The sequence below is a fragment of the Larimichthys crocea genome, chromosome XXIV, assembly GCF_000972845.2.
Source record: "Larimichthys crocea isolate SSNF chromosome XXIV, L_crocea_2.0, whole genome shotgun sequence".
NCBI lineage: Eukaryota > Metazoa > Chordata > Actinopteri > Sciaenidae > Larimichthys > Larimichthys crocea.
The window spans coordinates 11,575,567-11,647,655 of NC_040034.1; the positions used below are offsets into that span (position 1 = coordinate 11,575,567).

The 72,089-nt window shown below is 39.7% G+C and overlaps 1 long non-coding RNA gene across 1 annotated transcript; it reads right to left on the reverse strand.

The window, feature by feature from the left end:
• Positions 1-13,128: 13,128 nt before the first annotated feature.
• LOC113744586 (uncharacterized) lies at positions 13,129-58,105 on the reverse strand. Its single transcript, XR_003461669.1, has 3 exons — positions 57,937-58,105; positions 55,625-55,678; positions 13,129-14,642 (listed from the first exon to the last, which is right to left on the reverse strand). It is a non-coding gene; the product is annotated as an uncharacterized LOC113744586 (long non-coding RNA).
• Positions 58,106-72,089: the final 13,984 nt, after the last annotated feature.

Consider the following 72,089-nt stretch of genomic DNA (forward strand, 5'->3'; position numbering starts at 1 on the left):
AAATTCACACACATGTAAAGCACAGTGCCAGATTTCAGGGACGTACATGGAGGAAAGGTTGCAGCAGGACGTTGGTGGAATTCTGATTAGTTGGCATTTGTTGTGTGCTCAGCAGAAATCACTGCAGGGGTCCACAGTGGGTGCATCTATGCGTGATGCATGCAAACACACACACACATACTTATTTTAAGGCATAGGGTAGACTGATTGACTTGTTCTACATGCATCATTCATAATTCAGACTGTCTGCAAAAGATATATTCTTTGGGGGGAAATTCCCCACATCAGCACTCTGCTGTAATTTCCTGCAACGCTTGGGACATGCCACAGCTGAATGGCAAGCTAAATTGCAGCAGGGAGCATTACCTCTGAAAGGTGCCTTGCTAGCTCTTAGACAGGGCTATTAGCACTGGAGTGAGCCCAATGATACGACGGCCCCCAGGGAGCAGACGAAAGGGGAGGCTGTAATGATGACAGTCGGCACCACTCTCCGTCTATCTGTGCTTCTGCTCAATTGAGCTGGTAAATGTAAGACACCAATCAAACAGAATTTGCATATGCGTACTTTATTTCAACTGTGCTGTTCTAGATATTAGGGGATTTATACCAAAGAAAACTATGAGCCAATAGCTGCTACTATTACCCATAACAGGTGCCATCATATCTATAATAACAGACAGTATATAACTGCCTTAAATGTGAATTGATAAGTAAAGAAATCATCGCTTTAATGTAATCAATATTTGTGTTTTATATTACAAATGGATGAAATAACTACTAATATGTAATGTTGCTTGCAGTAAGCACAGCTCTCCTAGGTATTTTAGCATTTGTCAGCTCATTGTTTTGGTTTTTGGCCCAAAATGTTACTGTTTTGATTTATTTAAAGTGCATAATGTTGTTTACGGGTGCAGCAGAAAAAAAAGCTGGAAAAATAAATAAATAAATGAAAATGTCTGTATGCTACCTGCCAAGCACTAAACAAAGCCAAACAATGTTAGCGAAATGCTGGTGGACATTTAGGAGTAATGTGCCAGATATTTCTCTCAGGAGTCAGTGGAGACCAAAAGCAGAGCTAAAGTGGTGAAAATATTCTTCAGTTGGATGAAATACAACTGTTGCTATGTTTGTACTGGATGTGCAGTTAATAAACTGTTTGCTAACAGGTTAGTCATATCAACTTGGCGATAATATGTCAGTCCATTCCATCTTGTTTCTACTACCCCCAAGTGGCCACAAAGTTTACTGCAGGTTTAACCGTTATTCCCTAGCCACAGTTTTGTCAGTAAACACTTGTTTCCTGTGTCATTTTGTATCCACCAAAAATCCAGACTTGCTACTTAAAAAAAGCTAATTAGTTTTTTTTAAAATAATCAACAGAAAACAACCTTTGGCACAATATGTCACTCGCGTTCATCCCTGGCTGCTATGCCCTAGAAGCCATCTCACCTTGCCTGCTAGTGTCTGGTACACCTAAAAACACACTCTGTCTGTCTTATCACCATTACCCAGACACCAACTGTAACAAACAACCTGTAATCCATATTACCGTTAACAGAGTGAGACAAGAACTGTCTCACAGTTTAATACACTACTTATTTCACCTGTTCATATATTATCATTTAATTTGTTTTTTTTTTTGTTTTTTTAGATTGTGGAAACTGGATCAATAGGAATCAGAATATGGCGACACTGAGGAATATTTTACCCACAATGCTGTGACATAAGAGAGGATGATGAATTTGAGTTAATTTCATGGTGTGAAACAGTATCTTCAAAAAGGCCACTCTCTCAGACTTGTGGGACAGAGCCTCAGACACAATGTGTGTGTTGGCATCCACAGCTCTGTGAGTGTGTATGTGCCACTAATGACCTTGAGTGTTTCCTGTACGCCTGCCACTGTCACCAGGCTGGCACAGTCTTTGATTAGGAGTAATTAATGCTCTCACATCTGGTGGGAGCTCCCTCATCCCTTCTTAAATTTACCCCTCTCTCAGTTTTCCCTCATGCTGTTCGTATACACTTCTTTTTAATTTCTCTGTCTCCGTTTTCAAAATGAATCACTGATTAACTGACGTGTCTTATTTCTGGGTGTTGAAGATACTGTCCATATGTGCCTCAGTTGAACTTACCAGAGGTTTGTGTGTCGGTGTTGATATGGGCAATTCTCTGTCATTGTCACTTTTGCTGTTGCAGAGCTTTTGATCTGCTTTCCATGCTAACCCGTGCTGCTTCACTGTGCAAGAGATGAAACGGCTGTTTTCTGGCAACCTGAGCAAAGCAAGTCCCTCGGCAGTGATCCTTAACCAGTTTGGCCTCTCCCAGGAATTGCACATCACATGCTCACAGGAAAAAAGAAATAGAGCAAAATAAACAGTTGGCCAGAGAACGTCTCTCCCCAATTACCAGCAACAGATGTGAGTCGTGGTAGACGCAGGAGAGGAAAAAATGTCATCGCTAAATAAAATGCAAATGAAATCTGCTTCAGTTTTAAAGAGGAACTATACACTTCTTTTTTTTTTTTTTGCATTGTAAACATAATCATATAGATTATTTTTCTGCTCAAAATAAGCTTGTGGCTGCTTGGACTTGAAAGTTTGGTTCACATGGATTCCCTGGGCCATCATTAACCGTAACCCCCCCTTAGCAGTTGTCATGTCAAGTATAAGCAGAACATTGGGTAACCACAGCCCCAGCTTGTACCTCTCACACATGGCTACTGGTTGCATTAGCAACCAGATAAACACTGTCATACAAAAGAAAGATTTATTCTCCTTCTGATAACTGTGTTATATTCAGAGCTTAAAATATATTTAGGGCTTACGAACTGTAATCTTAACTGCGATAAACAGCATGGCTATGGCTATGTACTGATACTCTCCCCCCTACAGAAACACACACCAGAGGTCCTTTCATAGTAGCTGCAAGCCCAGCTACAACACAGGTTTTCACACAGTAACTCTCTTATGGAATAGATGTGCTTCTAGTGGCTGTCAAAGCTCTCAAACTCTGTGTCTTGACGGGATAACTACATATACCAGCTCTACGTCAGAGTCTGTGCTGCTAAGCAGTGGTTAGTAGGTGTTGGGGGTGACATGTTCCAGAAGTAACACATTACAGTAATGCATTACTTTGAGTGGTTTGTAAGGTTCATGACAACAGTGACACTCTTGCTCAGCGAGCTAAGGTGCACATAGAGACAGCGGGGGGGGAAACAGTGTGAACTGGATAAATGTGTTTTATGCAATTAAATTGTTTCTTTTTTTACATTTACTGAATTCTTTCACACAGCACCACTTTTACAGGTGTGCTTTAATTTATTTAAAAAGGTGCTATGCTGTTTAATTGTTTTATACAGTGGGAAATTTGATACAAACCACTGCATGTGAATACAAGAATAGGCCTGTGCTCCAGTAAAAAGTCTTCACCATATAACATCAGCCATATGTAATTAACCATAATAAACTTTTCCTGCTAGGAAACAAATTTCCCCTCTTGCATTTGATAATGCCAGGTACTCCTGTATAATATAGTCTGTGCTTTGATATGTAAGCATCTAGGAACAGTTCCCAAACAGTGGGCAAATAGGCTACTACATGGTGCAATCTTAAATGGGTTTTTTTATATAGCTTGTAACCCCACAAAATAATGCAGTGTGAAATACTGCTGGGACATAACACTGGGTTATGGTAGATAACAAGCTAGTTTGACAGACGTGGTAATGCTTCCAGTTTAGGTTAGGGCAGACAAACACTGACACACTGTGACACACACATTGTTTAATCCATTCCCTGCACTTTAGCTGTTGTATTTGGGGTTTTGGAGGGAGAAATCCCTTTGACGATCCAGCCATCCCTAGTTACAGTTGCTAAGCTATGATTGGACAACCACTATTTCGTTTTAGGGTTTTAGGAAACAGTTAATTGTTTCACTCTAGAAGTCCCCCTCTCCCCAAAATGGAGACTCTTTTGATGGTTCTTGTGGTTTATGAGTCAGGTTACACAAGGAAAATCATAAATGGTGACCTGAGGTTTTGTTCCTGGACAGTGAGCAGCTCAGCTGTCAACACCAGCCCATTGACCGCTGTCCACACAACAACACGCCCTGCTTTGGTCCCCTGGCTCCCTCCATTTCCCTGGCTCAGTACAAAGAGCAGCTGACTGCCAGAGAGAGGGCCATGTCCAGCTATTATCACTCCCAGCATGGGGCAACATGCAGACAGACAGGGTGGGGGGAATCCAGGCGTGTTTATCTATCCAAAGCTCTGCCCTTTCTTTCTGTACTGTATTCATCATTATGATGTTTTCCTGCTCCTCCTCAATTTTAGGGAGAAAGGTATTTTTAGTTACAAAATAATATTTCTACAAGGGATTCATTTGTAGAAAATATAGTTTCATTTGACTACAAATTGAAAATGGACTAAACATTATAGTTATAGGGTACCTTTGTCTCATGGTGGCTTCTGTTCAACAACAGCAACCTTTTTGCCGATCAGATCTTTTTTTTTTAACATTCACCCAGCTACATTGACAAGGAGTGGTTTGGTGATACAATGAGTAAGACTGAAAAATTGGGGGGGATTGCAACTATGGATTTAGTCAAGCAGGGGGTCTTAGCTGAGGTTTTTCGATATATCTGGTTTGGGGGATGTTCAAAGATAAATATTCAGCAGAGATGCACACAGGTGAAAGGCCATCAATGCATGACCGCATGAATAAACATTGTCCTCTTTTCCACTGCAATTACAGCCCACGAGCAAGTGGCTGAAGTAATTGACGCCCCCAAAATTCTCTCAGAGCAACTGGACCAAACTGCAAATTGGGTTTCCACCTACATGATAACTAGTGATGGCTTGACCACTGGGCATATTCCCCTTCCTCCCTCTAATGGTCTGTTCTATTTAGGCTTTCATCCATGATGGTTGGCTGTGTGTGTGTGTGTGTAGTACCATTTAAGCAAGTTTTTGTGTATGTGTCTATTTAAGTGTGTAATAAAATATGTGTTTAAAGGATGTTAATGGGCAATAATGAGAGAAGTTTTGACAGCAGAAGTAAACTTTGCATTGGTTAGTATTTATATAATCAGCCTCTGGGATATTTTGCTTGAGGTCTTAGGCAGGCAGTCAGTGCACCAGGCCCAGCAGGCTGAGTAGCAGTCCCAGTGTGTGAGCGGCTCCAGGCCCATAGTCGCTCCATGGTTCATGAAGAGGGCTGCTGGGACTGATAAGACCCAAATCTTTTGGGTCCCCTACAGCCAGAGCTGGCCCTCAACAGACCTGACCTCAAAACACAGTGGGACACAACTCTTTGCCACAGCTTTTCTACGAATTCACCGGAAACTGTCAACAATAAATCACAGGCATCAGTCCTGAGGCAGACTGAATTTAATGAAGTGAGTTATTTCAGAAAAGACTGAGGGATATTTTGGCTGTAGCAATAGTATTAATGTTTCAGGGATTGTAGAGGTGACGATTCAATTTAGAAACCCGGTCTTTCCTCTATCACAGAATGTGGGCTAATGCATCAACAGCCCGGTGAGTAATTAGAGGTTCTAGGCTATCTTTAGATGGATCAAGACATTAACAGCCACAGGCAAAGGAAATGAGCTGAGTCAAAATCATTTATATTGTTCAAACAAATTGAAGCTGAAAGCCGTCATCCACCGTGCGGCTCTGCATTGTTCTGAAGACCTGCATTCCTACTCAAAGCAATCCGCAATTACAGGGATTTCACAGCACATTTAAATAGAATAAATAAACCTGGGAAATTTAAACTAATCAAGCCTGTTGAATTATGCAGTAAGGTGTGCTGTGCCTTAGACATGACGAGCTATTTCTACAGGAAAAGAGACAGGGCAATTTTTCCATTCTCAGTGATTTATTTGATTATATAAAACTGAGGACAAAGGAGAAGCGGGCATGGGCAGCTGCTCTATGGTAGCCACATATCTAAAACCCTGATGGTCCCCTATGGAGACAGAGATAAAACCAGAGCACGCATCAGAATGCAACATTAGTCATGTGGTCACCAGCTTGCAGGAGTATTAAATAGACACAATCTCTTTGCTTGAAACAGCAGCCCTGCAATGTCCTGCGTCAGTGTATGAATCTATGCAACAGATTATAGTGTCATGTTCATTTTCCCAAATTTTGGTATTGTTTTTTTAAAGCTCTTTCTTCAATTAAGAACGGTTTTGCAGCTGATCTAAACGTTTCCTTTTGACTAAACATGTTTTGAAGTATTTTTTTTCCTTTGAAAGGCTGATTTGTACTGTAAACCTGAGGTGCATTCCCACATGTACTCTAACCAGCATGTCCAAAAAATAGAGAAGCTAACAAGTGATCAAAAGCTGAACGAGACACGTACATGTAGCCTGCCAGGAATAGATCCGCACAAGTATGCACACGCACAAAGCCAATGTGTACATCATCCTACAAAGGAAAGACATCTCCCCTAGAGATTCCATTCCCAATTCCCAGATTACAGTCCCACTGGTTAAACGCTGATTGAAGATTATTTAATCATCTCCAAGAGAATGTCTGCGCATATCTTAGACCAGAAAAGATTAAAATAATATTCTGGTCAGGGAGTCTAATTATGGAAATCCTAAGAAGAAATATTGAACTAATCACTTGTCATTTACATCTTCAAGGAAATTACAAGTTACATCCACTTGATTCAACTGGAACAGTATTAGGAATTTATTAACCGTTACGCATCAAAGCCTGTACATTTTTCTAGAGGTAGTGAGGAGTATTTTAAAAGATAACAAAGGATGACCTCAACATTTAAGCATGCAGGCATGCAGGGGTGAATCTGAAAATCTGTGGTATCTTTGCTATGGAGAAAAGTCCACAAGTTGATGATGAATGGATGAGCAGGTGTTAGATGCTTTATGCTAATGGCCCTGTTTGTTTGAGGCAGCTCTGATGCACTCTGTCCAAATTACAAAAAGCACTTAAGCAATCTGAGCGGCACATTTCTCCATATTTTTGCATTTTGTTGGCATATTTCAACAGTCACTCTTTTTGTTCGACTGTTTCTAACTGAAGACACCAAAGGTCCAGATATGTAGCACTGTGTAACAATCAAAACACGAAGACACACATTTGCTCTACAAGTTCAAAGACACAACTTTTTAATTATACAGCAGGTGCATGCACATAAATTCTGAAAGGATTTGTTTGAAATTGACCTTTTTTAAACATTAACTCTAATAATTCTAAATGTAGTTGTTAACATTATTATTAACTAAAAAATCAACACTTTACTTGTCAACACTAAGATGTTATCGAGTTGTCTCGTGCCAAGTGTAGGAACTGACTTCACCCATAATTAATACCTTGGCTGGCGCTGCATCAATTTTCACCTATTTTATTGGCATTTTACAAGTATGGAAGTTTAGGAAATAGTATAACTCATTTAGTAAAAATGTTTTGACAATAGACCTGTCAAACCATTATCACGCAGAGTCCACCAGTATCAACAATGTCATCACTATGCTTTATGGTCTCTGTTTTTTCTAACTATAGCTTGAAGCAGAAAATGAAATTAACATCATTCTGAAATACTTTATAGGATTGCATGTTGTACAGACATAGCCTGGGGCAAAACACTGAATAAACCCAGCAAGTTCCATTTTAATACTGTGATGTGAGGTCTCACTTCAAAAACAGAATCTTTTCTTGGAGGGGGCATTGGGAATATTTTCAAAAAGTGAATTGAAGCTGGTCTTTCTATCTGTGTCCACAAGTCGGTCATAAGTAGTGAAGTGGTCCTTCATGAGCTACCACAAGAAGAGTTAAGATTGAGTCTTTTCTGGTGAATGTGGTCCATCTCTGAAACCAATCAACGTTTAAAATTTGAGGTAGCTCAGGTGAGGAGAGGTGATGAGAGTGCACACAGACAGACAGACAGACAGACAGACAGACAGACAGACAGACAGACAGACAGACAGACAGACAGACACTCGCGCACACACACACGGTATTACAACAAAGTTACTTAAATACACATATGCTCACACCTACTGCAACACAATCATTTACTCTCGCTTCCAACCATCGCTTTGAAGCAATGAAAGTCACAGTCTAAAGGGAGAGAAAAGTAATAGGATTGCTCAATTAGGTGCCAAATGGCTTTCTGGGGGCCAGTATTTCATCTCCACTGCCACTGCAAGCAAAGTGGAAAGAGAAGCATAGGTTTCTGAAAGGTGAGTGCAGACATAAGCTGCATATTGGAGTGATTTTAATGCCTATAAAACACAGGCATGATACTTGCTACGGTACTGGGGCTCTCAAGGTCTATCACCCAAATTACCTGGATAACATGTATGCTGATGATGTTCTGAATCAACCAACCTAAGATTACATTTTCATGCATGGCTGTGCACAGTGCCATTTTATTTATATTAATGATGGGAGTACAAGGGAAAAACAACTTGCAAATACAGCGAGGAAGTCCTCTACTTCACAAAGAAATGTGCCCAGTGCACTATAGACAAAGACTGCTGACAATAATGGCCACTCATTGTTTCACCTCCTACTGCATCAAATCCAATTGCTACTTTTAAATAACAATAACAACAGGGAGCCAGCAGCGGCAAAGGCAATTTAGGGATTTAAGCACTCTTCTGTAATCACCCTCATGCAGACTGATGTGTTTTTCCCGAGAACTAATCAGAGAGCTTGTAAACTAAAGGTTTTTAGTTTCAACTTTCAACTCGCTCTTCAAGATTTAGCAGTCCACCTATATGCCTTGTAGCGCACAACACTGCAAATACTGCAATGCATAAACTCAATCATTTTATTAAATATTAGGTTATAGCTATTATTTGCTTTGTCACTCTCATGTTTGTCCAAATGTAATAGAATCCACTGTACTAGAAATAGTCCAATACACAACCCTCTTTAAAACCAAGTCGTTTTTTCAAACAACATACTGAGCTTTAGAGTTGCTGACAGGGAGATTATTTTCCTTTGGACAGAGTCTGTTTCTCTGTTTTTGTGCTAAGTTAAGCTAACCAGACGCTGGTATTCACATCATATTCAAATATGGACATGAGAGTGCTATCATCAAACTCTCAAGAAAGAAACAAAGTAAGTGAATTTGTGTATTTCTCATCTATTCTTTTAATTATGTACGCTGCTATTGCATATTTAATTTTTGATTTCATAGTGAGGCTTATGTAATCCCTCATTCTTAGAAATGAAATACTGAAACAGAAAACCCCCAAAACGTCTCGAATCATTCCAAATAAAACTAAGAGGGCACAGAGGTCAGGAGAGTCTGTAATACCAGCAGCCCCTCTGTTACCTAGGCAATCCTGGATCAATAACGTTCACAACATGTTTGTTATACCCCACAGATCCTCTAAACCTGACTTTTTGTGACTCCAGGGCTTGGCATACTGGGATTTCCATCCTACTAGTATTTTATTTACCATATTACTAATTCAGCATTGCCTTGTTATCCAGGCCCTCTATGTGTCCAACTCCTCCTGGGAGGCACTGCTGTAATTGTGTTGAGCAGATCTGTGGTGTAGAATTGCTGAAATCCCTGACCAGGGCAGAAATGAGAATATCAATAAAAACAGACCCTGGATGATCTTTGCTTGTGGCAAAACTACACTGCTACACAGCACTGAATGGTGAGGTTTGTAATTACATTCCACTGAATAATTGAAATCACTGTCCTCTGGCTATAAGTTCATCTCACTGAATGTTCAATATTACATCATTTATATATCAGATATTTCATATGCTGCAGTCTTTTAAATGTCATATTGGGTTCAGTGAGGAAGCCTTAACAGCACAATGCCAACTTGGTCAAATATGAACTTTAGTCAGTGTACAGACGTCTGTGCTCCTGGCTGTCACACAGCATGATTTCAACAGGCCTTCTCATCTCATGTTAGCTGACACTACAGCCGTGATCTGCAAGGCTGTGGTAGTTATCTGTAGAAGGGGGAGGTGTTCTGGTCACTCTGCACTCATAAATTGCCGTTGGGGTTTATGGCAGGGCAGTCGCAGAGTAGGTCTTGTCAGTTCATTATCACAGTAGTATAGCTTTCTGTTTTCATGATGTCCCCTTGCTCTGCAAGGATTTATCTCCAGCGCTGTGAATATGTGTCTTTCCTTTCCAAGAGAGAGCTAAGACACAATGTCATTTCAGCCATCATGTTAGACTACGCAGGAAAATTATTCACACTGACCATCTTCAAACGCTGAAAAACTGTAGTAGTGACTGCAGCAAATATGCTGTGTTTGATGAAGTAATGTTTTCTCTTCTTTTCTACACAATGCTTACATTCTGCCTATTTCAGGAGCACCCTATGCTGACCTTTACTAAAAGAACTGTCTCTTATCTCCCTCTTGCTTAATTAGCTATCCATGTGGTAACACCTTTACAAGACTATAAATATGCTTGCATCGTTATTGTCTTGTTATCAGACATTGCAGGGGCTTAATATCTTTCTCAGTTCTCATTAGCGTCAAATAGTGGCCATATATGTTCTACCAAGATAGCGTGAAAGTGACTTTTCCTTCAAACTGAGACTATATAACACGCACACACACACACACACACACACACACACACACACACGACTCTATACTACGGGCACATGGTAAGCTAAAATCAGCTAGATAATTAAATGTGGGTTCAAAATTGTATTTTTAATTCATAATAGACTGAGATTACTAATGGGGTGGCTGTGGCTCAGGAGGTAGGGCAGGTCGTCCACTACTCAGATGATCGGCCGTTTGATCCCTGGCTCCTCCAATCTGCGTGTCTACGTGTCCTTGATCAAGATACTGAACCCAAAATTGCTCCCTATATAAGTACAGTCCATTTACCATTTATTGACTCACAAATTTGACCAGAGCCCAAATTTAATGCAGTTCTATTGCTGGATTATCAACTTGGTTCTCATCCTAAACCTGTAACACCTGTGTGTCTGTGTTAAGTGTTAAAAGAGTGCTAATAGTTGGGTCCACATCCAACCACATCATTTGAAAATACATACAATATAATAATAAAGCAATAATAAAAATCATAACTTCACTGATGCATAAACCAGTGATAAAGATTGATTGTGTTATGTTTTGTAAGGTGTTGCCTTCCATATGGAAATATTAAACTCACACTGAGAACCAGCTGAATCATTTATGGCTGTAAATCTCTTTAAGTATGGGGAAACAGTACACCACATAGAAATATTTATGAATTCCCAATTTCAACAGTTTACTAAAAAAAATATCTGCTTAAGTGTATGTCAAACCACAACTGGCATATTAGCTTCATGAATTTTCACAGACTCAGATTATTATGCAATACAACAATGTTAAAGGAAGTAAGTGCTGTAAATAATTAAAAATAATTATTATAAATTATCATTTGAAATGTCCAGTGTCTTTTCTTCCTCATTCATCTCAAAGTAATTACGGACACTGTGGCCTGTATGAACTGCTCATCTCTAAACCAAATTATCCAGAATAATACCCTAATTCAATTGATAGAAACAGCTCAACGAAGACCCGCAGCTCACTTAATGACCTGACCCATGATTTAGAGTCAAAATGTGATTCTGTGCTGTAGATTTAATCGCGCTCAGCAATTCTTAGAGAACATCTATTGCACATGCGGATCGTGTGCGCAGCGTATGCGACCTTGGTTAATATGCTCAGTCTCACACACATATGGCCTTTCTTTTCAATCACCTGAAGGATTGATTCCGCACTGTGACCCAGAGTTCAAAGGAGGGGATGATTGCTGTTTTAAATATGTCTCATTATATACAGAGGAGGGTAATGTTCCTCAGTAGCATAACTTTGATGGCTAACCCTTCCTCCCCCTGTGGAGGTGATTCATTTTTTTTAATATCCCATAAGTCATTGTGCTGAGTGGAGGCACAAGTCGTCACTGCCAAATGGCTCTGACATCAAATTGGCAAATTGGCACTAATGTCTTTCTAGCAGTGATTACATTATTGCCTTGGAGTTAGCCAAATTCTCCCACGCTGAAGGGTTCGACTGTTGGCTATAGTTGAACGAGTGCACAAGAAGCTTTGAGGCACAGTGCAATCCCATCTCAAACAGCTACATCCCACCACATACAACAGTTCTAGATCCCATCAGGCGGTTTCTCCCTGTGGAGCTTTCCAGCTGTATCCTCCATAGACATGTACTGTAGAAATGATGTAAACAAATCATGCCAAGGCATAAATCTACCAGAAAACAGCTGAATGTAAATACAGCCTCCCTTGGGTTTCCTCTCAGAATGCAACAAGAACACACAGATACGGTCCCTCACCGCACACATGCACACACATACTTGCTTTTAAATCAGGGAGGGACCTGCTGGTCACATCCTATAAGTAAGTTTGCACAATGTATTAGAAAACTGGAACTCATACATATTTTAAATCTCAGCATCGCCTCATGCTTTATAGTGAGGCACTTATTTTGCTATTCACACCAGGGGGATAAAAGGCAGCAATCTCGTGCATCGAGCTGTTCCCCTCTGCTTTTCCGTTTGTGTGCCGGCTCTTGCTTTGCTGATCAGTGGATGGGCTCCGGTGCTGGCCACAAAGCCCCTTAGATAAAAGAGAAAGAAAACAGAGAGGAATAGGGATTACCTCCTTCAGGTGACCTTCCACAGAGACAGAGAGGGAAAGAAGGATCGGCAGAGGGGAGAAAAAAGCCCCTGAAAGGCTAAGACACATAATCCTACTTTCACTTATAGTGAGTGCAGGCCTATCCATGCATGGATAGTGGCTGTGGATGCTGGGGGCATGCATTGACTGCAGAACCATACCTGTTATCTCCACTCAAAGATACTATAGGATTGGATCCTGCCAGATTCAATCAGAGCAGGATTGGGGATCTCACACTCCTACAGTAACAGGACACAGCAGTTCTAATATGTAGTGATACATGTGTGTGTTGGTTTTCATCAAGGCGGCCATTATTTGACACTGGTAAATGCACCAGCACACATACACACAGACAAAACGTATGCAGAACACATTCCTCACTAAACTGGACAATGTTCTTTACGGATTCAAGCCATTAGAATAAACAAAACATACACACGCACTGTGTTGTAAGTCAAAGTAATTTATTGCCTATCTGACAGCCAAGACATGGAGCTGACATCAAGTCAGTTTTACAAGGCCTGTGTACGCCGCAGACTACAGAAGAATAAGTATCAGTAGGATGTGTTAAAGCTCACAGAGGGATTTGAATCCACGCTGAAACATTGTCTTCATTATCGAGGCGCAGCACTCCTGGCCTCCAAATCTCAGCTCAATAAATATGGATATGAGAGATTTATTGACAAAAGTTGGTGAATATAGACGAGGCGCAGGAAATTGGCTATGAAATATTGCTACTCGGAAGAGCTGTGATGCCCTATTGTGAAAGATGTAATGAAATGATTTGCTGTGGCAAAGCAGGTCTGTAGTCTAATTAGCTTGCTAATGCTGCCTTATTACCTGGCTTTGTCTTTGGCCTGCTCCCACCAGGAAACACACAGCCAGCGCTCAGGAAAAAATTAAAGCGATCACTTACAACAAGGAGATGACAAAACAAATTTGGGATTCAGTTACAGTGACTCTGCTGCATCGTTCACATGCATTTGCAAGCCTCATTAGCGGAGAGGGACAGTTAATGCTATTGTGCACACTGGCCGTGATCAGAGCAGGTGGGTAATCTGACGAGTGGGAGAGGAGCCAGGGTTTCATTCATCCAGCCTCGACTCCGCGGAGCAAGTCTCCTCACTTTGTTCATCAGGCCAGGGAATAGCTGTATTACAGGCAGTCCTTGCAGGATTCAAGATTAAAGTCTGGTTGCCCCAGCGAGTGACTGGAAGTGGACTTTTAACCTGACTTAAACACATCCATCCATCACAGAGACCCAGCCAGTGCTAAGAGGTTAGGTTGCAGTTACAGGGCTGACACAGAGACCAAAGACGACTCCGTGCAGCTGCGCCCTATAAATCTCCATCTGACAGCAGCCCAAAGCTTTTTCTCACTGGTTTTACTTGGTATATATACAAACTACCCAGACACACCATCATGTTAGTCCAATATGTAGTCTACTCACTGAAAGTGGATAAGAGCCTTTTAAGACTGAATTCCACTTCAGCATATGGCATTTAACTAAATTATAGTCCCTATTAGACAATAACTATTCTATTTTCTATGTCAGATTTGCCCACACAGTATATTATTCAGCTGTATACCCTCTGTAAACGGGCCTTGCAATCATCCCCTTTTGCTTTCTGACCATTTTAAAGGACACTCAGTAATCTTCAGACGAGGGCTTCATCTCTAATGCGGCCTCAGCTCTACCACCCATATACTTGTTGCCTACAAAATCTCATAATGTCCACCTGCTTCCACGGCCACCCGTACCTGACAGCATGTTATTCTTCCATCCATCCCAGACAGTGAAACCACTCGCCTCCTGGTTGCCTGGAGCCGATCCGATGAGTCTTTCATTAAGGCTACTGTCAGTTGTGTGGCCCATCTTTTCTCTCAGTCTTCTCAGGCTCTGAGGGCACTGCCAAATTGTTTAAGGATGGATGATCTGTCAGGAGGGTCTAGAGGAAATAGAAACATCCCTATCCATCAACAGGAGCCTGTGACACACACACACACACACACACAAAGAAACACAAATGGAGACATATACCCAAAGATTACACATACATTCAGGCATACATCCTGTGTACATCTAACATCGCTGTGCCTGCTGAGTTTCTCAGGCCCTGAGCTCCCTGCCAGGACCTGGCTCAGTATTCACTGTATTGACTAACAAAAGCTCGGTCTTGTACAGCTCTCCACAGGGGCATTTTAGGCCTTTGTGCCAAGGCGCTACCACCTCTTGTGCAGTCATTAGACAAACTATTTAGAACAATAATGAATGAGTCTGTCGAACAAATAGCATTTCTTGTGGAGATGAAACTGGGTTTTGTCTGTAAAGAAATACTATTGTAGAATAAAGACATACATTATTAATAGGCACATGCAGTTTTGGCTCATCTTAATGAACTAATATGAGATATCATTACAGCTTTTTATAATAATGCAGCCATACTAATATTTTTCCTGCTATGAATACTGTCAAGCACTCTCAATCTGCTGTCACAGAACAGCAGCTATATGCTACTTGGATATACTATGTGTGTATGGTATTATGGTCAACCAGAGGAGTGTTAAAGGGGCTACAGAAAGAGGTTCCTGCATCTTTAGTTTTCCATCCATTTTATTTCCAAAGGCAATACAACACAGCACAACACCACAGCATGTCTCCAAATTGTAATTGATCTTTTTTTTCAAACGTCCCCCATGTAGCAAATTTCCATCACCAACCGAATCTTTGTTCTGGTCCCTTCAGATTTCTCAAAGAAATCAATCAAACTAAAAACATCTGTCTGTGAGGAAATGTCTCATCTTGAAAATGATTCATTTTTTTTCTTTAGGTTTAATTACTTAAGATGGATAACATCCAATAGTAAACTATCAGTTACAAGTGTCAAATACAAAATAGTGACAACAAGTCTAAGCTCTACATATGACATGGGGTTACTCAATCTTTTAGCAGTGAGAAATGACTGGCAGGGAGACAGGCACGCCTCACTGTGGTCCCTAAAGAGTGCTGTTATGTCTGAGGTCCAATCCACCCTGACAGCTCAGGCCTGACCTTTAGACCTACAAGACATTACTGGAGCATCTGAGCATGTCAGCATAGGAGGATGGAGGCTCAGGGTATGTTTTGGGAGAGAGGACGGTGGGTGATGCGAGGGGACAGTCAGCCTCAGGTCCTGAGGCTGAGGTGGGGGATGGCTGGAAAAGGTGGCGTCTTTGGGGGACTTACAGAGGTCAAGCTGTGCTGGTGGTTATTAAAGAAGCCCCCATAAAATGCTGTCCTGGTCCATGATTACACTGTCAGGCTGTAAGAGGGGATGCATGGGGGAGGAGATGCAGAGGGACATCTTATAGATAAAAATGCCTTTTTTCTCCGAGGAGCTCCTTGGAATGAGTGTAAAGCAATAGTTTTGTCATTTTAGTTACAACTATAATTCAAATAACTGGCAGATATTTAAGGTAGTATAGCATTATCCAATATCCAAAATGTGAAGGCAGGGGAAAGATGGATAAGGTTCCTATAACAGCAGCTCTGGCCTGCAGACTTTATTTACTGTAAGCTTCCATTTGAAACCTGAAACAACATTCTTCTTGTCCATGTTGACAGATGAAAGTGTGACATATTCCCTCTCCAACAATCGTGAAGGACGTTGATAGGCAACCAAACCCTCAGGCAATAGACTGCTGATTTTTTCTGTGAAATATAAATACATGCAATCTATTCTCCTGTCAAAGGCCCATGATCCACGGAAGGCAGTTTGACACGGTCACTGGGAAAGAGCTCTAGGCAAACAACAACTAAGAGAAGCCATATGGACATGGAATTAAAGAGTTGTTTTACACAGCTACAATACGGGACAATGAGGGTCACAGTGCAAATGAAATTTAAACCCAAATAAGCTGTCAGGTCGTTGGGGACACGTGTCAATAAATCAAACGTGAGCAGGAAAGCAAAGAGAGCTTGGTTATCAAAATAGAAATTTTAAACTGTTAGCAACACAAAGAGGCGACAACATGGTCTGAAATCTGCTCCTCCTCCATGTACTAAGAAATCTTAAATGCAAATAAAATACTAATGATCAACAGAGGAAGTTGCAGTAAATTTTAATTTTTAACATCTAGCAACATACAATGTCTGTGGGTAGACCCGCCAATAACGTCTATACACTGGGTTCTAAATAGTGTTTAATACTCTGGAATACAAATCCTCAAACTCCTTTAAAGAAATAGCTTGATCTGGTTTAATGTTTGAAATTTATTGAAGAAGAATGATACCATTCTCATATTTGTACAAGAAGATCTGTTTAGTTTAGCATAAAGACTGAAAATGGGGGGAAATATGTATGGATTAAACAAACAATATTTAACATGTTCATTATGAGCTTTAGAGGTGCTTGTAGGCAGATGCTGTTACCCTCAGACAGAGCCAGACTTTTCCCCACCGTTTCCCATCTGTGTGCTGAGCTAAACTACAGCTACTGGCTGCTGGCTGAAGCTTCGTGGTCAAATCCCTTATCAAACTCTTAGCAAGAAAGCTAATGACCCTATTTCCAAATATGTCTTTAACTGTATTGGTTACAGTTTAGCTTTGATCAAGATCAAGCATATCAGATCTGTACACCAGTTTAGGAGAAAGGTTGCTAACATTATAGACAAATGAATTATAGAGAGCTTACAATGAAGGCAAACCAGAAGTGCATGGTTAGAGTGGGTTTCTGCTGACTTATCTACAGTGTGCATAGCTTTTCCCCTAATCACTCATTATTCAAAGGAGTGCTGTGCAGTATTCTTGTAAGATTAAGATGGCTCTGAGTGTCAGGGAGTTCACAAAAAAGAATGCGATTTATATCAGGGTCTGGCTGTGTGGTGGCACTGTGGGACAGGCTAGTGTTTCTGCAGATGTGAAGGGCAGTTTGAGGGCAGCTAGTCCTCCTCCGATTGAAAACAGGCTATAAATACAGAGAGCAAACAGAAGCCCTGACCAGGTCCAATGGGAGTGACATTCAACTTGTATGTGAGCACTTACAGTAGCAGAGACACTGCTTAATTGTAACTTCATCAGGTTTGGATTCATCTAAGTGCTGAGGAATTTTACAGTAGTGCAGAGTAACCTTTTATATTATTTATAAGCTCTACTATATGCTATATTGTAATCAGGGCTCTGTTTTCTGGCCATGTTTTCTAGCTTTAAATAAGGACAGAATTGTGGAGCCTGTAAAAACAATTTAGAATCGCAGTGGTACACCAGAATACATTCAGAGACATTTAAAAACATGCATTCACTTTGTAGGTGTGGCTGTGGAAGACTAATGGCAACAGCTTAGGCAAAAGGAGTTTCCAACGGCACTACTTAGAAATTACAATGAAGGCCAACCACTGGTCGTATTTTAATGATTATACATTTTGAACACCCTAGGGAGAGGTGCATGAAGGCTTGTGGCCCAGCATTTAAAGGCTGGGGGATAGAGGGGGTTTGAGTGCTGAATTGACTTTTCACAGCACGCCCTCCGAGGTAATCAGTCATTTTGACTGGCAGTGTTTGTGTTAATGTTCACGCCTGTTCAGTGGCCTTCTGCCTCACGCATGTTCCACCAGCATGTTCCTTCCTGCCTGGAAATTATGTTGTGATCTCTCACTCCACCGACTGCCAAAGGAGACAGAGCCACAGAGTGATGCCTGTGTCCTCCTTTGCCATGGCAGCAAGAGCATGACTGTAACCAAATCCTCTAACCTGTCCTAGGGAAGGGCTACACAAGCAGCCTTTGTCTCTACCCACACACATATCGGTATGTAATTTCCCCATATCGCATCCTCATTGGCTCCAGATAAGACAGTAATAGCAGAGTGAACGTCAGTCTTTATGGTTGAGTGTCTCTGTTGGTGGTTTTTAGTGGAATGAAAACATCTCCTTGGTTCGCTCTATAAACATTATTAAAAAGGAAGTGTATCTCGATGGAGCATTTCTCACCCCTCCCCAGGTTTCTCGGTGTCAGGTCATTCTATCTGCAGTGCCCGTGCACTCTCACTGACTCTTATCACTGTTCACTCCTCCCTCAGACAAGGACCTGTCAACAAACAATCACACCAGGCAGAGAGGAGGTCACCTACACCCACATCCTGATGGCTCTCTGTGCCTCTGCCCCAGTAATGCTATCCTGAAGAGAGAAATGGGCAAATAAAGAAGATAAAGCCAACACATCAGAGACTTGCACTGCTATATCTTCAGTGCTATAAAAACACAACATTTTTTAAGCTCAACGCAGGCATGTGATAGATGGTAAAATGTGAAAATAGAATTATGGTAGTAAAACAAAGGACAGAGTAAATGGAGTTGTGGGATTCTTCCATGTGATTTTTATGATTCAATCATCGTTCCCAACAACCTCTTTACCACTGCTGCCTCGTGATGATGTCATTGTGCAGGCGACACTAAACACTCAGACTGAAATTAAGTTATTTCAGATATTAATCTAATACACCACACAGCAGGAGGCATTGTAACGAGCGACTACAGGCAAGCTCAAAAACTCTGTAACAATGGATACAGGGCACAGCTGTGCTTTGAGCTAAATACTAACATCCCCATGCTCATATGCTCACAATGACAATGATAACATGGGGTTTAATGTTTATTATAATATTTGTTTAACATGCCAACATAAGCAAATTAGCCTGAAGGTCAGGATGATGGGTATATCGTATTGAAGAACCATTAGTATTGAAGAACTAAAAAAAAAAACTGACCTAATGAAAGCGGTCAGTTATTACAATTCATCCTATGGAGAGCATGAATATCTGTATTGAAGTTCCATGTTTCATGAGGATTCATCCTGTCAACCATAAATGTGCATACAAAATTCTGTACCTATCCATTTTACCTACTGGTCAAGTTAGACAAAAGGTCAAAGGATGACCAAAGTCTTGGGATTTATTCTCTGGGGATCATGAATTTCTGCACCAAATTTCATATATCTGGCTATCCATTGTTAAGTAGTCGAGATATTTCATTCTCGGTCAAAGTGGTGGACTGAAAACTTCGGGCGCGAATAACAACCCCTAAAAACTCAAAAGATACAGTACAGTAGTTTTAAAGAGTTTAAAAATACAGACACTCTTTTTGTTGTACATAACTGAGCAAATACCTTTTTGCTCTACTGCCACAAACAATTACCTAACCATCAACAGCTGAGTCGTTGCCAGTCTTGGAAATGTGTACTGTCACCTAGAAAATGGTATGGCGACAGGCCATTACAGAAGAGTCACTTTATTCTGACTGCGTCATTGGCTGGTTTATCTCAGCCCTGTTGGGTTGGACCACTTGATTGACATGGCCAGCACAATGTTGATCTCTACCACTCAATGCAGCTCTCTCTCACTCTGTCAAGGACAATTACAGGGCTCCTCAGCTGCCATCCAGCAAAATGCTGCGAGATGCATCCAATACAAACAAGCCGAGCATGCAGTGATGGCAAACCTCTAGAATAGAAAGAAGATACTCCAGAGGATTCAGTGTGTTCGGGCGCACAATATACTGCTGATTGGTGTCAAAACGACCGTTTGGAGAGAGGAGGCTGTTACTGTGAAGGAGGAGGGAGGAGTTTGGAGCTTATATGGATGATTAAAGCAAGTTCTTTTATTTCTAGTCCCTTGTGTAATTAAAATTGTGTGGGCAACACAGTGAAAATCCATAACAATACATACTGCTATGAAATGTTAAATCAAACAAAAGCATGTATTCAGTGTGTTTACTGTGCGTGATCATGACCAACGGGAGAATATGACGACCCTTGGAGGCAGAATATTTCCTGGCTCATGGGCCATAAACCTTAAATTGATTTTCAATTTGTTACCCTTTCTGTATGGTGACCTTACACTATATGATGCAGTTACTACTGCTGTCTTTTTCACTTCACTTTCACATATTTAGCAGTATGTTCATTCTGCTATGCCATGTGCTATCCTGGCACTCGCATGATAATTTGCGATAACAATACTTCGAACTCAACAACAATTATCCAACCACTTCCATCCACCCTTTTCAGAGTCGCGGGGTGCTAGAACCAATACCAGCTGGCATTGTGTAAGAGGCAGAGCCTGGACAAGTCGCCAGTTCATCACAGGGCTGACACGGTGACAAAGAACCGTTCACATTCATGTTTACACCTACGGGAAAGAGAGTCACCAATCTAGCTATTAAGTGCATGCCTTTGGACTGTGGGAGGAAGCCAGGTACTCTGTGCACCACTGTGCCGCCTCTCCTCAACAACAACGGTACAGTATTAAGATACAGACAAGAGTGCAATTGAGGGTGAATGTGCATAAATGTGGTTTACTCGCCTGTCAATCTCTGAAATAGCACTTGGAAAATAGAAAACATGACCTCACAAATGCAAGGGAATGGATCAAAGTGTATAAAGTAAATAGAAATATAACTTTTGTAACAAAACAAACATGCTAGCAAGTTCCACCAGTTCAATTTTAATATAGTATAGTTCTATGTCAGCCAAGTATTAAATGCTGAAAATGACTTTAAAAACTTACAAACACTCACATTCACTTACTGGTAAACCTATTGCATGGCCCATTTGTTCACACTCATACGCAATTTATAAGAGAGCATGTCTGACTTTTCTGGTCTCACATGGCCAACTCTGTATTCATGAATAATATTTAAAACAGATTTAATAACTGGTTCTGTTTTACTGTAAAACTTTAAATTAGTTTTTACTTCTGTGAAATTAATGCATTTACTTTCAGAATCACTTTTATTGGTTAGCATTAACTTAAAACTCCTTTCACGTCGAAACTGTGTACTTAAACGATGAGAATAATTTATGTATAGGTACACTGGAGGATGTTTGAGTCACACGGCTTTCACACAGGGATTGTGTCTTGTGTTCATGAGGGTGATGGCCTGTGGGAACAAACTCTTCTTGTGTCAGTTCATTTTGGAGTACAGTGCTCTGTAGCACCTACCAGAGCAGAGACGTTGGAGCAGGTAATGCACAGGGTGTGATGGATCTCCAGTGACGTTTTCCTGCCTGTTTTTTATTCCGGACACGAATAAGTCCTGAAGTAAGGGCAGAATCTCTGCAGTCTGTTTGCTGTGGCCTTTTTAACGGGTCTTTAAACTGATGAATGAATGAATCTTCATATTTTTTAACACAAGCGAAAACACAATAAAAAATATCCAGGCAGATTTATTAATACAGACTAAGCTGCACTTGGGAATAGAATATTTTGCTCACATCCACTATTATAGTTTTGCTTCCGGTACAGTTACAGGTCAGTGAGTTCATTCATATGAATATCTGCACCATAGTTCCCCTCCATGCCCTAGAGGAACACTTTACCCCTTTGTAAAAGTATGCCATATAAAAATACCTGCTTGGTTACAGAAAAAAAGTGTGATGGTCTGGATGAAAAGCCAGCTCATGCAAAAGATAATGATAGTCATGAATGATAATTACAAATGTGCCATCTTGTTAAGATGTCATTGCCTGTGCAGCTTGTAACCTCAGATCCTGTTCCATCATGCAGCGCCTCTCCCACCACAGATAGCGGTGTTGGTACCTGTCCTCTGTGAGAGGATCCTTTCACAGCACACTGGCACTTCCCTCCCAACCTGCATTCAACCCAAACCCAGATAGCTGAAACCTAGGCCCTGTAATCACAAAGTCCCTGCAATGTTTATGGCCCAGTGAATCAGGAGCATGGACAGATTTACCCATGGGCCTCTGAGGGCCTGTTCCCAGCATCTTCCTGACAAGAACAGACACAACCCCCTGCTAATGACAGCTGAAGGAAGCCTCAGTGATGGATGGCTTTCCCGAATAGCACCACCTTACCTAACCTGATGCAGTGTTGGCAAATCATCTTATAATTTTATCAATAATTAAGCAAATATTTTGACTCGGAGGCAGAGCATAGGGTTCGTTGTAGTTTCAGTTTGGTATTAGAACCACAGCATCTCCAAGCTGAATGGAGCAGCGTTCTTGCCACCTGTTATGAGAGCAGTCCCACATGGTGCATTTTGGCTGGTTGATGTTCACACTATTCACTAGTGAGACTCTGCTCAGAACACTAACAGACACTTCTCCTGATCGATGCTCATTCCGTCTGTCACGAGGGAACTGGAAGCACTTTCCCTGCTCTTCCCTCTTTTTGCCATCTTCTCTTTTCTGTTCCTCTTCTCTCTTTATCTCAGCCTTAAGTCTCAGCGGTTGCTTCCCATTAGCCAGTCTGCAGAAGTCTCCTTTTAAATCAGACTGAGTGACTATAGCCTGGGGGCCTTGAGGGACCGCATCCCCACCATATCCATCTCCCACCTGGAAAACTGCAATCAAATGGCCTTGGAAGAAACTCATTACTGTAGTTTTCCTCTGTGGTTCTAAATGATGATTGGAGGGATTGTGAATTTCTTATCAAGTTTTCTACAGAGCAAAGAAGCATGGAGAGATGCATACCATGTCTCCTAGATTAATCTGGGCTCGGCTGATCCCAGCAAGTGACAGCAGGGGTGTCTCCAAGACGCAAGCCACAAGCTGCACCTCAGAGGAGCTGATAAACATAGAATACAACATACAGAGACTCTCACTGAGCTACAATATGGCAATGTTTACACTTGCTCCAAGCCATGTATTAGAAATCCTGCCCTGCCTAATCAGTGTCTCTCCAAAGGTTTCATTTAATACCTTGTAGTGTGTGTCACCTGAGAAAATTGAGATTCAAACAAGCATAACAAACTATCGCTGAATTTTCCTGCTATCATTAAATGAATGCCCGCTGAATTAAATAGATGAGCAGAATGATTAATAGTGCAGACAAAGCTTAATATGTAAATATTGATATTTTTAAGGGCAATGTAGATTAGAAATGTTCTGAATGTGAAGCAATGGGTCCACAAGTCGGTTTCCTAAATTTTTTTCCAGGTATTTTATAAACTGTTTGTGCATGCGCATATGTTTCCTCACAGTGCAGGTGCAGCAAATAGCAAATATATACTAAAGTCAGAAATAACTATCTCTGTATACATACTGTACAGTATGTCCATGTAATTAGATACTCCAATTGCTCTTCGAGCAGCAGCAGGTCACAGAAGTCCAGAATGTTGTCCACTCATGAATCCTAATGAGTTGCTGTTTGAAACACATAAATTATATACGTGTGTCAATCAGTGCTACAGCAGGAGTGCTCCTTGTCCCATCCACTCTCAGTATCTGATATGGGTGTCCAGCTGGAGGCAATTTAGTCTCCGATGCTTCTAATTTTCCACAGGGTGCAGGCTCCTCTTGGATGACAGCCAGCACTCTCCATTTCTCATTTACCTGACATTATTCAGTAGTTTAAGCCATTTCCTGCTCCCTTGACCCCTGGATGTCTTGAAGTCCATGTCATCTGACATCATGGTTGCAGAATTGAATTTCTAGACAACAGAGCATCCTGGCAGGGCTGTTCAGATCCTATGAGGTCATACTGTGAGGATATTATGCAGCACTGACACAATCAAAGATCTATAATTTCAGAATCATTTCCCGTTTAAAGGAACATACAGTCACCACAGGTCCTCTTCCATGAAGACCACCATGTTGAACTGCCATGTTTCTACAGTAGCCCAAAATGGACCACCTAAAACACTGTCTCTAGACATCACCTTTTGGGTTTGTCGCACATTTCACGGCCACTGTAGTTTCTCCTCCACACTATTAAGGAGAGGGTGTATATGCTATACACTTTGTCTTCTGCACCTGGATCAGGACTCATGCAAATGGGCACATTATGTACTACACATTTCCGACAATCGTTTCACAGTATTTCACTGATCTATATGTGGTGGTAAGAACGCAACAATACATCAGCAAAGGAAGGAAGGGAGAAGAGAAGGTAGCCAGTAAACATCGATGGAAATAATGCAGGGTTTAAAGTTTTATGATTTTATGTCAGCAAAGTAAACATAACTGTTTGTTTATAACTCCACAGGACACTTTTAATCTGAATGCATGATCAAAGAATGATTCAATTTGGTACAAATAACAGGTAAAATGAATGAATCTATTCCAATTCATTTCTAGAATAACACAGGGAGTCTTTTAGTTATTACACAGCAGGTCAGAAATCAAAATAACTTAAATAAAGCAATTATTTCAATAAAAAATTATCTGATAAACAACTCTTGATGAAACTGAATACAACTAAGTAATGTTTAATAACAAACTCACAACTTTGTCTTAATTTCCCTAGTTGGAAATAGAGGAAACATCTAAAACGATTTTTAGGAAATTACGAACCTGTAAAATAATGTGTTACAAATAACAAATAACAGGGTAAATCAATTATTCAGTTCTGATATTGATTACTGAATCACAAAAATGATTTTGATCTATCTTTCCGTGACGATAAATTGAATTGTTTGGTTGAATTAGCCTGGATTTGCATGTAGTCACGTATTGCTTACCATTTGATTATACACATCACAGCCGAACGGAATACATTTAATTTAAAACTCAAAAGGCTGCATCGCATTTTTCTCTGCAGCCTGTTTAACTCTCAAGGGAAATCAGCTGGGAGAAAACAAGCAGAATAATCTGTCAATAATTGAAGATAATTTACAGCTAAACTATAGACGTTTCCAAACAATAAAACTATTTGCTTCAATCCATTACAAACTATTTGTTATGTCGAGGCTATCTCCTTAATTGGACCCAGCATCTAATCGATGTGATTTCTGACCAATTGTCCATGAGTCATCATATAACAACAGTACCAGCGATCACAAATTTACAGGAGTGTCAATACACTTTGCTAAAATGATATATTTACTGTATTACCATGCACATCAATTTTAATCCTGTTGACACAGTGTATTGATCTGTGCATGCCCGATGGAATATTAAAAGCCCCTCTCAGGTATGTGGACGTTGTTGTTTGGCTACAAGCCCAAATGCTGTATGACAACTGCCTGAGGAGGATACTGTGGTTTGAGATTCAGGGAAGTAATGCTGCCAACTCATTCATCTGAATCATATTATGGACGTGTCTCCCATGAGTGCCTTATGCACGCTGTCATTCAGGATGCTCAGGTGTTGCTCCACTATCATTAGTGGTCAGTGTTTCTGGGAAGAACAGCCCAGGCAGCGAGGGAATGCAGGGACGGCGGCGGTGGTGTTGTGAAGGGCTGCTGCTCATGTTTTCCACTTCTTGGGTAATAGCTATGGATTGCTATGTAATCATCGCTCTTTGTTATGTGCTGCGACTTGGCTGTTGTGCTATGATGAAATGGGGGGTTGCAAACAGATGAGACTGCCAGTACAGACCATCATCAGGTTGAAAAAAAAACCCCAAAGGAAAATACAATAAATTAATTATATATCAAAGTCTTAAAAGGCTTCCATCTACAGAGTTACAGGGCACATTTTCAAGCAGCATAACCAGTAAAGAGTCACAAATTATTTGTTGCTTTCAGACAGTGTCTTTGAACATCAGACAAAAAAAAAAAGGTGACCCAGAAATCAGAGCAAAAAGTGAGCAAAACATCTGAATAAACAGAGCATCAATTAAAAATGGAGAGAGGTGAATTCGTGTTGAGGCATCTTGCATGTCAGTGTGCTAAAATAATTTGATTATCATGACGAAAGCTTTACAAAGGGGCACTGGGTGTGCATACAACTATTTTCCTCCAGCATATTTATTAGAGGGCACGCACTTATATGAAACAGAGAGGCTGCTTTTATTTACTTGCACTATGATTTACAACTTGGCAACTCTCTTTTCCAAAACTGCCTGCAACAATTTCCCTCTTCGCCCTTGGGACCGGCCAATTGACAACATGATGATTGATAAATGGTGCGGTCATTATCATGATGACAAAAAGACATTTGAATATCTAGGTCATTCATTTGAAAGGAATCCTGCTATCACGAAATGTATCAGTGACCCAGCTGTGCTGCTGAGACTTTTATGTAGGGCTGCTTTTTTTTAATGCTACACCAATGAAAACATCTGGCACATTAGTCAGAGGGCCAAAGCTGACATTGTAACTGATGCGGACATCTCAGTGTAGGAGCTGACAACATATAAAATATTAATATTCGACCCCTTATGATGTAATCTAGCCAGGTTGTCAGCCTGGAAAATTATTTTTGTCCATTTTATGACTATATCTTTAAAAGTGACAAAATCGGATTTTAACCTTAAATGTTTCCTTATTCTCCTTAACCAGCTACTGTAATTATGAACATAATTGCAAAATAATCCATCTTATGCGCAAACATGACCTTTAGAAAAATGAATAATAATTATGCCAAAGGAGTATTGCACCACAAGGGGCGCTGTATGGTCAGCAAAGCTGTGGCATGAGGTGTGAAACAAGAGGTTCAGTCAAGATTATTGAAGCAGATGTTAAAGGTGGGGTAGGAGATGTTTTCTGGAGCATTTTTTTACCATATTGCTTGAAAACCTCTTCACGCCCCATTGCAGCCAGTAAAATAGAAGGTTTGTCAAAAAAACGAAATGTTTTAGTCCAGTCTAGAGGGCGAAATCATGGGAAAACACCCTCCAATCACGTTGATGAGGCTGCTCATTATGATTGGATCCTGACATGTCCATCAAACTTCAGTCCGCTTCTCCCTCCCCCTCAGCACGTTTACCTATTCGTGAACGAATAGAGACCCTTCCATTACTTTGAAAGTGTGGTTTCAAGGGGAGGCCTGAAAAAAAGGCATGGGTGTGTATTTTCAAAATATAGCTTGCTGGAACCGTTTTCCCAACATCTCCTACCCCACCGTTAAGACAGAATTTCACTGAAGAGAATTACATTTTTCTCATTGTCTACAAACAACAAACTCAGATTCCACCACCAAACGATACCAGATTTGGTATCATATTTTTGGTCTTGTAAAAAGATGCAAGCAGGGTAGAGAGGTGTTAATCTTTTCCTTGCTTTTCAGATAAGTTAACATGGAGCCAGAGGGAGCTGTAAGCCTAGCATCCCCAAAAGAGCCAATAGCAAAAGAAATAAATTGGCAGAAATGTTCTGTTTGCCAAAATGACTATGGAAAATACAGCAAAGATAAGCAACTAAGAAAACCATCTGAGGAAGGCCTGAATTGCATCAGAGTCAGAGCAACTGAAAGGGCAAAAAACAAAGATGTTGAATATGCATTCTGGGTAGAATCCAGGAGTTCTTAGACACAGACACTGGCACAAAACGTGTTATGCTGCTTTTACCAATGTCACTTACATTTCTTGCCTTAAGAAGAGCTTTGAAAGTGCAAAGAAATCACAGGAACCAGAACCACAGGAGCCCCCGCTCCACTAGACAATCAGTATCTCCAGTCACTTGGGAAAAATGCATTTTTTTTTAGAAAGATAAGCCTAGAGACAAACCTTACAACATCCAAGTCTTGAGTACATCTGAAAAGATTCTTCATCTAGCTCAGCAAGACAGAATTGCGACCAAGAAGTCAATGACTTGATTGTTGCAAAAGGCAAATATCATCTTACCTGTTACAGTGCATTCTTAAGGAAGTATCAGGGCACTTCATCAGGAGGAAATGGTCCATATTCCATTTGTTTACAAAATGTGGCAGATGAGCTTAAAGCAGGGCTTACCAGAGGTGAAATATACTCAATGAAAACAGTCTGGGAAAGATACCGTAAGCTTTTTTGCAGACTTTCACTTAGATCCAGGAATTTACAAACCTCAGCGTTTCAAGACAAAGCTTGATAAGTTGCTTGGTGGAAAAGCACTATTTGTGCATTCACAAAAGCCAAGTGATCCTATTATGATATTTTCTGAAATGACTGCTGAGGCTGCTACACTTAGCATGAAAAAAAAACAATGGATAATGAACATGATGACATTCAAGGGGCAACTATGACAAGTTGTGGAACTGGTAAGGACTCTGATATCTTGAGTTGGCTGTACTGGGTGGCATTAAAGATCAAGGCTGACATGAGGGAGTCCCCAAGACATGATGTCCCTGATGTTATTGTTACATCTTGTTAGGACTCCTTTGTATTGGTGATGGTGACCCTAACCCTGTATATTAGGCTTAGGTTTTGCCATTTAATGTGATAAAATAAAACCCTAAACTCTTCTTTTATGTCCCTTTTCAGGACTCGAACTGAGCATTTGGACATGGTTCCTAGGTGTCATCTGATGGCTGCCTACCTTTTCTGCTGTCTCTGGAGTACAACAAACTAATCTAATTCTACTAGCAGGCTTTACTGGACATTACCATGCTGTTAATTCAAGTTCTTATGTCCTAGTGAAGTCCAAGATCCTTTAAGTTTGTGATTATTGTTAATAAACAGTCTTTTTTTTTTCAAAACTTAATGTTATCTTTGCCATACGACTACTACACAGTTGTAATAACTGTGTAGTAGTCGTATGGCAAACAAACCATTAGTCGTTACTCATTTTTAAGTAATACAATAGTTGCATTTTGAGATAATTTGTGATATGTCAAATACAACACATGCATGTATATTTGGCTTCACAACCAGGTCAATGAATTAAGACAAATAGGATCAAAGGCTAGGCTTAGGCCTATTTAAAATTCTAGATTTCCGCCTGGACATCAAAATGCTGAAACTTGTGCAGTTTTGCCCCATTTCACAATGCAGGCTTTAGACTTGGCATGACACGCTATCCTTGTACGGAATAGTGTTTCAAACCAAAGAAATAAGAACAAGAACAAGAACAGGAGAGGCAGACCCTCAAGCCCCAACTATCCCTACTATGTCCAGACTTTTATTAAGCTACCTCCTATAGTTTGATAAACTCCCCTCTGGAAGGGTTATCTGGACATGTATGGCGGATACAACTCGAGTCACTTTTATGATTTTTATTACGCACACACGCACAATGAGCATCCATACACTAGGTAGCTGCTACACTACAATAGCCCACTGTTAGTCAGCTTGTTAGTTAGTGGCGTTAATTAGATAGTTAGATAGTCACGTTGATTAGGTTGTAATCCTGTAATGCAAACATAAACACAAAACCCAGAATTAACCAAAGAAATTATACACACATTCATTCTTGATTTGAAACACCAGCAATGCTAGTCTACAGCTGCTCACCGTCAAGACGTAACAGTCCTGACCATCAAGTAATGAAAATGAAACCAAAAGGTGAGACACTTGCTGGAAAGTTCTACAACTAATGCTGTAATCAAAAGGGGAAACAGTAATGCTGCATAAGGTCATATCTCTGGTATTTCTGCATTGTATGAATATGATATTTGTTATCTTTGATTTTAGAGAGTTGAAAGTGAGACTGAGGGAAAAATTCAAACTCCTGATGCCTCATGAGACCCTAAAATCGTATTATTTATTTATTTAATCTTGTTCTTTGGTCATCTTTCTGTATGTGTTTGATGAATATTTTATTGAATAAAATATTTTCATTTTTCGACTTCTGTGTCAGTAAAAATGTAGTAGGGGCAAGCAGTCACTAGATCTCAACCCACACGAACACAGGAACCTGTGGGAGCTTTTGGACCGATGTGTTAGAAAGCACTCCACTTGTAGGATCGAAACTGTCCTGGCATCTTGGCCCAGCACCTTACAAAGACACTTTATGTTGGGTTTTCCTTGTTTTCAGGGCAAAATTAAAAAATTTAAAACTCAGGGAATATAGTTTGCCTCATTATTATTATTCATAAAATACCAATATCAGTCTCAGTACAGCTCATTGTGCAGTTAGGGGTGGAACAGGGAGCAAAAGATCATTTTAATAGCACAAGATGCGACGTGTATCAAAAGAAGAACTTACTGGCTGAACTGAAGTAGTTTTAAGTTTTACTGTGCCCTCTCTTTGACCTTTGTACTCAGAACCTCTCTGTCCTCCTCTTACGTCTAAATTTGAAGAAATCTGAGAATCATGGAGTACAAAGTGCATAAGTAGCTCTTGTTAATGTTTCTGAAACACTCTACAAAATTATGAATTATACATAAATCCTGACACAAAACCTTAAACCAGTTTAAAACTTTTTTGTCAACAGACACTGCAAATAATTCAGAGGGGCGTAGTGCTGCTTTTTTCAAGATAAGAGCCATAGTAAGGGCACACTACACTTTTAATCACCACGGTCCATATAGAGTAGTAACAGTAAACATACTAATGTAGCCATATAACATTTAACTATATATCACCCTGTAGTATGACACACCGTGCATAAATGTCACAAGCCAATAAAAGAGCTTCACCACTTCCCCTCTAGGATTATGGGAAAGCCTGTTCAAATATCTAAATGTCAACTGCGCATAAACACTTTCCAATTACGCTCTATGCAAGCAGCAGCTGGGTGTGGGGGTCACACATGCTTTGTCAAGCCTTCAATCCCCATTGGGGTTTGATCACACCACGCACACAGTATTCACAAAAACATTACACAATGGAAACATCTCACCATGGAACAATTAGCAATTGAAAAAAAGATGGAGCCCAAGAGTAGACTTTGAGATCAGAGTCAGTATCAGATGGAAAAGACTGTAAAACCTCCAGTTTTCTGTGTTTATCTGCTGATTAAGGTAGTGACTCCCAAGATAAAAGCCCCGTTTGTGACAGCAAGCAAGAGTTCAACTACTCTCGTAATCCCCACAGTCTCGATGATGATGACTGCTGGCTGCCTGTCATCACTGCTCCACCAGCACACATGTCATTATTGTCACAGATGATGGGTCATTTGTGCCTCACTGGTGCAACAGACGTTGCCAGACCTTTTCTGACCCATCTCCTAATTACACCCTCAGGACACGGGAAGAGCCAATCACTAGTGGGGTGCTGGGATCACTGCTGTCCAACAGGGGATCTCCTGTCTGGTTGGCAGTCAGATATGTGGCTGCTGTTGTCCTCCTGCAGACGTGATCGCAAAATCTCATTAATCTCACAAGAAGCTCTCCTACAACTTAGAGACACACTTCAGACCTCGAAGAACTCTAAGAACTGGGGCCTCTTAGGAGGTCAGCAGAGTGTTTGTGACTTCCTGTCCGCTGCTGGGCTGTCTAAGGGGTTAATGCAGATTAGGTCTTTTAAGTTGTGTTTCCAGAAGCTAATTGCCCACGTTATTAGCATAAATAGCAACCCTAACGCCCCAGACTGGGAGGAAGAAGTCCCTGCCCAATTATTACAGCCACTGCTATGGTGGCAGCATGAAATCCCAGCAGCCTGGTTAATACTAGTGTTAGCTAACTGTTTAGTAGAAAGCAACAGCTGACAGTCTGTTCCTCATGCAGACTTGTGAAACTGCTGCAACTGTCGAGCTTTAGTAAAGATGAGCGTATGTATTAGAGGACTGCAATGCGATTGGGATCCCAGAGGTCCCGCAGGACTCAATGCCAGCTCGTGGGAGTGGGTGGTTTAAATTCTTCCACTAGCAGGAGCATGTGCTCAAAAAATAACTGCAGGATTTTTGCAGGATGAAAATTGTAGAAATAAGTTCCTTTATGTGGTTCCTTTATCTGTTTAGCTGCTTCAGTTTGAGGGTTCCTTTATACTGGGTCATCGATACACTGTCACTGGCTGATTGGAACGAAGACTTTGTTAATGTTATTGGTTACACCTGTGCTTTTCCCACTGCGACAAGCCAAATTCGCATCTATAAAATGTACATGCTACTGACACTACATATATACACAGAAGTAAATACATCTCACTCTAATTCAGACTCTCAAGTAAAATGTTGGATAGTGTGTAACAGTTGTCCCACTCTAACAGGTTAAATACAAATGAGAGTCAGGAGATGTTAATCAAAGAAGAGGTCTAAACGCAGTCATTGCCAATGGCCTCTAAAGTTTTTGTTTTACAGTTTGTTTTAGTATTAAACATAGTTCATTGCACTCAGTATTAATTTGATCATTCTATTTGTAATTTTTCGTATCGTGACTTTTTGTATATACTATATACTGTACATCTGTAAATATTTGCTTTAATATTTTTAAAATTACTTCAGCCATCACCTCGCCCTATCCTACAGCTAAACTAACAAAACTGAGGTGATTATTGCTCCCATTTCTTTCTTACATATTTCAGCTTAGATATTGCAATCATTTATGTTATTATACAGTACATTAACATCTCATTACATTACAGCTGCGCTTGTTTGCAAATTATAATCCAGCAGTCAAATTTGTAATGGCTCTACAACTGTTATATTCTAACCAGCTCCACCTCAGGGAATTTTTTTACAAATTTACACTCACTATTGCAGTCAGACATATGCATGTGCTATAGCTGGAAATAAATAATAAATAAGTATAAATAAGGTTGCTTTTACCCATATATTGCTCACACGTTTACACAAAGTATACAAATATTTCCCAGATGTCAGCCTACACAAACATGTTTATATATGAACAGTTAGGTTTAAATAGGTAATCGAGTAAATCTCGTGGTTATATGTGGTCATATGCCTGCAGCAGCAAAAATGTTATTCTGGCTTTAAAGACTCAGCAGGGAAAGATATTTCAGTGCTGTGATACACAGGACGCAGGATTCACTTGCAACTCCACAGGTTCAGCTGGCTGCACACAGCGAGGAATAAAGAGGAGGAAGTGGGGGGAGTATCATAAGATGATGCTCAAAGATATTTCATTACACTGTCAAGGTTAAATGAAAGGTAGGCTCTAAATAATTTTTTGTAGAGTACAGATATTTGACCAGAGGTTAAGTGGGGGTCTGTGGCACAGTGTAGTAATCCATATGTGAATATCAATCCCCTTAATGGCAAAAGAATAGCAACAGGTCAACCAGGATAACAAGACAGGAATACAAAAACTGAAATGGTGATCCAGAGAGAAAATACAGTTTAATTTTTTTGCCTTTCCCCCACCCCACTCACTTCAATCCCTCTCTAAAGGCCTTAGGTTTTGGCTCTGTGTGAGTATTTCTCATGCTCTTCCTGAAGATATGCTCAACGTACAAATTATTCAACACTTTTGTCCTCTTACCAACCCACCCCAGAGTCCTTTGTCAGAAGGATCATTGAGCTGCAGGGCACGGGTAATAATAATAAGCCTGAGTACAAGCACATACTTGGGAACCAACATCAGCCAAGAACAATATAGGACAGGCTTACTTGCATGGCTGCTGTCATGTAAACAACAGCTCCATGAAGTGCTTTTTCCGTGCATAGGACCATTTGACATCCAAATCCATAATACTCTTACAAAAACAGCAATTATATATTGCATATCCTGGGGAAAAAGTCATTAAGGTGTTATTGTGAGCTAACGCTGTCAGGCCCAAGCAATGTGACATTGGACATGAGCTTGGATCCTTTCAGTGGCTTGGCTGCTGTGTGTTTGCCTAAGAAGGTTAGCTTCACACACTGTTACTGTATTTCCCATTTGACCTTTTTGGTTTCATTACCTGTGAACGATGAAACAGTGTTTCGTATATCATATCTCTCTTTTGTTCCTGATGCAAGGAAGGAGGTGGTGGAGCCAGACACAGATGGAGAATAAGGAAAATAGCAATTATAAATTAAGTTTCTAAAAATGTATTACACAGCAATCTGCCTTTGCTTGTTATTGCAGTCTAGTGGACATTAATGAAAAACATTAAGTCTAATGTCATATTCATTTTCACAAGTATTTCATTTTGCTTTTCTTGCAATCTATTACAGAAAAATCCTTCATATCTCATGCTGTATAATTATGTTTTCATCCCACTGATAAAAATTAATAGATGCTTTATAATCCTTCCAGAAAAATGCCTTTCCTCCAGCACTTTCAACATCAATGTCCATTTTTCTTTGATGAAACTGTGAAACATTACTTACGTTGCATTACTTTGCAGCACAAACAGTTTCCTTTAAAGCGGTCTTTCAGATGTCTGACAGGACTATAATACAGAGCAGAGCCAATGTACTAGATAAGATCGGTCATTCTGTGCTTTAAAGCTAAGCATTCCAATCAGTCAAAGGATAATATATCTCCATGTGTCCTGCTGGAATATTGTATGCCTGGACATTGTTTCTAAGGCAATCTACAGCCTACACATCTCTCTATCCTTCAGCTCCTTTTCATTTATCTGTTTCAATATCCTGTATCCTGATGAGTCTGGGAACGGGGTGCTGACCTGACGTTTAAATCCCAGGCGAGTCTATTATGGTAAGACAGCAAGAAGTGCTGATAGAGGAGAGCGATATAGCTCAGAGGACAAAGAACATACATGGCCACCTGGCTTTTACAGTCCAGGAGGACTATCTTTGTTATTGTGTGTTATGTTTGTGTATAGTATATCTATCTGCCTGTATATGTGTGTCTGTGTGTGTTCTTGTGATTGTACTATGGTGACTGAGCCATGGGGTCACCAGAATATACCACAGAGAGAGTTATGGTCAGCTCCACTGGGCTGCCTCCATTTCCCAATGCAGCCAAATCTCTCCCAGCGGACCAAATCCTGTCAGATAAGAACAGACAGCTATCGCTCAAATTCATCCTCACAGACACGCCAGCTCCACGGTGGGAAAGATTACTCCAAAGGAGAAGGTGACAGCCCTATAGGCTTTGGGGATCTTTAAAGCAGTGTCTGCCTTATCAGACCTGCTGTGATGTGACCCAATGCATCAACAGAAAAATCATACTTATATTTCTCTGTGCACACATCATTAGACATTTTTTTATTTTTAAGAGTAAGAAGCAACAAACTTGCAACAGTAACAATGACAATCTGACAAACTGTCAGTTTATTTAAAGACTTCCTACGAAAAACAATTCTCATACAGTATATTTACCTTACGTTATTTATTTTCATATAATCTGAAGACTTGACTCTATACTATTCTACATCTAGCATAATTCAAACGTAACATAATTAAAGACAGTAAAAAGCAAATATATGGACTGCAAACACAGAAAAGCCTATTATCTAAATGCACTTTATCTTATAACAGAGCTGCACAAAGCAGATATCTGTCCGTTTTAAATGGTGAATTAAAGCCTTGTATTCACCCTCATTAACTCTGAGGTTGTTGGAGCTCATAAAAAGGACATGTAGTGCAGAAGCTTTTTACTCTGTTTCGCATATTCATTAGTTTCAATTTTCAACAATAAACCTGACCTTGGAGCCACTGACCTATGGGCTTGTAAACATAAAGCAATTTCCAACATGCTCTTAAAACGCATAGCAAATTAGTAGTAAAAAGCCCCATAAGGTCATGAAAAAATATCCATTGAATATTTAGCTTTTAGCAGGGCTATTAGTTACAAGGGCTTCTCGTACATTTTGTTGAGCTCTGAGAGAGAAAGGTAACAGAAACTGGAAATGAGATGAAGAACCACATGAAAATGAAAGGCAAAGCAAAACAGGAAACGGCTCTCAAAGGAGTTTATACCTCATAGTGTACATTATTGCAAATTACTTCTGCAGTGAACTAAAACAAAGCCACTTACAGTTATTAGTACATTACCTGCACTCGAGCAATTTAATATAATCCAAACCAACAGCCCTGCAATAACTCCTATTTTTGTAAAGCTTATAATGTTCAGGTCTCTCATTTAGAAACTATGGTCATCGTCAGGTTGTGGTCAGTGGTGGTGTTCTGTTGGACTAAATTATAACGAAAGTGTCATTATTCAATTATGTTTAAGGTGGACTGTATTACTGTTGACCTGTGGGATAATGACACTTTGGTTTGCAGGGGTTTCCAAGCCTCTCAATCGAGCATCACAGCGACACATTGCTGCCCCATGGTTGCATGCTATACTTGCACACATTTAATGCCTGTATACATGAAGCATCTTTGGGAAATGAAGTAAAGGACATCAGAATGTCCCTGCATAGTCTAGTTGCCAACATACTGTCCCTTATTGTAACATTACTTCTGCGCATTCATTTTCATTGATAACAGTGGTTGTAAAATGTTCTGAGGAACTTCTATTATGCTGGAGTTTTACAGTTAGTCAAACTGGGCTGCTTTTAAAAAGAGGGTGTGATAACTTCAGCTCCTAGTGCTGCAGATGATATTCTATTGATTTGTTTGCTCATTGTTCGGTTGGCTCTATTAAATGTGACTGACAGAAGCTTCCAGACGTCGAAGAAAGCCCAGCAGCTCCTTTCTTCAAAAGTCATGGTCCAATGAACATCCACAACTGTACGCACAGCCAGCCACGGTTCCACATGTCAGATGACATTATTAAAATCTTTTCTTCCTCCGATTGCCTTTGCAGTAAAAAGAACTTCTCTTCATCTCCATGCTACTAATTCATAAAAAGGCAAAGCAGGCAGTTCCCATTTGTGTTACACTGAGTTTTCAAAGCATAGGCCAGCTAGAACTGCAGCAGCATTCAGTAGAGCCTGGGGGGATTTTATTAAAAACAGGATTCTCCTCATCCAAGCTGATGACTGGGATAAATGCACATTTTTCTGTCAATCATTATCTTGCTTTCCATTGTACATATTCCATTTACAGAAATAACGACATCTCATGACCCCCAAAAGCACTGTAAAATGGCCTTTATGGATGAAATCTCTGCAGCGAACAGGTATAATTGCATGCTCTAATCTGACATTAACCCACTCAAAATGTAAAATGTAATTTGTCTTTTTTCTTTGAGTTCCATTTCACAAGAGAGTGCCATAAAAGGCACTCTGCTGCACAGAATGCCGAGTTTTCACAATGTGTATCTGTAAAGGCTAAAAAAATAAAAGTAGGACAGATTCATAAGATCATAATTCTAACAATTTGCAAAAGAGGAGACAGATGCTTATCCATGGTTGCAAAAAGTTATAACATTCAAAGAGATGAAATGCAAAGTCAAAAACATCATACAATTATTTCTTTGAAATAAAAAAGCACTGCTCATAATTACAGCCAATTACATCACTCTGTCAGAGACTCTTTAGTGTTTCGTTTGATTCAAGGAAACTAAGTTCCCCTGAGTTGATCTCGTTATATGCAACATGACAAACTATTAAAGGTACTGATGGATAGCAGAAAATCACCAAGGTCTAGCTGAAGTGAAGTACAGCACAGAAGTGAGGAAGCACTCTCTTCTACAGTAGCATCTCAGTTTTCCTGGGAAGATCCTATCAGATCCTATTAGCCACCGGGGAACTCTTCCGTCATAGCTGATGTTGTTTTATCACAGTGGAGCCAGGGGAATGGGGGAGAATAACTTCTACAGACTACTAAGCCACTCTCTTATTCAGCGGGGGAACCAAAGTACAGCAGTGATCAGCATTCCAATGATTTAGGACATCACTCAAGGCCAAAAACATACTGTTGATGTTGACATGCTCATTTTAAGAGTGCTTCTAGTGGGTGGGATCCTTGCTGCTCTTGTGCCCAATAAAAAAACCTAACCAGCAACAGTCATAACAATGTGCCCTTCATTTGTGCCCTTCAGTAGAAATGCTGTAGAAGTTGACCTTCTACAGCATTTCTACCATCATGCTGTTTATAAATATTTCAAAACCTGGACAATATGCTAGCCAGAAAATTATGATACACATGGGCTTATGCTCAATTTTGATGCATTCATGAGATGGCATCTCTTCTACTTGATTCCGACTTTTCTGCGACTGTCAACAAAGACAAGAGGGACCTAACAAGCCACTAAGCCAATCAACTTTGCAGAAAACATCTGCAACTACAGATTGGGTTTTCTGAAAATCTACTGTACAGATGGTGATATTATAACAACTTAAAAAAAGATAGCCACAATTACCTGTCTGCCCAAAGTAAGGGAACATTTTACATTTAAGGTACATGAGACAGCTGACCTAGTTCAAAGGAACTGTCTCTTCAGGTATGGTAGGCCGCTTAAAACCCACACACTGCCTTCTCTGGGGCCAAGTCATCACCTCCAGTAAAGGTCATGGGCGACCATGATGGATGGGCACTGCTGTGGATTTAATTTAAAATAAAGAGCAATAAACACAGGGCTCGTGGTAGTGGCATGGGGGATGATAAAGGATCCATTAGTTAAGCAAAGGTCGCAGGCCCCTCCTGTGACAGTGGTTGTCACCATGGCATCACAAACACTGACATGGGATGGAGGGCCAAAGAGGGTCACAGGGTGACATCAGCTCCTCAGAGGTTCCTCTGTGTCAGAGCTGTCTTGTTTATCAGCCATGTCAGTGAGGTTCAAGTACATACCTAGTGGTTGACGATAAGGGAATGACCTCCAGGAATGTCTGAGGTTGTTTTGAATGTCAGACATTGTTGTTAAGATTCAGAAATTGAGATGCATTTTAAATGTCAGCTCATTGGTATGCACCACGGACAACCTGTTAGCACTGTATTCAAAGTAGGGCCGTAAAGCTTTCTTCTGTTTCAAATATAACAATTGAGGTGTCCCTTGTGAGTTTAGACATGCTTGTGGCAGCACACATCACACACCTCATCATAGTGCACACTTAAGAGTGTGGATGCTAAAATCTAAAGATATACATTACTCAAAGTTCACAATCCAAGTTGAAAAACATTTTGAAAATACTGATGCAGGTACCTGTGTAGCACATGGGTAATTTGCTCCTCAAATGCTCCTCGCTAATGGCATTTAATAGTTTCCGTGGGCCAAAATTGTGACAGAATGATGTATTTGGCCAACCAGCCAAGCTAATGACTGCCATCAAACGTGATTTCAGTTTTCAGCCATGGTTATCTCAGTAGAGCCCAATTTATTTAGTGTCACCTTTTAACTACAGCGTTTGGCATAGACGCATGGTCGATGAAAACATGAGTGAAAGCTATCTCTTATTAGCGGTGCTGATTGGCTGATGGAGACATCTTTGTCTCCAATTTACAAAATAAAACCTAATGGTGCTATTTGTCGTAGGGGGTAGTGATGAATACAAGAGGTGAGAGAGTTTAGACACTATGCAACAAACAAGATGAAATTTTTCGTTTAGCTGTGACGGAGGAGCTCGGTATTGTCGATTTTAAATGGTGAGTGGAGAATTATATCTCGCACAGATGTCCTTGTTATCTTTTCAGCATAGTTACACTGATTCAATATTTATACAGATTTGAGCAAAGTTTAATATGCTGAGCCAGTGCCACATGGAAATTTCAAACGTCTTTGATATTTGAAAAGAAAATTAAACAAAAACAAACCTAAATAAAATCTGACAAAGATATGCTCCACACTAGTCACTCTCTCGACTATTGTTTGGCATACAGCCTTGCCTCCCAACACTTTTATTTGCATTGTCATTTGCAAGATATATGCATTTGGGTTTCATGAAATGTGACTAACACGAGCCCTTCTCCTCTCTTTGCAAACACATGCAAACAACATCTGAGCAAATAGACATTCTTTTATTGTTGCCACACATATCCGAACAGAACATTTATTTTTGCTCTTTTCCATTTGACTTTTACTTATCAGATGGCTTTTTAAAAGCAGACCCCTTTTTTGAGCACTCACACACTCACAAGCCTTTATCAGCTTAACATTCATTTACATGTATAATTATTACAGGCGCTTCAGGAGCAGTTTGCTAAAAAGCTTTATGCAAATTGTAATTAACGGTAATTAAAAACCAGGCTGCCTTGAATGGGAGCCACGGTACCAGTGCATCATTTACAAAACCAAATTGAATCTTATGACTTTAGCGCGTGGAATCAGCAGGGGGTCTGAGCTGGGGCCAAGATTGTCCTGTCTGACATTAAGACCAAAGAACACAGCAATGGAGCCACATAACTCCATATCTGGACCTGAGCCAACCGTTGATGATAATCTTTAAATGCCACAATTATCCACTCAAATAATTAAAGATCTATATATGTGATATGTGAAGATATAAAACTCAATGTCCTGGAGTCCTGCTTTAAGATTTTCCCTGCCTGCCAATTACACTTTTAATTGATTATAGTAAATTATCTACACATGTGCACTTTTCACAATAAGATATTCTCTTCACAGTGTAATTCCTTAAAGAGGACTTAATTATTAAGCTAATGAAGGATCATCTTTCACTGAGTATCGAGTTTAATTATGTGCAACACTTTATGTGCAACAACAAATTGACGTACACTCCATACTACAGTTCACTCATGTTTAGGACAGGAGTTGTAAAGTAAAGCGAACCTACTGTTAGCTCCAGCTACATAGCACCATGCACTATGACTGAGACTAAAATGCTTTCAAAAGATTAATCTATTTTTCAATGAATCATGTATTGCTTTCCAAGCTCAAGGTTATGCCTTAGAATTGCATGTTTTGTCTGGAATCAGCAATTACATTTTTTCCTTGATAAATGATTATCAACCTTTTCATCTCACTCTCGCAAGAAACCAAACCGGCATATTTCCCAAAATGTCAAACTCTTCCATTAATAAATGTGATTTATTATAAATTTATTATTATAAATTGGTGGATAACCCTTCACAAACTACGTTAAGAAGGTATTCCTACCACATTTTAAGGAAGACTACATGACAATATCAGTCTTCTTTGCTTTTTATTTGCTGTGTCCTCGTCTGAACTTGGTTGCTGGCTTGCAGAAGAGAGTGACACACCTCACACATTTCAGATACATCTCCCATTCTTTTCAATCCCTTTTCCATCGCTCATCTGTCGGTCAGCTGGGGTATAGATATCAGGGCTCGCGCTATAGACTCTATACCCACATGTCTTAGAGCCATTAAACTGTCAGCCAGGATTTACTCAAGCTGGGCGGAGAGAAAAGCCAAGAAATTATCTCCTCCTGCACATGTAAGGGGACAAAGAGTGAAGAAAGGGAGCGATATAGAGGCACGAGCGTGAAGAAAGATGCTTGAGAGTAAATAATGGGTATAGTACCATGTTGCAAGAGCCTCTTGATGGCCGAGCTCACAGCAGGAGATGATGATTACAAAATGGAACAAGGACAATGAGAATTTCAGAAATGAAAATGAAAAAAAGAGATGATGGTTTGTTATTGCTCTTGCCATCAGTCTACATATCAGTATCATCAAAGCAATGATGCATGGAGACATTCTGTGTGCACAATATTCATTTTGAATTTTCATTTCATTAAGAATTTTTTTTTTGTATCATTTAAAAAAAACAAAAAAAAACAGCCAATTATGCCTCTTGATTATTTTCATCAAATGTTCATTCAATTGTGAACCATGCTTGAGGGTAAACAATGTGTGGTACCTCATGATGGCCACAATAGTGTGAGTTGATTATAATGTTCTGATAAAGGCAAGATGGGGCATCAGGGTACGGGGGAGGCACTGATAATTGTCACCCATTGCCAGCAGAAAGTGCTCAAAGATCTCACACTCTGTTGGTTTATTCATAAACCTCCCTCTAACCAAAACACACACACACACACACACACACACGCGCGCACACACACACACACTGGAACAAGGTGTGACGGACTGAATGAGGCCAAGGATGTGTGTATTGATGGCTCTATCAGGACACTACCTCTCATAAGGCATCATCTGCTCACTTATGTGCATAATACTGACAGCTAGAATAATAATGGCTGTCACACATCAGTGAAGCAACTGTTGGACCTTCACAGCCCAGAATGTATGCACTTGTTTTACCTTGCATCTTTTCTTTAAAAATGGTGGGTCAGCAGAGCTTGTGGGAAACTCTTCATACCTAAATCTGCTCAGAGGAATGTGATATGCAGTGTGTCTGACGTGACAGCAGCTAATGATTGCACCCTTGCGCACATCATCTCTTTTTGTGGTAGAAGCTATCCTGACTGGGAAAAAAATGATCGTCTGACATCGTGGAAGAGGCTCCTGTTGCAGTTACTTCCATTGTCTATAGGGCCATGAGAACGATGCATTTAATAAGAAATAGCTGGTTAGAAATGAGACACTGTTCGTACAGAGTTAAGATATTTATTTCAAAATAAGATAGGAACCATTTAAAGTGAGAATTAAGTACTAAACGGTGCCTGTGCTAGTCAGTCAGACCCCTTAGGGTTTGTTTATGGTGAAATTTAAAAACACGGTGCCTAGAAAACAAGAATGGGAATATAAAATATGAATTTTATCACACAGAACTGGTGTGCTGAGTCTTGTGCGTGGAAGAAAAAAATAAAACAGGGTGACAGGGGTTATATACTACCTTCATTGTATACCACTCTGACAGTTGATATAAAATAAATGAAAGAAATAGTTTCACAGAGAAAATATGGTTTCTTACTGAGAGTTACATCAGAGGATTGATACCACTCTGTGTGTCTCTGTATGGTAAATATGAAGCTTCTGCAAGCAGCTGGTTAGCTTAGCTTAGCATACAGACTGAAAACAGCTAGCCTGGCTCTGACTTAAAATACAAATAAATATTTATATTTCTCAAACTGTTGAACTATTCTTTACATTCCATACTTTACTGTTAAATCGTATTGCGTTATATAGAGAGTGTCTGTTAATTATTCTCACTCACTGATATAAATGAGATGGACAGGATAATAGAAATTCAAGTATAAGGCCACACTAGTCAGTCAAAAAGGCAAAACAATTCAACAACACCAGAAGCTTCAAAATGACCAAACAGTTGAATCAATGCCTCTCTAAAACTGAACAAAAACTGAACAAGCTCAGGGTGGCCTCAGCGCATCATCGAGCCACCTTTTAGGACCGACCAAAAAATCCTGGACTGAAAACTGGTGGAAAACTGCTTCAACCTCTAACTCCACATTTCAGTAATATATCGTTCAAAGTCTTTTTACATGTTTTTAGCAACTACTTCCAAACATATTTAATGTATTTTGAAAGACATCCCGGAATTGCCTTATACACAGTTTTTAATAACTTTTAAAAATACTGCTGAGCCTGAAATAGGACAAACAGACAAACCTACTACTGTTACTGTGCATTGTCAGCTTATCACACGGATAGGTAGGAACAGGCAGATTTAAGAAGATCAATCACTGAGGCAGTACACTGTCGCATGAAAGGAATTATGAAAGTCTGTAATTGTTATTCATGAAAAATATAATCTGACAAAGTAGGAATTTCCTATCTACAATAGGCTTGCCAAGAGTAGGAGTGAAAGAACATGCACTGCTTTATTGACAGCCCAGGGGAACATGATTCCCTTCAATGAATATCATTTGGCATATCCCCACCTCACGCCTTCAATAATTTACAGTATTGATTTGAAACAAAGTCATACACTGTGAAGTGGATAGAGGAGTACAGTGCTTTCATTTAATGCTTTAGTGATCTGTGGCTTCTGATTTCATACACAACAACCAACGACAGTGAAACATACATCTGAATTTGGCTGTAGGAAGCGGTGACACAGGCATCTGTCAATGTGAAATAGGCACTCAAAGAAGAAAGATATTCACCACTGATACTTCACATGTGACATCCTGATACCACCAAGCAGCATGATGAAATGCATTATGGTCCAAATAAACACAATATAAAAAGAAATCAGTTAATCCACATTTTTGAACTAGAACGAAGTTATAAATGATATTACCCCCTCGTCTTTGACATTTCCAATCAATTACAGATTGTATCCAGGTGATTTAATTTGATTTCGTGTTGCAGTGAAGCGATTTGGGGATGCGCTGCATTAATCAAAGAATTATGCGGAGTGAAACACAGGGGAGGCCTGTTGTCACTGTTACAGCCAAATCAATCAGACTCTACTGAGCCTCTCTCTGAACACACAGGCCATTTTTACTCCTCTGTGCATGTCTATACACACAAGCAGAAAAAAGCTTCTCTGTCGTTTCTGTTGTCTTTTCTTAAACACTGGGGACATATCAAAGAAAAATAGACTTGTTCAAATCCCACATTTCTCATGGTCTCCTCTGACATAATTCCTATACATTCATGTACTTTTCTTAACCCAGAAGTACAGGGGACTTCTATCATGTATTGTATGAGTTACAGAGTCAGCTGCTCCCCTCTATCCCCTCCTGGAACGTGAGCATAAAAGGCCTATGGCATTATTTTTATCATTCTTGGGAATATCAAACATGTTATATCCTTTTCCAGAAGCCCACCAGTGAATTAAAGGCATCGCTCTCATCTTGATGGGTCTCATTCTTCTTTTTCCAGAAAGATTTATGCTGCTCCCCGCCAGGTGAAAGTCATATTCTACCACCCACTTGGTGTATGTGCAGGTGTGTGTGTGTGTGTGTGTGTGTGTGTGTGTGTGTGTGTGTTCTGTATGCAGTAGCCAGGAGTCTGTTCAGCCAAAATATAAAACAGATATTTCCCAGGTCAGACCTCCTTGTGTTCAAAGTTGCATCAGTGTGTAGGTAGTTAAATCTGAGTGTGCTTATAATTCCCGTCTGGAGCTTTTCCAAGATTCTTATCTAGCCCCAGAGCAATTAGCACAGCGCTCCCTGACTTTCACTGTTCAGCTTATCGGATCCCACTGCTAATATAACCTAACACATTTAAATCCATGCAAAACAAAAGGTCACCAAAGGACAGTTTCTTTAATAAACTGCACATTATAGTCTTCAATATATACAGTAGGGCACAGACCTTCGCTTGACTACCATGCCGTACTATCCTATGATACAAATCAGTGGAAGCAGAGGGGTTTTCTGCACCGTCTGAATCTGCCTCATGGTAAATCATGTGGAAAGCCGTTTCTTTCTTTGGGTCTCCCAGCAGCGATTCAACAGCAATTCCTTTGAGATGTGTCTCCATTCACACCTCTGAATGACACACACTTCATCCAGACTGGGATGAGGAGTATAAATTATTAAATCTAAGTGCTGTCTATCCTCTCCACTTCATGAAATGCTGTACTTGATTCTTGAGAAAGCCCTAGTGACAGCCAGACGCATTCAGCGCCACCAAATGAGCTTTGAATAAGTATCGTTTTAAAAGCGATAACATTCTGACAAACAGGTAGCTAATAACACAAAGTGATCCTTTTTTAATTTGACTGAATCGCATGGAGTCCCTCTTATCGACACTGTCATATGTTCTATGTGATGCCTCTCCAACAACAGGCTCCCAGCAGGGGAGCCGAGGATTAGAAAAGGATTCTTCTGACATCTCTGGAAAGCACACTACACAGCCAGCTGTCTCTAGTCTACTGGCTGAGGCTGCAGCCCATTCAGAGCCAGACCTCTGACTGAGGCTCATGCAGGCCACCGAGCCAGCTGCCCAGTAATTAGCCTATTAAAATGGAGATCCAGGTACAAGTAGAACAGCAATATGAAGATCAACCCCTTTCATATCTTAAGCCCTGGGCAATGTCAAAATAGATTTGTACGGCAGATCTTTTCAGCTGAAGCTGGTCTAATGTATGCATACATGTACATAGAGTTATCTATAAGATATCAGCTTGAGGAAATGCGATTAACAAATAATGTTTTTTTTCTTGTTTTATTTAAGGGTGCAACTTATGATTGCCATTAGCTAATACACATACACTTAGTTGGGGAAAAAATGCAGTCTAATATAACAGTTCTGCATTAAATCCTCCCTTCATGAACTTGTGGTGCTGTTGGTTTATATAACAGAAAGACCTGTCAATACAGTGCAAAACAATTCAACAGCACCATAGGCTGAAGCCTCTAAAATGACCATACAGTGAAATCAATACCTGTCCAGAAGAGTTGCAACAAAAAGTGAACATTATAACATTTATGAAGAAAGGATTTATTGGAAAACCACAATAGTTTTCAGCTACAGTATGTTTACCTAATGAACTGGCATTTGAGAGTATGGTCATATTTTCTAATTGGCTGATCAATCATTTAGCCCATAAACAGAAAAATAAAGAATTGAAAAATGTGAAAAATCAAAGTGATTACTTGTTTTTTCACACCAAAGGTCAGTCACCCAGCATATTCAATCTAAGTGTAAAACAAAAACAAGCAAGTCCTCAGTTTTGAGAACCTGAATCTAGCAAATATTTGGCATTTTTGCATGATAAACTTATGATTTATTTATCATCATTATTTATTATTTTAAACAGATGATTTATCCATTATTGTTTTAAAACAGCAGAACTTTAGAAGCTGTAAGCAGCAGATGTTTGGTATTTTTGCCTAATAAATGACAATAAACTATTAATCAATTAAAATGATTGGTGATCATTCTCAGTAATAGTTTTGTAATATTTCATCTGAAACAGCTTTACATTGATAATATAAACAAAGGTAGTACAAAAAAAAAAAGGGTCCGATGAACCACCAGCATGACATCATTAACTCCAGCAGGAGAGACCATCCCTCTCCTTGAGGAATTGCTGCTGTCTGCACATCAGTTATAGAGGAGACATCAGTCTCTGGTATAACAATGTTGAATCACTGGCTGTATCAACCGCCTGGAACGACAAAATTAAGCTCCTAAATTTCCCTAACTGTCTGATGAGTGATGAATCTCTTTGGCTCCCAGGCACTCTCATCCTTTACCAAAGACATGTTGATTGTCTTTAGATGGTTTTCAGTCTGACACTGATAGACAATATTGTATACTTGTACTTAAAAGGCAGAATGGGACAATTTAAAAACCACCCAAATGTGCAATGGAAAATAATCCACAGGGTATCTTTATGTCCTTTTGACTTAAATGGGTATTAACAACATTAAAGTGGTTAAACAGTGGTGTGTGTGTGTGTGTGTGTGTGTGTGTGTGTGTGTGTGTGTGTGTGTGATCTCAATAAATTCAGTCATTTTTAATGCTGCAGCTGTTCAAATTTCTGAGGACACTAAGCCAGGTAGCTCTCATTAATGAAGAGTGCATTCCACTGTGAATTGGAAAGTGCAAATGAACTGAACAGATACATTAAGTATTGATTTACGCAGGGATGCATACTAAAAAGCGCAGGGGAAATGCGCATGTCTCCCTGATTGGACTGGGATAGGAACAAACCAACACTTCCATCAAAAAATGATTTGACCTTTCTAAAGTGCACATTGACAGCAAGAGCAAGAAGTTGGTTCCATTAGCGTTACAAAAAACTGTGGTGATAGTTGTGAAACTGAATGATTGCAGATTGTTCAGGTTAGTTTTCTTCAGTCCCAATCTGACTGTGCTTTGGTTGGCAGTTGAGTGAGGAGCCGAGAGTAAAATACTAATGACATACATTTAACACACGACCTGCTCATACATGCCAACTATTCGGTCTGACTTCACATCAGATGAAAAATTTACATTTGAGATCACCCCAATCAATACTCCCATTAAGGCCAAATCAATTGACCATTAAGAAGCAGTCTCTCAGAAAATCACCAACAAAAGATTGTTTGGGACAATCTCTAGTTTATGTAGAACACAGCAATGAAGTCACTTTTATGAAACACAAATGTGAAGCTGAGCTTAGCATATGTTTTAAAAAATCCATTACCTATTCAGTTTCATTGTTAAAGGTCATCACATAAATTCTCTCTCTCTTACAAACATGTCAATCTAAACATGAATATTTAATGACCCTGAGAAAAGGTTGAAACAGGTTGACAGTGTCGACATCCTGTTATTGTCCCACAAACTCTATGAAGTCATGTATTTATGTAGCATGTACAGAACTTCTCATGCTGTCAAGTGGAGAAGCAAATATTGTCTGAACTGAAAGACAAAAAGTAGCTGATTTAGTTTTATTAAAATCAGAATTTTATCCAATTATTTTGACATTCATAATTATTTCAAGTGTGAATGGAGGTTTGCTTTTATCCTGTCATGTTCCATAGATAGAAACTGCACTGTTTAGTCTGCTGAAGCGTAATACTTAAGACTGTACGATAATTATTGCGGGTGAGAGGAGTTTTTCTTTTGACTGAAGGTAGGGTAGCGTGACCTTTTTTGTGAGTGTGGGGGAGAGTCTTTTGTTTTTCTGTCATCCTAAATTTAGATTTTATTTCAGCTTCCCTTTGCATAACAGTTACTTAAATAGTTATATCAAGAAGACGACTTTCATTTGAGTCATTGTGCACTTTACCATAGGCAGAGAATAAAATTCTGTCTGTCTCAGGGTTTTATCGATGTGTTCATTGAATGTGCACATTAGAAGTTCAAGTTTTAAATTGATTTAAAAAGTTCTACCAATTTAAAATATTATTTTGACATGTTGTGGGGAGGTGTTTTCTCTAACTAAAGAGATAATATAATATAATATATATATTATTTTTTTTTTACAATGTTCAGTCCTGCTCTACACATTAACAGTGGTGTCACAACCAAATCCAGTAATACACTCTCTCTCTTTGTGGCATTAAATAGGCACAAGAAGGCTAATTCCATGCACACTGCGCCTCTAATCTCCATATAGAAGACAAGTACACAAAGTGAACAGAGAGATGGTTTTATCCACGGATGCACTCTTCCACTGCCTGGGCTCTAGAGGTGTGGGTGCAAAGATAAACGAGGTGGAAGAGGGATTAAAATGTCCCAAACATTCGGGCTGTTTAATTGAAACCTCCCCAGGGACACCGCGGAGGGGACGAGAGGGCGGGAAAGCTGTCTAGGGAGCCACTGCTGGGGATGCTCGTAGGTGAATCCATTCCCTCGTCGCCTCTCAATAGTACATGATGAATAGTGTGACATCAGTATCCCACAGGGAAGCAGGGGTGTGCCACTGTCCACTGAGAAAAAAAAAAAAAGAGAAACGAGCACTATGTGGCCTTTATGTTAAGATGGAGCATGGAGGGAGGTCCTGCTCTGATCAATAATTAATCAAAACATTCAAAGCATTTTCTTTTTTTTTGACAGGCCAATTTGAAGCTTCTTTCTTATAAAGAGGAAGGCAGAAAGAGTTTTTCGGGTGTGTGGCACACCCCTCCCTCACATGGCCGTAACTAGAACCTGCTCACACGCATCTTACTGGGAAATAGTTCAACACTATGGTGATATTTTATTCAACATCTTTTTGTTTTGTGTTTCTGAGCATGTTTCCAAGTGCTACATGGATCAAAACCTATTTTAAAGTAAAAAGAAAGTGTTTTAAATCTTATCATTGAGGTCTTTTATGCTGCCCAACCCTCTTTATAATAGAGCACTGAAGCATGTGACTGACACTGCTGAGTGATGGCTTTTGTCAAATCAATGAGATGTGAACAAGTGCTGTGATAATGTTGTTAGCTGCATCATTTTCTCTTGTTCTTGGTTGAGCTGGTGATTGATAGAGATGGTGGCCATTTTGTCCAAGGTCAAGAACTGAGAGTGTCAGACATAAACTTGTCGTGCAGTACGTGTCCTTGAAAGTGCACCGCAAGAAAACAGCAAAGATGCCTATTGAACAGTAAGGAACGCTGACACATCAGTTAAATGACATGAACTTTTGAAACTAGTAGATTTCGTGACAATTTTTCATTTTTCAGGATGCGTAAAAGGACGTGAGAATCTTCACAGTGAGTTACTCCTGTCAGATCTAATGCATCCAGCCAGGCCCTGTGACAAAACTGGAGATGAATAAATAAAAGGTTTCACTGATGCATGTTCATTAAATGCTGAGAGATAATAGCACTTAGCTTTGATTCACAGTTGATGCAGAGAGGTGCACTGACTCACAGCAACCATTAGATGTAAAAAAGCCTCTCCTCACACACTTCCTTTTTATAGTGAGCTAATATGGTTATAATGATTCTACATATACAGTAGGTGTCAGTAGCATACATCGTACATTGCTGAAATTGAATGTTTTAAATTTACATTTTTACAAATCCCCACAGTGATGTTTATGGCCTTTAGTAATATCTCTATGAGAGGTCCTTTCCATAGAAACAACTTAAAACGCAAGCACACAATGTAAGCTTTAAAAACCTTATTCTTCATGTTTATGTTACTTTCTACATGCCTCTGGTTGGTGTGATTATATAAGTGCTAAACTCCTGTCAATCTTACTTCACACATACTCACTGGTGTATACTCATTTGGATTTTTAATTAGCTAAATGAAGATTATTAATTAGCTGAAAAAAACACTACTTCTTTTTGTTAAACGGATTAGAGATGCTTACTTGATTCTCATTTTGCTGCAGACATTAAGCTGTAAGCACTTTGTGTGCAGCCCAGTTTGTTCCAAAGCCAATATCCAGTATGCAAATTTAGTGGAATACAGCAGCGCAGGGTAATACAACATGAGAGACAGACAACAAATGAATCGGTCTGGGTTTAGTTCCTTTGATCAACAGAGAAGCAAAACATGGCGGTCATTTTCAAAGAGAAAGTTTGACAAATCATGACTGTAGCAACAGGAAATCAGGAGCTTGCTGTCCATGGGGAAATCTCTGGATAAGCCATTACAACAACAACATATTACTGGGATTTCTAGTGAGGTGTGATGGGTGAAATACTGTCACCAGACTATGGTACATCAAACATGTTTTTCTCCAGATTTATTAATTAAATGATTATCCGTTTAAAGTTGAAAGAACATTTTTTTTTCTCAGGGTACACCTATAATTGAAAGTAGTTTGTTTTCAGTCACATATCGTCCATAAACAGTAGTTTTTATCCGCAAATGTATCTGTTTTCTTTTAATTGAATTATGTGTATGCACTGTAAGATAGATAGATTTTATTGTCCCCAAAGGGGAAATTTGTTTCCACAGAGAGCACATTATGTGTGCCTCCAGAACATAGCTAGATACATTTGTACAGAATACATGCTGCATTATCGTGATTAGCCAGCTATGGAGTACTGTGTCCATTATTGGCAGATAGAGTACATTGTAATGGATCATTAAAAAAGATGCAAGGTGGAAAATGGCATCTTCACTTCTGCTCTTAACCATCTGGTGGCACTCTTCCAGCTTTTAAGGACCCAGAAGTGTGCTACATGTACAGTCCCATAATGGGACCAAAAGCTGCTGCACTACACAGAACAAAGGCTTTTGTAATGGAGATCACATTCACTTTATCTTTACAGTAACACTCACAATCAGATAAAGCATCCATGTACAGTACAGTTCCTGCCTGCGCTGCTCATTCTTCTTTGTTCTCCGTCATTCGGAAACTTCTTTACACCGTTCGAAGTTCAAATGAAATTAAGATGTGTGATCATATCATGATTAATGAGATGCATCATCTAATGATTACATCAGCGATGAAGACCAACTCTGTAAAAGACATTTCCACATTACACTTCATTAAGCATAATTGGTGAGTGGTTTCATTATTGTCAGATCGACAAAGATATTACAGTCATTCTGAATTTCGCTGAGATAATATCTCTTTCTTGGCAAGATCAATAATGTGCCAATAGGTCATTTTTCCTCATATGCTTTGTGTTTTTTTAATATTAATATGACACATCTGTTTTCAGAAAATATCACTTATTATTAGTAAAGACACATAAAATGACAGTATTCATAACGGGGGGTGAGATTAGAAAAAGATGAAAACAATACAGTTCACCACACTACAAAGTATCTACGCTGATGAGGCAATATTTTGGCACTAGACTTAATGCAGTCCTTATGGCAGCTGTCCTTTGTGTGACATGATGATTTCCCACCATGAGCTAATGTCTTTCACAGAAACAGAATGGCCCTTGTTGTGAAAGGACTTAAGTTGAGCCCCTCTTCTCCCTGAGTGGCAGCGACCCCCTTCTTTCCCCACGCCCACTGTTTTGACTGTCAGCAGCCCCTCCTCTCCTCTCCTCCTCAGCCCTAATGAGCCATCTCCTGGGGCAGGGCTTTACCCCCACCAGGGGTAAAGAGGCCATCATGTTGCTCATCTAAAGACGACACATAGCCATGACTTCCCCCTAATTGTGTGCCTGTGTTGGCTCATTTGTTTTTTGTCGTTAAAAATTCACCCCCATATTTTCCCCTCCCCTCTGATAGACCGGCTGTAAGCAATTTGAAGGAGGAGGCAGACCGTTTCTACTGGCTTGGGAGGGCTTTGAGGTTTCTCTGTCTCTGATGTGTGGAAACACCCAACAGACACACAAACAAAGGCAGACTTGGAAAGTACAATAAAAATATTAAGCACAAACATTCTTCATTATGCATACACATGGACAAACGCACACACATACACACCAGTAAAACCCCTTGGGACTGTTTGCATCTGTGGCGAATTTCAAAGTACTAAACATCAAACCCAGACTGGCTGCGACCTGTAGGAGAGGAGACCTTTAGCTGGCACATTAAATATTGATGTGGTAAAGTTATGCAGATTGTTTATTGACTGGTTTCAGAGAAGAAATGGGGGGAAGGAGAAAAAAATCCTGTCAGTCTGACCAACCACCATTTCTCAAGTAATTAGTTTGATTTTAGAATACTGTTTAAATGTACTTCCTCTTCATGAGAGTTAGGCTGTAATTCCAGGAACAAACAAGCAGTTGAGGAAATAATTAAAAAATATGCTGTCTTACTTAAGTGCTTCTCTGGAGTAATGGTTCAGTTTGCACAGGATGAATCCCACAAATGAACACACAATTAGTCTGTAATACCTCAATCACACACAATTATGGCTGATTCAATGTAAATGTGGTCCTTGCCTACTTCACTTGACTTGGCTGTGACATTTGCCAGGTGGTGTTTGCCTTCACCGTGCTAAGGCTATTATTAGTCTAATGCCCTAGAAGCATCCTGTTTATCTGACTGAAGGCAATTAGGAAACAAGAACAGTGCTCCTTCCAATAGAAACTATAGTTAGGAAACCTGCATTTTGCTCAGATCTTTGAATTGAGTTGGTTTTGTGATCTTAATGTATGTTCAAATCCATATGGGTGGAAACAATCCGTATTACTGGACAGGCCCACTGGATCAATTTTCAGAGAATATGTTCACATGTATAACAGTGAAAATACAGATTTGAGATAATGGGAATTTGAAATATTAGCCTCTAAAATGAATGCAAGTCAACTAGAGCAGAATATGCAGATTTTCATTTTTCATTTTCATTACAAATCAATTATTCTGTCAATAAAATACAAATCTCAAAAATCCAAAGATATTTGTTTTACAGACATAAAGGACTAAATAAATCAGCACATTGAAGAAAACTTGAACCATGAGAATTTTGGCATAAGAAAAAGAATATTACATTTTTTAAATGTTTTTTTTTTTTATTAAAAAGTTGCTGAATAGTTTTCTGTTGGTTGACTAAGTGACCAATTATTGCAACATAAAGAAACGAGGGATTCAAATAGACACAATCTATCTCTAAAATTAAACATAATTCCTTATATTTCCATGCCATATTAACAAGTTAATATTCAAGATATACTGTGTACAACTGCTAATTATTTCTACTTTCTTTACTTAATCTACTGTATATCAGAAAGCATACAAATAGAAGATTTAGGTAAGAAACCATATGCCGTGTATTTATGTGTATTTATGGATCATTATGTCACTGTCTACCCAGTTTTGAAAGGGTTTTGACTGCATCATTAACTTTATCCACTCAGGTCGTTACAGTAACTGATCTTGGGCAGAGCAATGCTTTCTTTCTTCAGTCTAATTGTCAGAGCTTTATCTCTTCTAATGAAGGGGTAATTAATTACCAATTTGCAAATATTAGATTACCCAACATTTGCAAAGCCTGAGGAAAGCCGTGAGCACAGAGACATGAAGGATGCCCCAAGATGGAGTAAATTGCTGCTGGAGAAAATCATTGTGAAGAAAAATGCTGCTCTGGCTGCCCCGGTAACCTCAAACTGACCTTAGTAAGCAGCTGATGAATAGAGGAATGGATGTGGCTGGATTGGACTGCATAATGTTGCATGGTTGATGAGAATATTATTTTCTTTCTGTTTATAATCAAACTGTTGAATTTAACTTAAATTGTATTTCAAGTACGTGAGCATGAGACTCCAGGAGTCAGACAGACAATGCTGTCAGCTTTCTGTGAAACACAAATTGTACTGTCAAGCAGTACTGAGATGTAAATTAATCTGACAGTGTTTAATCAAGGGAGCAAGGCTCTATTGTTTTACAGTCAGACTACCTGCTTCAGAGAGCAGAGATGTGGAGGAGGCAAGAGGCTTCAGAGCTAAAAGGACAGGCGGAAACACACAACATGATGATTCATTCTGTGCAAACAGAAGGTAAGAGATGCATGTTTGTCACAACTTTCTTCAAAAATAATTCAGGACTCGTCTCATTTTCATGTTAATGCCACATTCTATGATGCATTTTGCAGTCACTGTGAAATCGCACATCTATCATTGGGTGTGGTGGATGACATTACAGATCAAATCCAATTTGCAGTAAAGATTTACACTGTGCGGACTCACTGTGTGATATCCTGATGAATAAAAATCTGATAAAAATCACTAAACACACACACAGGTGAGATACTGGGTTGATACTGGCGCCTGATCTGGTCTCCAGTGCCTGGCGCCACCTGGGTGCTGTCACCAGCCCAGCATTACAGTGTTATGGCATGTTCCGACCTTCTGTTCATCCAGCCAGCCCAGCATGGGCGCATTGCTGGGAATGTATCCAAGCTAGCCGACACCATGTGGTTAATCCCTATGAAACTATAGCGTCAAAGATGCCTACACGGTTGGCACAGTGGAGGAGCATGACAGAGACATAGCCTGGGTACCAAATTCACAACGATGTTCCCGCTTTATCCCAGAGAGCTGTAACAATAGATAAATACTGAGAGATAAAGAGGAAGACAGTGATACAGTGTTTTTGCCTTAGGTGAGACACCTGTTACTGTCTTGACATGACAGAGAAAATAGAGATCAGAGGAGATGCTTGGGAGAATGGGCTTGTGCTTTCTGCGTGCATAGCTGAGCTTCTATTGCTGACATAGTTGTTCAGAAATCCCTTTTTTCGGGCTTTTGTTGTTTACACACAAAAAAATGCAGATGCATGTGAGCATGCTTGCATGACATACACTCACTCCTACACATGCACACAGCACCACAGATGATCATAAGCTTGGGCAAAGGTCCTTGCTCAGATCTCCTCTTGTGTAAATCAATAGCTTTAAAAACAGCAGATAGTACACTCCTCGTTGATACAAGTGTTTTTTATGGATGTCAGCTACTGCAAATAAAAGAAAAACAGAATCCTGCTTCATACACACCCAACACTTGAGTGGGTGAATCAATGCTGGCAGCCATACTAGAGTGAGCAGACATTAAATAGCGTCAGTGTCAGCTTACCTCCATGTTTAGGAAAGACAATCCGTCTGACAAAGCATTCTGCTATCTGTAACGCTGCAAAGTACACACAGAGGAAATTTAATTAGTGCCTAGTTGAAAGTGTTGTCATTGCATGAATGGATGTTGTGATGGACATATATGTCCATACCTACAGGCAATGTGTGGTGAAAGAAACAAACTGGAGGAGAGAGTCAGAGCACATGTTTGTGTCTGAGTGCATGGAGGTGGAGGGGATTAGCCTGACAGACTGATTGGCATGCAGGTGGAGTACTGCCTTCTCTGAATGCAGCTATATTTTGTAGCTACCCTCTGACAAGCAGGTTCCACTCAATCATGTGAGCCCAAATCAAACCCTTTCCTCAAAGCACAGATGGTGCAGGACAGAATAACAATTGCACTGATATCATATCCAGCTTGGTAAAACAGAAAACAGCTCTAGCTAAAGTTGATAATGAGATAAGATGGGAAGTTAATGAGTCCTCATGAAAATGTGTGTGTGTGAGATTTGTTTATCAGCAATTCATGCTTACATGACAGTTTACGCTGCAATACACTATGCTGTTCTCTATGCGACTGTTGTATTGTGCCTTCAGGGGAGGTTTTCTCGAGAGGTAACTTCCATTCCCACCCTGCACTCACACTCAATATGGTGACACTGAATGTGTCAGACTCTGGCTCTACTATCAGACTCCAGATAATTGTGTGGCCTCATGGAGAGCCAGCGCATAGAGTTTAAACTTGCCTACAGCTATAAGCACAGCACTGTCAAAACCAAAATGACAGAAAATCTGAGAAAAGGAGTGAAGATGGGAACGATATAATCTTGCTTAACAGGTCCCTTGCTGAAAAGTATTTGAGGGATTTCTGAACTGGTGCAGGTGTTTTATATTGTAGGATACAGCAGAAAATCTGGTGAACAAAACCAATGCTTTGACAAGATGTATTTTTTTATAGTGCAAAGGTCTGTAATGTTTTTTTAGTGATAGGATAACACCCAATAGGCCATTTAACAGTGAGTAATGTTCAAGTTTTATTTCAAACTGTGTCATGTTTGAGTGCAAACTAGTGAGAAATGAGAAATCAAAGGATTTTTTCAACCAACTGTGACCGCTGAATATATTGCAAACTGACACCTTTTCAGCCGATCTGACAGAATTTAACACCTTCAGATGTCCTTTAATCCAGTTTATCATTATCACCCCTCTCCCCTTTCATTCCCCCTCTTTCACTTGTTTCCTGTCTCATCTGTGCCCAGACCATGAAGTGACACATGACCCTGCTGGTCCCTGAGGTTAACACAAAGCCTAATGACTTAGAAAACTGACAGTACAATTCCAACCCATAAAGCACGGAGAAGTGGCAACAGTAATTGAAATTTCGAAATCTGAACAGGATCAGCAAAACTGAGAAAAAGAAATTAAAGACAGCACTCCTTTACAATGCGGCAGAGAGTTTCTATCAACACCTCTGCATCCTGCTGTAACACAGTGTTTACAAAAGAACCAAGTGTGATAGAGGAGGCTTGGTCAAAACTGCATTGTAAGCCAGCTCTCTGCTCCACTGGCCAGTATACCTCACAAACAACAAGGACATAACACATTCCTTTGTTTAGCTTACGCTGTATATAGATTGCATTTTTTAAGGTTACATAAAGAATTAAATTAGTGCTTTGTCTACTTGGCCATCATATTAACAATAATAATAATAATAATAATAGTGTTTGTACATATATATATATAAAAATAAATAAATAAGATTACAGCGATTAATGTGGCGACATTAAATTGATATTCAGCGTTCTTGTCAAACCCATTAAAATAATAGAATATTCTGTTAATGTTTCCCAGCCCTATTTTATTTTTCTGATATTTTTTGCAATTGCTACACCATTTCAAATGAAATCTGTCTTGATGGGAAAGGATTCAGTGTCTTGTCACAGAGTAACTGCTTTAGTTTATAGGCCTGCCAGTATTTTTTTCCTGAGGGGCTCGCAGTAACATGCTGACACCATTTTATCCATTTAGTTGAAAATGAGAGGAGAGTGCCTTGCAGTTTTATGATCTTATCCCACTTGGCTAGATTTCTGTCGCTCCTGGTATGTCTAACGCCCAGGGCATGGAAAATAGAAAATATGCTCTATGTGCTCTCCCCCTCTCACTCTGACTTTCTGTCTGTGTATGTGCGTTACAGTTACAAACACCTACACACAAAAATATTTGTCTGCGCACTAAAATATTTGTGCGTGGGTGTTTGTAACCACTGAGTGCTTGCCCTCTGCTTAAAAAAATAGCGATTCTTCTGTACTGCTGTACCTGTCATCTCCAAGCCTCTCAGCTACATTGTTTTGCTTCTCCTGGTACCTCTCTGCCTCCTGAACTGAATGGTCTGCTATATACAGAGTCAGTCAGCAGATTAGAGGAGACGGCATAGGCTTCAGGTTGAGTGCTGGCTGTGTTTAGACAGAGCTAAACCATGGCCTGACCTGTAAAGAGGAGATGACAGTCAGACACACATACCACCTACAGCAGAAATGTCTGACACAGACCCACAGACCTTCCACCTACATGCACCACCATGACTCCAGTGATATTAAAAGCAGAAATATTCCTGGAAACTTCACCCCAAAGGTAACCACATTCTTACATAATAATAAATGTAGCTACATAGCCACAAAACAGTCTTGCCTCTGGCATAACACTAAGATTTATTTAAACTCATCTCCACAATGAAGACATTTCTGCGACCTTTAACATGGTGGAAATCAAATCTGTTGTCAGTGTTTATGGACGGGACAAAAATTAACAACAAAAGAAGTATTAATCTATACACAAACATTATGAAAACAGTATGAAAAGTATTGTTTGTGTTAGTGTTGTGCTTTACACATCATCAGTGGTGTAATGTAACTTAACTACTATAAATTGATTACAAATATGAGGTACTCGTACTTATTAACATACAAAATACATAAAGAGCCTATGTAAGTATGATGTTGTATGACAAAGTATGACGAGGATAAATTAAACTAAAAGTGCAGCTGAAACAATTAGTCTATTAAACATTAGTTAGTGCAAAACTATGTCATGGTTCAAGCTTCTCTAATGTTTTGTTGCTTTTCGCTTTATTATTTTTAATTATTTTGAGGACTGTTGGTTGGATGTTTTTTCAACACTGAGTACTTTTACTTTTCAAGTACATTTTCCTGATTATGTTTACATACTTCTACTGAGGTACCATTTAAAATGCTTACTTGCAACAGATTATTTTTAACAGTGTGGTATTAGTATATTTACTGAAGTGGAGCACCTGAATACTTTCTATTGAATAAAGAGGCTACTAAAGATTGACAAATGGACAGTCCATCACAAGACTTATTGCAATGGAATTTTCAATATAGCTGTTAAAACCCCTCCAGTTAGCTTAATATGTGCTGCCTCTTAGTTTTACTAAGCACATCTGGAATCCCCTGAATTATTCTATACTTTGATACATATAACGACAACCTTTCAAATGGCACGTAAACCAGTTCAAATTCATGCACATCAAAAAACGAAAGGCCTCCAAAAGCCTCAGATACACCATATAGCCATGGGGTTGCAAGGTGGGAGATTAGGATAGTGCTAAAAAATAGCAAAGAGACAAAGAGCGGAGCAACACCTAAAAGACTATCTGTGATTACATGTCATAACACACCATACTGAAGACTGCAGGTGTCCTGCCAGAGTGTAAATCACTGCCTGTATTCCCTTGGGCTTTCTCAGTAAGTGACAGCTCTAGACCTTGTCTCACCTACTCCACACACCTGCCCCCTACACACAGAAACGGCCCAAATATAAACAGTCTGCATAATAAATACAGAGACAGGGCGACAGTTACTGTAATCTCATACCTGAGCTGGCAGTTAATCAAAACCTCTTGCATGTAATCATCACATTGGAGGACAACAGGGTGTTTGAGGTGAATACATAAAAGTCTCTTCTGGGTTTCTCACTTACAGTAATAACAACACACTCATCACAGGATAGTTGTGTTGATTGGAGACAAAAAAATAAGATTTTAGTTGAAGCTTTATTGAATGATGTGGTAATCCTCGAACAAATCAACGACTGGGTGTGCCAGAATTTTGTTCAATTAAACAATGATAAAACTGCAGTAATTATTTCTGGGGCCAAGGAAGAGTAATTAAAAGTCAGTGCTCAGCTTTAATTGGTAATGTTGAAAACCATGAGCCAAGCCAGAAATCTTAGCATAGGCATAGGCTCAGACCTGAATTACAATAGCCACATTAAGATAATTACAAAGTCAGCCTACTATCACCTGAAGAATATATCAAGAATTAAAGGACTTATCTCTCAGCAGGATTTTAGAAACTTGCCCATACATTTATCTTCAGTCGACTCAATTACGGTAACAGCATTTATATGGGTGTCTCTAAAAGAAAATCGATCAGAAAGCTGCTGCTTGTGTCCTTACCAAGACTAAAATGGTGGATCACATCCCTCCAGTTCTGAGGTCTTTGCACTGCCTTCCTGTCTGTCACAGAACTGATTTAAAACTATTTTTGTTGGTTTATAAAGCACTGAATGGTGAAGGGCCAAAACACATTTCTGATCTTCTTCTGCTACATTATAAACCATCCAGACATCTCAGGTCATCTTAGGCAAGTCTACTTTCTGACCCCAAAGTAAAAACGAAACATTGAGAGGCAGCTTTCAGTTTCTATGCACCAGCTATCTCTAACTCTCTTCTATTAAATCAAGATTGAAGACTCTTCCTTTTCTGTTCCACTGAAATTTTCCATTAAACTCTATTTAACTGTGTGTTTTATGTAAAACGTTTTGAATTGCTTTGTTGATGAAATGCCTCGCCTTTAGATTGGCCCTTCACAGCATTTACAAACTGCATCAGTTAAGGCCAAGATTGCAACATGATAATGAAATTTAACATTAATCTTCTCCAAAGAGAACCGTACAAATACTCATTTACATAAGTATCATTACTTAGACTGATCATTTCTGGTAAATAATACCCATACTGCAGGTTTAATCCACATGCTAAAGGTTCAGCAAGGAGAAATCAAAAGGCAAACTCATTTCTGCCTTGGTTGATCAAATTAACTATATCACAAGCTGTGGTGAAGATTTTTTATTTTCCTCAGTAAGACAGATGTACAGAACTGCAATGAAACCCCAGAGACAACAGGCTCAGAATCCCTATTTTGCCACAATCATTTACTGCTGCGAGTGACAGTTCTGCTTTGTAACAGAAATGTATGTGCCTGTTTATCCTCCATCTGTGGTGGCATCTGTTTCATATTGTGCTCTCTCTTTCTCTCTCTCTCTGTTTGCCAGCGATTGGCATCAACACATTTCAATGTTATTTTTATCTGAACACACAACGAGGATTATGGAGGCAGCCTATTTCTGTATGTAAGATTTGCATGGTTGTAACTGCCAATTTTAGATGACAAATTTTAATCATATTTATTAAAATGGCAAGTAAGGATGGCTGTCAGATGGATGACATGTATTTGTTGGCTCCAAGAATAAATGACTGCCGGTTACTCTCATTATTGTGTGCTCCTCTCAAAAGAAAAGAAAAGGAAGCTTCATCTGTCAGTGTCAGGTGCATATAAAAATCACTTGTGCTAAAAGCCAGGGTCAGTGTGAACCTTATGTCTACCCTGTTCCATCTTCCACAAGGTCGGAAACCTGTCAAGTTCAATGACCCTGGTCAAGAGTCAAGACTATGGTCGCAGGACACACAGTGTGTTTTGGATGGATCTCCATCTGGAAACTGGACATGAGGGTCATGGACGAGACACTTTGGATTTAATCTGAGAGCAACAGTGTGCTTCACTATGTGCAGCTTTTATACAGCTACTTGCCTTGGATTGCTTGGTGGTAGGTCATGGAGTCATAAATTTTAATCCAAGGCATAAAACTGTCCAATGACTACTGTGTAGAGGTGTTTTTTCTCTCTTCTGCATTTATATTTCACCATAATTACATTTTAAATTCACATTTTATTTAAATCAAATTGTTTATTTTATGCTTTACATATATTTCTCAGGTTAAAGCGGCACACCAACACCATATTTCACCTACGCTACATAGTAAAAGTATCATTTTCTCTGATATGCTGGCAGCCTTTACATACTTTTTGCCTTTAAGCATGGTCCAGATTGAAGAGTAATGGAGCCTATGAAATCAAAAGGGGTGCTAGCCATGGTAAAAGAATAAAAGGTGAGATTCACCACACACCATTTCACACATACTGGACTCAGAGCACCATGTCAGAGGTATGTGCTTTTCAAAAAAAACCTATGCATTTATACAGGCTTAACCCTCACTCAATAAAGAGGGGGATGGTGCACTGTGCCAACCATGAAATGGACTATTTCTGAGACATATCAGCTTCACACCAATGCAGCTCCACACACCTGTAAGACTACAATTTCCAGTTGAGTTAAACCCCAATGTACACATACCATAGCCTACAGAGCAACAGTACAGTACAAACTATTGTCGAGGGGACACAGAAAGCAGCATCAATTTAAATTTGATTCTTGCTTTGCACTTGCTGACAATCTATCCTCAAAGTGCAATGATGGGAGATGATTTTGAGAGTATAAACCAAACCAAAAAACATGCGGTCCTTCTCCAATATACTAACTTGCCAATATCATGTAGATTTAAATAGTAACAGGTCCATACTACCCTTCACAACCTCAGACCCAAACCTATTCTTTTCATCGTCCTCACCACATTAATGCAATATCACATAAACCAAAAATAACACACACACACATAACACAAACACAGTCAAAGAAATGGTTAGACATGTTTGAAGATTGGTGTTGGTTAGGTAGGACTGGGAGCCAGCAGCTGGTTAGGTTAGCTTATCTTATCATAAACACTGAAAACAGGAGGAAACCAGCCTGGCTCTTTCAAAACACCAGCAAGTTACCTTTGGATGGGTTATTGTATCAAGCTAAGTTAACTAACGGCTGGCAGTAGCTTCATATTTACTGTACGGGCATGAGAGGTATCAATCTTTTCATCCAACTCTCGGTAAAAATGCAAATAAGCATATTTCCCATAACGTCAAACTATTCCTTTAAAAGTATAGTGACCTTATAGAATTAGTATGCTACAGTACACTTTGCTAAATTAATGGAAACTAGCCTTTTACTTCCTTTTCGTTTTTAAAGAGAGCCCATGCTGAGCAAGTCAGTTGTGACATGTCAAAAAATAAAGTCTGTGGAAAAGGGTGCGTTTTTTTTTATTTTTTTTTTTTTATTTTTTTTTTTATCTGTGCTGTGGGTCAAACAAATGTCATATCATAACACACTCAGCAGTGAATGCTGTGATTTAAATTAAGTCACAGCACCAATTAACTCAAGATTAAAGAAAGTTTTCCCATAAAACAGAGGAAGTGACAGGAATTAGCCGGCCTTAGCCATATCAGCTGCTCAGCCTTCCGCTCCACTGTTCTCATCTAGTCCTGGTGTATGTTGGTGTTGTAGAGCTCGATGTCATTACACTGCAGAGTAAAAAGATGTGAAGAGGTCAGTTTTACTATGCAAAGCTTTAAACATTTTATGGTGACTTTCATGAGGCTCTTGCTACCCTGTCACTCTTTATCTGCTTAGTAGCCGACAGCTCCACTGCGACCTCTGATCTCACTCATATTGGCTATTTGCAAGCTCGTCTTTGAATTTGAAGTCCAGCTGGAGTCCAGGAAGTTGAAAGCTCAGTCTTTGAAGTTGGGTGTGATTAACACATAATTATAACTATTTTCCATGTAACTATAACATGGCCACAAGTTTTCTATCGTATAACACAACTGAATTATGGTCAAATTCACACAGGCTGAGCTGGCTTTACGTGACAGTATTCTGAAAAAGCTCCACATTTATGTGTCCATATCCCTGTGAATTTATAGACCCTGCTGCGATGGTGTTATTGCTTACAAAGGTGACTAATGAGCATGAGGTGAGAAGTGAAACTTGTCATTAGAGTGAAGAATATGAAAGGGGCAAGCTGAGAGGGTCAAGCCTGTGTGAAAGGAAACAGGGATGGTGATTGAAACTGCTGAGTAAAACCTGAGCTATGGGGTTGTGATTAAACTGAAAGGACAGACATTATGGCCCCTCCTATCATTTAACACCTTGATTGCATGTCTGCCATGTCATACCCTGTCAGACTGACTGCTCCATCAGAGGTCTTTGTCCCATTCGGCAGACAACAGAGGAAAGGAAAAAAATGGTCAGTAAAAATGTCCAAAAATCTAATATTTCCATACTCCATTACTGCGTGAGCTAAAGAGACAGTGGTTTGACTGAATTCCTTATAGCATCTCAGATTATACTACTTTATGATCGTTAATGAAGACTGTTACTGCAGATTTAGTAGTAGTAGTTGTTGTAAAAGTATATAATAAACTCATGTTTTAACTATCATTTAAAGAGGCCCAGGTGCTCCACTAACTTGATCTATTATATATGACAGACATTTTACAAGAACTACTGAATGGATTATCCTGAAATTCTTCTATAGACATATAGTTCCCCAGAGAATGAATCCAAATGATTTTGGTGGTTTTAATTCTAGATTCCCCATCAGGTTGAAATTTCAAGTTGTTAATTTGTTTTATGATCAAATACCTGTAAAAACAGCCATGTGTGGCATGTTACCATCCTAAACTAAGATGGTAAACATGGGAAAAAATACCTGCTAAGCACCAGCATGTTTTTTCCAGCACTGTTATTAAGGTTTTAGTTGAAGTTAAAATCATCTTTAGTGAAACCCAAAGAGAAGAAATGTGTGTTGCCAGATCTCTGAAGATTGTGCTGCTGCTGCTGAGACAGATCTTAAACTAAGTTAATGTCTGAAAAAGGCCATTTTAGTGTCAAAATGTTTGGAGTGTAAAAATTGGGTCTAGTTTTTTATTCAGTGACCAGTGGTAAAAGGATCACTCATAATCTGTGCTCACACTCACTTCTCCCATTAGAGTGAATAGATTCAGTACCTGCTGCCAGTCTCCTAAAGGGCAGCGCCAGTGGCTAAACCCACATGCCACAGATACAGGAAATGACTCCTCAGTGCACCAACTCATTTTTTTTTTAACCATGCTGCACTCATCATTAGGAAGCAGAATTACAAATGTTTTTCCACCAGCATCCTAGGCCTGAACAGAAAATAGGGTGAGCCGATACAAAAATTACAGTTTTTTGGTGAAGCATGGAGATTAAAAGCCCATTTTGAATTGAGTCAGGGAGCAAATTATGTCCAAATCGCTTCTCTTCTTAGTGCTTTCAATAAAATGCCTCACAAATTGGTAAAGGGTTATGGGGTGCCACATCAAAATGACAGAATAATTATGGCAAAGGCTATTTCATTGGTATAAAAATGGATTCTGAATAGAAAAAGGCCACAGAGGTGGACTCTGTATGATTTAGCAGTTCTTATATTTTACACTGCATTCGCTCAGAATAATAGAGTAGATGACAGCTTGTTTGAATTTTTTTTAAAAATTAGGACATGATTTATTGTACACTTTTGGTTAACATCTTCATTCTCTTTATCGTGAGTGTTCATAAAGCTCAGACACTCAATTCTGGTCCCTACCCAGGAGGTCTGGCCCTCCCAGTGACCCCAGTATACTCAGTCAGACTAAACAATGATGCTGGGTCAACTCCTCATGGCCCAAGACAGATGGCTTGTTCTTCTCTGCGGTCGCCACCATGGCCAAGGTCACCTCCCCTGCTCTCTGTGCACCTGCACCCCAACACTGCCATCATCATCATCATCATCATCTTTATTCCCGCTGCACCTAGCACACACCACTGCACAAACCCTTCCCCCAACTCCCCCCCCCCTCCAATGTTAACAGAGGAGAAAATGAACCATTTAGATTCTGCAAGTGTGTCACACCACGGAGGATTACAGTATATGCCACCTGCAAAAAATACCTGTTGTACAATAAATAGCAAAAATACAAAACCTCTCTGGAAGAAAATTTCACTGGTAGACATTTTTCAACAGCTGATAAATCTATTTCTACAGTCATTACAGAAGAGTTGTTCTGTTTTCACTGATGAAGACATGATGCAAGGTTGGCAAAAGGCAAGAACAGAATAGAAAAGCAATGAAAATGCACTGGTATAATGCTAAATTACAACAAATGCCTCTTTTCAGTGCCCTGAATCAATTGGCACCTGTGTCATTCTAGAAAATGCTCCACAGCAGACCACTGGAAAGGGGGGAGTAGTATTGACGAGAGGCTGTGATCCATGAGACAGGCTACCTGTCACCATCACAGGAGTCCCTCCTTCACCCATTCAATACAGCAAACCATCAGATCAATGTCCACAGACACAGTCCTCCCCCTGCAAAACTAATTATCTGAGCATTTTATACTGCCAAGTCCCATCCACGCTTTGTTTATGCAGGCAGCAATTAGTGAAGTAGTCAATAAAAAAACTGGAGGAGGCACCGGTGAGGGAGGAACAATGGCAGAAGGTGAGAGGAGGAGCTTCAGGAAAGCTGTCACTGCAAAGGAAGCTGCAGCAGGCAGGAGGCATGAAGGGGCAGGGCTGAATGTGTGACAGAGCAGACTGTACACTGGGAGTTTTTTCACCAAGCACAAAGATCTGACACTGACTGTTCCTGTGAGTTTCTCACAAGTCAAGTCCGAGTGAGGTGCCAAAGTACTCTGTTCTGTAACATCAATTCCCCAGAAGTGTGATGCTGCTGGGTCTTTATATCACTTCAGCACGCACAGTTAAGTTGCTGTGAATATTTATGACGGGTTTAAAGACATCTTTCTCAGTCCCCCAGGTGTCACAAAGTGGCTGTAATCAGAATTCAGAGGAGTCTCCTGCTTGCTGTCGATAGCCTGCTTGTCTACTGAGAGCTGTAAAATCCAGAGCTGCACTCTTCGTCTAAAGGTCTGATCATGGAGCAGAAAGCTACGGTACAGCAGCAGCTCAGCTTCTCATATGGCTACTACCATTATTCCAAGTTTCTTAATATGATGAGCTATTGAACAGATGGTGAAGATAAAAAATTGTTGCAATGGCATCATTAGAGATTTTATATACACAAATTCCAAAGAAAATATCATGCACATAAAACTAATTAACATTTCTAAGTAGTATACAAACACATGGAAATAACTAAATTATAGTCTTTGTCAGCAAATACAATACAATACAACAACAGCAGGGTTTAAATTGGACCTTTTTCCACAGGGATATAATGATTGTTTCTGTTCACGGCAGGTCTAACACCTACCATCTGCCAATGAAGCTATTTTGAGTTAGTCATAAGCTTGCCCGTGTGGTTGAAATTCTTGAGGCAGATTAACATAGGGGATACAAATCTGCAGCGGACTCACTCTAGATCCTGATTATTATGTACATGTGAAGAGTTAAAAACATTTGGTGTGTCATTGCACACCGTAATACTCACGAATGGTGACACTGTGAACTCTATGTGACAGAGCCAATAGATTTCCATGTTAACAGTAAAGCAGTCGAGTTTAATTTTCCTCTAGAGAGCTGCCAAGCCTAGGCCACCAGCTTGTAAAACCTAAAGACCTACACATTGCATATCTTCGTGTGCAGTCTTATCTTTAATTAGATTAAAACTTTGATTACCCTCAGCTGAGAGTTGATTTCCTCCTGGTATAATTATGCTGGTCAAATGTGTGCACTGGTGTGTTTGGTTACTGGCAGATGATCAATCCAGAGAACATTGATCCCTGACCATCATAGCCAAGAGTATTCATTACCAACAGTTTACATCAGATTAGGGCATGCGAAAATTTACAATGCGACTTTACACACTTAACTAATGTTTGAAGCAGAGTAATTAAACGCAGATCATGTAGGTGCAAGGTTATCAGTAAAACAATGAAAAACACACTTACATACAATCACAATGGTTTGATCCTATTTGGATCTTGTCAGGTCAGAACCATATGCATATTTATACATCATGCACACCAATAGGCTGACGAGCTCTGTGGTGTGGTAAACCATTCAAACCACACAGGGTGGTAAACATCTAAAAAACAAGTAACAATTCAATAAAGTACATAGTGCAAATACAAAGAAAAAGGTATACAGAGAAAAACAGCCATGCAAGCCATCATCATCATCAAGCATATCTTACATATTGTATAAACATATTATCACTCATCAGGATCTACATCACCTACGTATATTTTGTCAAAGCAGATTGGATAATTAAGCACACATGCCATCACAGAGCCTACTGATGTGCATGATGTATAAACATGGCAGTGGTTTCCATTTTCCACAACATTCTGACCTGATGAAGTTGGATTGAAACATTATCATTATTACACTTTTGTGGCATGGAGTAAACTACACAATAAAATGTCCATGTTGTAGGATTTAGTGGCATCTGGTAGAATACTACAACCAACTGAACAATTCACATTTAGCTGACACTTTTATCCAAAGCAACTTCTTAAAGGGGTAGATTTAGCATGTTTTTTGTTTTGTTTTTTTTAATTTTTAAAAAGGGTAGAGAGAGACGCTCCTGCTCTGGTAGTAACTGGTAGTGCGTTCCACCAACGGGGAACAACAGACAAGAAAAGTCTGGATTGCCTTGAACGAACAGGAGGGCGAGCAAAGCGTTGTTCATTGGAGGAGCGCAACGGTCATGAGGTAACATATGCCTGAATAATCATGACTGATCATTTTTCCTGTTGAGCTACCAGGGGGTTGACAGTTTTGCTTCCTAATTAGTAAATATTAACATGCAATAACCTAAAGTTGGTTAACATGGTAAACATTATGCTGCTTACCTGCTACACATCAGCATGTCAGCATTATCATTGGGAGCATGTTAACATATTGTAGTACTACGGAGCTCAACAGCAACCACCCATTTTTGATTTGATTTGATCTCATTTCCAGAAGTGAATTTCCTATTCACTCACTCCATTTATGTTTTCAGAAAATTCATATAGAGAGTTTCAAACCTGGAAGTAAGCAACAAAAAAAAAAAAGGAAGAGTAAAGGAACTACTCATTCCAGAAACCATTGGAACAGTGGAATACCTTTCTAACATGTTTCGATGAGATAATAGTAACACACTTATTTTTCTTTTTCATGATGTTATATTGTTAATAATAGTATTAGAACACAGTTGATATCATAGACTTGTGGCTTCTATAGGAGCATGCACCATTGTTTCACAGTCTCCTAGCTTGTGGTAAGTCTGCCATAGATGGTTATGATATTATGGCAAGATATTTAAATCCTGAGTGAGATTTCACTTCTGGAGCCTCACTGTTAAGCTCCACTGTGCTAAGTACAGAGCACAGTGAAGTGCGTAGTTAGGAGTATAAAAGGAGTATAAAAATGGCAGGTTATGTACCTGCAATTTCGAACAAAACATTCTTGCAGCCAACTGGGGGTGTTAGTTTGAAAATGACCAGTGGTTTAATGCTTTAAAGATGTCTCATTAATATTCAGTACTGTGTGAGGTGCCATGTAATTACAGCACAGTGTTTTTATAGTAGTTTCTTTAATAGTCTTGCCATCATCCTACAAAAAATTTAATTGCAAAGCTTGCTTTCTTCTTATTTGAAAAACAAACAGGCTACATGCCTATTGAAATTTCAAAACTAATCTTTGACTCCCCTCCCCCTCTTTTAATTGTTTCCTTTCATACATAGTGAGTAAACAGTGTGTGGCTAGCTGACTAACTTCCACTGCCCTACAGGTATGCAGACAATTAGGAAAGCTTCTCTGTTTGGTATTATTCCCTGCAGCTGTTCTGCTCAAGGCAGGAGAGTGGTGGTGCCTTTTAATCAGTGCCAACGTAGGAAGCTCCCATGTGTGACCAAGGCCTCCCAGACAATCTAAAATAAGTCAAGAAAAATAAGAGTTAGCCCCATGCTCTCACAATCACTTTGCTTTCTTTTGCCTCCCCCTGTTTCTTAGCCAATTGTTCTGTGGCATTAGGTTGACGACTAGCCTCAGTGTTATCTCCAGACAGCAGCCACAGCAGTGTGAGCCAAAGTGCAGACAACACAAGATCCTGTCTCAAATGCAACTTTGGAACGGAGCCTTATCAAATGCCAGATATGCCAATAGGTTCAAAAGCATGAACAAGTGCCATGCAAGTGCTTTAGACATCTGTGAGCAACTATCCTCTCATCCATCCATTTACCCTTACATTCAGGAGCACTGGGACTAGAGCCTTTCCCAGCAAAAACTGGTTAATAGGCAGGTAAACAATCTGTACAGGTCACTAGACCATCACAGAGACAACAAGTGCTGTATGTTTTCACATTTGGTTAGGACTCACTTGCTCAAATTAGGTTCCACAAAACAAATCACAATAATAGTAAGGCTTTTTCCCCCTATAATTTGTTTTGGAACCCAAACAAAGGATTCCCAAATTCAAACAGTTTCCTGACATCCTCAGCACAGCAGAAGGAAGCGTCCTCCTCCCCTTATCTTAGAGGAAGACAATCTTTGTTCTGAACACAGTGGTGAGAATCTTTGACAACATCAAAGAGTTGCAGAGCATTTATCCAACCCGAGTGCTAATGAGAGACGACCGTCCTGCACGAGTGTGATTACAGCAGCTTCATTAAGGGTTGAACTGATATCGTGCACTCAGCTCTGGAACGGTTGCCTTTGGGAGCTCATCTCCTGCACACAACTCACATCAACTGAAGATCAAGTCTGTCAGTGACGAGTGACTGGGGTTAAAGCACTCCTCTGATGACTTTTGATCTTGTGAAGAAACAATAACGAGTGGTTTCTATTGTAAAATCTTCAGAAGATATGGCAAGCACGTTGAAAGAACATCATATGTAAAAACCAGTATACTACGAAGACTGACAGAAACTTCCCTGCTCTGGTGCAAAGAGCCAGCACATGCAGCTGAGCTGTTTATCATTGCCTTGAGAGCTATTCACTCAAAACAGAGAGGAAGGGGAAAAACAAAAGGGACTCAGTTAGCATTACATGTCACAAAACATAAACCCAACAAATCACCAGAAACCAACAGAGAGCAAGAAAGAGACGAAATGAGAACAACTTGACCCTGAATTTCATTCCTTTACCGAGGGACACCCGTAAGAGTTTATTTCCACCACAGTCTTCAGCAGCCATGCATCACAGCATCTAACCCCGGTATTTACAGCCTGGCCACCCTGCACTGATATCCGTATGGATTATTCTGTAAAATTGGTCTTTGTAATTTATCGTGGTTTATGGTTGGATTAATTGCTTGACCTTTTTGGTCATTTTGCGTGTATGTGGAAGAGAAACATGAAAAACTGGACATATTCATTTTGTAAATGGTGCCACTTCTACAAATGTAATCACAAAAGATGAGAAAATAGAATCTATAAAATAAAAATACTCCATGACCCATATTACCTGCAATACAGGCTTTCAGCAAAATCAATTAGTGACAATAGATCTGACTCCACCTTTTGATATATAAACCACTATCTCCTCCCCCTTCTCTTCCTCGAAATGGGGGTGAATGATTCAAGCCTACCTCCACTTCTACATCCTCATCAGATCTTGCTATAATTATTTGAGTTGCATTAGGTCTCCTATTAAAATTAGTAATGTTTTATGGTAATTCCTTTTGAAAAACCCTGTTGCTGAGGGAGATAATTATCTCGATTATTCAGGCTCTCATACCCTAGATGCACAGGGCACAGCCTCCTGTTTGCTTGGGGCCGTTCTTCCCCACAAGTGGAAATAATTGAAATGTGGCAGATGTTTAATTATTGCTATTTTAAACACAGTAGATCATAATGAAGAGTGTATCGTTCTAACATTACCAAGTATGATAATCATACATTTCTTACAGGCTGAGAGTAATTATTTTCTTAGTAATCTAAATGTTGAACTAGTGAAATGTTTATCAAGTTCATAATTCATTACATCATTCATGGAAAACCATGAATTAACTCCAGTTTCCCGCAGAGCAAAAACATTATCCTAGTTTTCCAAAGACACATCTAGGACTGACTGTAAAATAGCAACAGAAATAATACAGCAGACAGGAGCAGAACATACACAGTATCATATATGATGATGTATGATACGTGCAACACCAAGGCAACATGATGGATCAGTGGCCGGTTTTGAAAAAGACTTTCCAGTAGGACACCAAAGGAAAGCGCTGGCCTGATATGATCTGGAATTCTCTTAATAATGAGGGGAGGCACAAGGGCGCGGGTCTCAAAGGACAACATCTATTATTCATCTGAAGATCTCATGAATTAACAATGACATAATCCCACCATATATGTTTTACATCATAAACAGGAAAAAAACTATTATCACTAACATTGTCTTGTTTCCTTCCACAATTATAACTCTAAATGGACAAGTACACGTTACATAAAAGCATGTGATTTAAATGGAAATGTGAAGGACGTTCTGCAA